We start from the raw sequence: 72,089 nt of genomic DNA on the forward strand, positions 1-72,089 counted from the left end.
ACATACTAACGGCATTCTACAGATTAAGTTTAATCGTTTCGTTTTAAACGTACACTAACTACCCTGTTTATATTCATTCATTAAATATAAAATAACGGGTAAGAAAAATATAATATAATAATAGTTGATGATATATTCACTCCTTAAAGTGAGGAAACATTCGAAACTTTTAATGTTATAGAGGGGGACATGAAGCTTGTTGGAGAGAAAGTTTATCTCCAGTTCTTCAAAATTTGACTCAAGATGATATTGTTGGAATTGCTCTAAAAATATTATAATTGTGCGGTGTATAAAAAAACTCTAGAAAATGACCTATGCCTCGCACCGGTTATTATGCTAGTTTCTAAAAGAGTAGTGATAGATATCTCAAATTGGATAACAATTTTTTTTTTGCATAGGTGATGTGGCATTATATATTATCTTAATTAGTGTTTTAAGGTGAATAAAATGGGAGTCCATCAATTTTCAATTACATCATAATCAATTATACTGTGTTCCCGAACTTTGAAAAGAAAAGAAAATAATTAAAAATAATTATTTTTTTCTTTCCTCCTGATCATCCCTAAAGTGATTTTTTTTGAAGACAAATATAAATAATTTTTCCACCTAATTTTTAACCTTTTTTTCTTTTATTTGAAAAAATTTACTGTAGAACAAATGGTGGAACTAGATCTTGAACTTTTTTTTCTTTTCTTCCCAAAAATATTTCTAGAACATAGTGTTAAAGAATAATACATGATATTTGATATTTGAAATCCAATTTGGCTACCATATCATTTTCCATTCTAAAATTATAGGATTTCACATATCATTTACAAACACAAAAGATAAACAACAATTCCTAAAACTAGTCTAACAAAATAATTCCATTTATAATTTTTGTTAATAATAAATACTCCTAAATAATTTCGTTATAGTTGGGGCTTAATAATACATACATTATACATACATACATACAGTAGTTCTCCCTCTCGTCGTCGTTTACCGATAAAAAGCCCAGCTGCGAAAAACACACAGATTGAAATTTACAAACACACACACACACAATCATCACTGTTTTAAATACACACACATATATACACACACATATATACACACAATCTTCACACACACAAACACACACACACAAAAACACACACATATTCGCTTCGCGATCGAGATCTTCGTTGACCGTATTGAGCTTCAACAGCTACTCTGTTCTTCTATGTTCACTCGCTAATAATCTCTCTCAATCTCGCCGAGAAGGTGCGGTTTTTCTGTGTTTTTTTCCACTTTTTAAGCGTTTGATTTGGATATTTGTGTGTAATTGTGTGTGATTGTTTGTGATTGAGCTTGATTTTGTGTTGTTTAGGGCTTTTTGTGGGGAAATTGATGGTTTAGGGCTTTTGTTTTGAGTGAAATTAGGGCTTTTGTTGTTAATTGAGTGTATATGTGGAGGAATTTGATTGTTGTTTCGGTTTTGATTCGGAGTAGGTTGAATAGCTATGCATAGAGTGGGAAGTTCGGGGAACACGTCGAATTCAGTTCGGCCGAGGAAGGAGAAGAGGTTGACTTATGTGTTGAGCGATGCAGATGATACTAAGGTTTGTTGTGTTTTAGTTTTCCGTAGTTTGTTTTACCTTGTGGTTTTGGAAATGTATGCCTTAATGAATGTTAATAGGTTTTTTGCTGGTGGCAGTTTTAGTTGGTGTTGTAGTGATATTTATGTTGAGCATTTTAGTGTGTGAAGTGAAAGTTGTTTTGATGAGTGTATGCGAGGCCTTTTATAGTTATTGATATGTTTTAACTTTTACGTGTAAAGTGAAAACGGTGTATGATGTATGGACCTTTTTAGCTTATCTTTTGTGGTATGGATAAGAGGATGGATACGGATTTTGTTAGTCTACCTTAATGTGCGGTGGTGGATATATAAAAGTAAATAACTTTGAAAATAAAATACTAATTAGTAGCTGTAGAATAATATTTGAGCGTAAAACATCACTTCACAGTATGTAAAATTAATAAAGTAATATAAAATGGGCCTGGAGCAGCATTCTTCTGTATAAATCATGGTTTTGTGGCCGTTTAGTCCATGGTCCATCGGATGGTTGGTGCAAGGCTAGAAATTCGAACACATTGATTTCGCCCATTGCCCGTCCCTTGGTAGGGTGAGTGCTCAATACTGTCGGGTGGAGAGCCGGCGAAACTTACACTTGTTCACTAAATATGACGGTTCACCAGGGCCTCTTTCCTCCTCTCTTTTCTGGTCACTCGTAGGGGGCAAACCCCCATTTAGGGGGGAGGGAGTCGACTGAAATTCTCAGCCATTGACGATATCTCTCGCATCCGATCCCCAATTCTTGTTCACCCCGTAGGATCGTTTGGGTGAATTGTGACCTCGTAAGGTTGTGTTGGGTGAATTGTGACCGCGTAAGGATGTGTGGGGGGGGGGGGAGCAACGACCGCTTCGTCACAGTACTTATGCGAATTCTCTGTCTCACATTTTTAGTTGATTATGTTGATTAGTACTTGAATGCGCTGCAAAATCTATAATTAATCAAGTCACTTCAATTTTTGGAATTGTTTATTTATGATTACTGAAATTTATGGTAGATTGAGATTTTCAAATATTATTGTCTTACAAGATTAACCCTTAAAGAGCCTGAGAATCAATATGAAATACTGAAAACCGCACTGCATAGATGCCAGATTTGGTAGGGAAAACCGTCGGAAAAGATGGAGTGCAGGTGGCATCCAGTGTTTTATCTTATACCAACTTTATTTTTTCTACAACCTTCAATTTGCTTGGTCTCTCTGTCTCTCTCTATCTCCCCCTCTCTCTCCATCTCTCTCCCTCCCCGCTCCTCTCTCTCTCATGCAAAATAATACAAGTTACATAACATTTACAATCGGCAAGCAACATGGTAACATGGGTATAGAAATTATGGTTCTTGTAGAACTTGTATTGAGGACATAATTATGGACAAACAGTTGACAAATAGAAAATCACAAACTTGAACTTATTTTAGATTTTACCAATCCATTTTCAGACCAATGATTATTCCTAGTACCTAAATCGAGAAAATTGAGTAAAATCCAGGAGGATATGATGCAAAGTTTGTCCGAGATACTAAACCACCACATGACCGCATTAATCTAGGAGGAGATTTTGGATTGCCAATGCCACCATGTTCAACAATATTGTTAAATTCACTTGTTTACCTATTTTTGATGTATTGCCCATAAAAAATATGACTTTTACTACTGTCTACTTTAAACTACTTGTTATTAACTATTCATGATGTTAATTAATATCGTTTGATCAATATATTTCTGGTGATGTATAAAAGGTTGGTCACTGGATAAGCTTTGACAGAAATTTGGTGATATAAGTTGCAGTTTGAACTTGTTAAACTGACTACGATGTTACATGTTATCTTTCTCTCTTTTCTCAAATTAAAAAATATATGCATTCCCGCCGTAGAAAAATTTGCAGGAAACCATATTAAAAATGTTCCACTCTTTTTTGAAAAATATTTAGAAAGCACCACAAACAAAGAAATATTTCCTTGTGTAAGTTTTTTTTTAATAATACCGATTTAGACTAGGAAAATGATTATCAAGTGGGTGTATCTTATTCTTGCCATCTTTCTCATGTATGATGTGTGGAACCACGGCATTAAATAACAGAATTTCTGACTTGCACAGATAGGTAAATGATAAAAACATGCTCACGTCCAACATATCTCCTGTCTGCCTATCTCATTAACCCTATGACCAATAACTTATTCTTTGTTTCTTGAATGTTGCTGTTAACACTTAACATTTTTGTTATACTTTCTTTTGCAGCATTGTGCGGGAATAAACTGCTTGGCTGTATTGAAGTCACCAGTACCTGATGATGATTGCCTCTTCACTGGGAGCCGTGATGGCACCTTAAAGAGATGGACAATATCTGATAATAATGCTACCTTCTCAACTACCTTTGAGTCTCATATAGATTGGGTATTGCAATTCTGAATCTTGTTCAGAACATAGTATCATGTTATCTCTTACTTTATTAGACACAACATGATGCATCTAATGACAGTTTAATTACTGCATCGCTCGTAAATCAGCACAACTTAATATGTATACACACACACACACACACACACATATTGGTGTGTTTAAGAATCTGTAATTATCACCAATAAAAGTTTCAAGAATTTAGTTATGGGACATGTATTTCTTGCCTTTTAAGAATTCAGCTTACATGTATTTCAAGAACTCAGCTTTTGACTCTCCTTTTAATTACTGAGATAGAAAGTCTTATCTTTTCGTGGAACTATTCGATTTTTGCAGGTCAATGATGCTGTCCTCGCAGGTGGTAATACACTAGTTTCTTGCTCATCTGACACCACTGTCAAGGTCTATATAGGAAGTTGTCCTTGTCTATATTGCAAACTTTAGTACATCATCTATTAATAATATTTGGACGTCCATATATTTGTACCAGACATGGAATTCCTTGTCCAGTGGAACTTGCACCAGGACTCTTCGTCAACATTCTGATTATGTCACATGCCTTGCTGCAGCAGAAAGAAATGTAAACTCGCTGTTAATTTCTTTAGTGCTCACCCAGTGCAGAGAATGTATTTTACTATCAGTATAATTTTGCTAAATAAATTTTAAGCCCATAATGTAAGATTAAACTTGTTATATGTTGAAGAATTTATTTTTTTGTTCCCTTACTTTATCTTGCTAGGGGAACATTGTTGCCTCCGGTGGGCTTGGTGGTGAGGTCTTCATATGGGATGTTGAAGCTGCCCTTTCTCCCATCACCAAGTCTAATGATACCACAGAAGACGATTGTTCAAATGGTATCAATGGTGCGGGAATTTCACAACCTACTACTAGTCTAAGGACTGTCGGCTCAAGTAATAGCATTTCCTTGCACACAACACAGTCACAAGGATATGTGCCTATTACTGCTAAAGGCCATAAAGAATCAGTTTATGCATTGGCAATGAATGATACTGGTAGCCTTCTTGTTTCCGGTGGAACAGAGAAGGTATCTTTTGGTTCTTATACGTAGTTCTTTCTTTTGCCATACTATGTTTTGTTTCTAAATCCTCCTTGGTGGTTGTTGGTTTCTGTTATAGAAGATGATATATCTAGCAGATTAAATTACTAAGGAAAATTTAGTTCCTGTGGAAGTAATCTGTTTTCTTCTAGGTTGTGCGTGTTTGGGACCCAAGAAATGGTTCAAAGACCATGAAGCTGAAGGGGCATACAGATAATATTAGGGCATTGCTTTTGGATTCTACTGGCAGGTTTGTTTCACTTATTTCGAATTTATTAGATGGTTATTTTCTAGTCTGAAGTTAAGGAAAAGTACTGAAATCGTAATGCATACCTGGTAAGTTCTATGTGAACCATTCTAGAAATGAAAAATACATAATTGGTTGGGAAATGTATATGATGAATTAAACAATTATTTTCATTGGATGACTTATTGTTACTTGCGCTGCTGATGTTATTTTTAGCATTAGTAATTGTAATTATATACTGTCCATTTAATTCAAGGATTGTAGGGGAACGTACAAAGTTGAAATGTTAAACCTCTACTTTTTATATCTGGAACATGAGTGGTGAGAGAAACCAGTACTATCAAACGATAAAAAAATGGTTGAAAGGTATTAAGGAACACGAGTGCCTACGTTAAATAGATGATTGAAGAGGTAAAATATAAATACTGAAGGAGACATTGCATTTAAGTGAGAAGCTCAAGTTATTCGTTCGTCAAGGAGATTAAGTAAACTTTAAATCAATACTTTTGAAGTAAAAGACCCAGGTGCAAGTTATAAAACAAGTAGGTTGCCTGATAATATGGATCTACTTGTAATATGTTGAATAAGTTGATTGCTCAAATATCTGACCAGACCTTATTGAGATTCTCTTGGTGATATAGAAATATTGTTTTGTTACATATGAAAATGATAAAGAGTTGAATAGTTAATTATTTGAAAGATGATGATACCATGAGATTTATAAATACTTACTATTGATAAGAGTAGTTATAGTTAGTTCTACCGTATGTGCCTGCATAAGAAAGTTGCGGACTATTTGTCGAAGTGAAAGAGGAAGAGACAAGGACTGGTTGATATGGGAAAGAAAAAGAAAGAATATAATATAAAAGGAACAGAATAGGTGTTAGGGGGAATGTAGCGTTAATTTGAGCTTCAAGGTATATGTTCACAGCATCTTTTTGATGAACCTATTTCCATTTTATATTTTTCTGCTACAATCAAATTTATGATATAATTTTTTGGTTAAATTATAAATAATAAATGTGCAGTTTTGGTGTATGATGCTCTTGACCCGAGCAGACACTCATGCGTACACATATTCATTGCCATTCTTATAATTTTCCCATGTTTATCTATATGAGAGCATAACTGCTTGGCAGTTATCAGATTTGTTTCGACCGACTGCCATATTCTGATATATTTGATACTATACATGGGGATTGATGCCGAATTCACCACTATGGGGCTTTTGCTTTTAGATATAATTTTATGGATACCATTCATGGTTTACTTCAGTAATTTACGATTCAACTATTTTTTTTGCGTTCTCTTTGTTAAGTTTCATATGTAACTTCCTGTTTCCTATATTATCAACTTATAATCATCAAGCTAACTGTAAGATAATCAATTATTTGATGTTTTATTTAAATCTAGGAACGCGATGTTGGTTCTCTATTATAAGCTATTCCATTCATATGTTTCCCAACTCTTAATCTAATGTTATAGTTAAGTTCTAATCATGCTCTTAAGCATTTGACTGTGGTTAGTTACAAATTTATCTCAATAGCTAGCCAGTCAGAACTCTATGCTGGTGCGCCATGGAACTTTTTGATGATTTAGGCAAATTCCTCAAGTTGGTAACAGATCTACTTTCTTAATGCAGGCTCTGCTTATCAGGATCATCTGATTCAATGATCAGGTAAATGATTGAGGTTATTATTAGAAATCATTTGTTTAATAACAAATTTCTGTTTTGAGGGTTATTCAGCTTGGGTCCTTTTATTTTTTAGTAGGCTACTTCAGCTTTTAACTTTATGGCATTTGGGTACGAATTGTGTTTAGCCTGTCAAGAACTTCACAGCCATATCAAATATTATACAAGTGTCTCTTGGCGTTCGCTGACATGGATCTGAATTAAAATAAGAAAAGGGAAGTTAGTACTACTTTTAACCGAAGAGTAGTAACTGAAGCCAGCCAGCTTTTAGTTGCGATTAAAATATAATAAAAAAACACTGAACTTCAAGCATCCGCATTTTAATATGCTTTATCCACGTTAGAACTAAGATATAAACAAATTGGAAGCAAGACAATTGGAAGTTAGAGAGAGGGGATGGTGGCATATTTAATATTTAGTTGAATCAGACCTACTGTTCCAGTGAGGTTTATTATTGTTTTTTAATGTGGATCCTTCTTTTAAATGCATCAACTATGATAACCTTCAGCTGTTTGCAATCATGTAATTGACCATCTGTTTTGTTTCTATTTGTAGGCTATGGGACCTTGGCCAGCAGCGTTGTGTGCATTCATATGCTGTGCATACAGATTCTGTTTGGGCACTTGCCAGTACCCCCACTTTTAGTCATGTTTATAGTGGTGGCAGAGATCTTTCTGTAAGTGCAATAAAACTATGAAATATTCTTTTCTGGTTGTACTTTATTTTACCAAATTTTGTGCTACAGGATTTCTAAGAAAATAATGTTTGTATACTCAGTTGTACTTGACAGACTTGGCAACAAGGGAGAGTATCTTGCTGTGCACAAAGGAACATCCCATCTTACAGTTGTCATTGCATGACGATAGTATATGGGCTGCAACTACAGATTCCTCTGTACATAGATGGCCAGCTGAGGTCCATAATCCTCAAAAAGCCTTTCAAAGGGGTGGCTCGTTTTTGGCCGGAAATCTGTCTTTTTCAAGGGCAAGGGCGTCGTTAGAAGGGTCCACCCCTGTGAGTCATGTTTATTTAGCCGTTTTGCTTACAGACATACTTCAAAATTGTCTTTTTTGGTAAAACAATTTTTTGTTAAATAAAATTCTTTCCGGACAACGAATCAGTTAGTTCTTGTCCTATATCGTGCTGATTAAATTTGGATACACGATTCATTGATAATCTCTGAAGATAAATCTTAATGATGACTGAGGAGGATGTTAGCACATGTTTTACTTCAATCTCTAGCTACGAGTTCACTATCATTACATTCATTTGTGTATAATTAAATGTATCCATTTTAAGAACTTCTAGCTGTCTTTTACTTTGTTGTTGCAACATATCTTGTCTTGCTACTATGTCAGTTCCACAAAGGAGGTCCTATTATTATATTTCAATATCTGTTTGCAAAATGTTGAGAATCTAAATTGACAAATGTGCAATATTTGTATCTAAATATATTTTCGAAATACTCAGTCATGTTAACTGTTACACAACATATAAATAAATAATACTTGTATTTTAGCTGATTATGTATGTATGTATGTATGTATGTATGTGCGTGTGTGTGTATGTATGTATGTATGTATGTATGTATGCATGATGCATGTAGGTAGGTGTGTTGTATGTACGTACGTACATACGTACGTATAATGTACAAAATATTTAATTAATTGTCAGTTGGGAATGTAATGTGATGTATATTCCTTTACAACCCAATACAAATGCCTGCCACCATTATTATATATATTCATATGGTAGGAGCATCTTTTATACCGACCTTGTTGACCACATAACCAATGAATATGATGATATTGTAGGTTCCTGTATATAGAGAACCATCCCTTAGCATATCTGGGACTCGTGGTATCGTGCAACATGAAATTTTGAACAATAGAAGGCATGTTCTAACTAAGGTAAGGTGGCAGCACTTGTTAAACTTCTACTTATGTAAAAAAAACTTCTCTCTCCTTTTTTAGTACTTTTAGTGTTTGTCTTGGTTGATGTTATATAGCGACTTCAGTCTGAAATGTTTTTTGTAGGATACTGTTGGTTCAGTGAAGCTATGGGAAATCACCAGGGGGGTTGTTATTGAAGACTATGGAGAGGTTTTTAATATGCCCTTACTTGATATAGTCCTATGTATGGAGAAAATGTTTTTTAATCCGATATGTTCTCTTTACATGTGGTTGTGATTTGTAGATATTACTTTATTCTTCTGATTGCATATTCTTTTTTCCTAGGCCAATAATTTTCAGATGTCTGATATATAATTTTTAATATGTCCATTTCAGGTCTCTTTTGAAAAGAAAAAGGAAGAGCTTTTTGAGATGGTGAGGGCTGGTTGTTATGTTGTGTTTTTTTAAAAGGAAGAAATTTGTTGATGTTGACTTTTTTTTCCTTTTAGGTAAGTATTCCTGCATGGTTCACTGTGGATACCCGGCTTGGAAGCTTGTCTATACATTTGGATACCCCACAATGCTTCTCGGCTGAGATGTATTCTGCGGATCTTAATATTGTTGGGAAACCCGAAGATGACAAGGTAAACTTCCAAAATGCTACCCACCTTTTCTCACATATCTCTGTTGGACATTAAATTTGACTTACTACTGTCCAGATAGTATTTACCTTGCTATTGAACTGAATTAGAATAATTTCAACCAGGGAAATGGTTGTTATAAGTTTTTTGCTTTGTATCTCGTGGTTTCCATGTTGCTATAAACTTAAAAGGGCACTTTTTAATCATCATGCTGAAATTGTTCTTATTTTTTAAAAGTTTACAAGATTTTTCTGGAATATAAATTACATTTCTACTAGCAAGTTTGCTTTGTGTTTAAGTAGTAAATCTTTGCAAAATCAATTCAAGTTCCTTCAAGAGGTATATTATTTTGGGATCTGTTTTCAGCTGCTATAAATTTACTTTTACATGTGGAAAATTATTGTGTGCAAGGCATCTTTTTATCTTGCAAGGATTTGTCTGCGTATTCATGAGTTTGTTGTTTCTCATTCTGTTGACAAACACATCAGATTAATTTAGCTCGGGAAACCCTTAAAGGTCTGCTAGCTCATTGGTTAAGCAAAAGAAGGAACAGATTTGGAACCAAGACTTTGGCTAATGGTGATGTTCCAACTGGGAAGGAGATTACTTCCAGGAGCATCACTCTTTCGAAAGTTGAGGTAGATGGCAACGGTGAAAATGACTCGTTGGTGTATCCTCCATTTGAATTTTCAGCAGCTTCTTCTCCTTCTATAATCACTGAGGGCTCACAAGGTGGTCCATGGAGGAAAAAGATTACAGATCTGGATGGCACGGAAGACGAAAAGGACTTCCCCTGGTGGGTTCTAGACTGTGTCTTGAATAACCGTCTACCTCCAAGGGAAAACACCAAGTATATTCTGAACTCCTTACATTTTATTTACATGAGTGACCTTTAGATAATTATAGCACGACAATCTTGAGTTTTAATACTACATCAATTTGTTTATCTTTTTACAGTAATGCTATTTATATACGTGTGTAGCTATCATCTTTTTATAAAGGCGGGACTATACGCAAAGCAATAGTGCTATCAATTGTTTTTGTCTTTTGCCGCCTTAAACTGACTGCATATAAATCATTATAGTGTTTTTTATCTTTGAATATAGTTTATGGTCTAACTTTGCTTAATTGGAAAGAATTAAAGGTCAAGCAGTTGCTCTGTTTTTCCCCTTTTTGATCATGTAGTTACTAATCTGTGGTGTGTTTCAATTAATATTGTTTGAGAGTATTTACTATTAACTAACCTGATTTATACATAAATCTTACATTATAATATAGAAAGGTACATACACATTATAATAGTAGATTGTGTTTAGCTTGATTTTTGGCAGGTTTGGGCACTACAACTATTTATGTTTGGTTTTCTCTTGCATCCCTAAGAGTTTATATTGCTGAAGTGATTGCAGTGATTTTGTAGTTCATAGTATTTTTATGGCATATCCTCATTTCCTATTGCTTTAATGTAACAGATGCAGTTTCTATTTACAACCTTTGGAAGGTTCGGCTGCCCAGATGCTTACACAAGGTAAACTGAGTGCACCGCGGATATTGAGAGTACACAAAGTAAGTTTTATTCTGTTAAACTTAGATACATTGCAAATATTATGTGTTCGTCCCTATCATTTTTTAGTTACAATGTAGCACTAGCATCAGCTGATCTTGGAATAGTTATGTTTTTATAGTCACGGTAGTTGGATCTTGATATATTGGGCGACCTTGATAATGTGTCTGCGTGTATATAGAGAAGATGCAGGTCTATCCTTACTACGGGTTACTATAGAATGTTTTGTTGTTTTAATAATTTTAAATAATTAATGTCTTTATGAGTCTTTCAAAAATATAGGTGGTTGATGGGTTTTTACATTTATTTATATTTTAAAACTAATATTATAAAATGTTAATTTTAATATGTTGGTGGTGGGAATCAAACCTTAGATCCCTGTATAAAATAACTTTTAGTATGGTATCTATTGGCTATAATTAATTTGAGTTAAAAGATTTGACAGTTGTAATTGAAAAGGATAACCAAAAATAGGGGGTTAACCAAACTAAACATTATTCCCTAGTTTGCTTATTATATTATAGTAAGTATACATTAGATTATACATCTGGAGAAAGAAGTGAAACAACAAATACTATGAACCTTTATATGGAGAGATCTCAACTTGTAAATCTTAGTAGCTGTTTTTGTTGGGGATTAGTTTGTTGTTGGTTAGGCTTTTGAAGTTTTAGCAGATGATAATATATCTTCACGCCTTAATGTTTTACACGAACTTGTTTTGTAGGTTGTTAATTACGTAGTAGAAAAGATGGTACTCGACCAACCGTTGGATATTGTAAACTCAGAAGGAGGGAAATCTTCTGGATTACCCGGAGGACAGATACAACATACATCTTCAGGAGGAGATGCTTCTTTCCGATCAGGTTTAAAACCCTGGCAGAAGCTGAAGCCTTCTATAGAGATCTTGTGCAATAATCAGGTAGTTAATGACACAAGACATGGGAGTCATTGAATATGTGTTCAGATTTCAAGCAGCAATATTACGTGCTATGATTACTTAATCGTTCTGTTCCTTGTGGTTGTCATAGGAAGCAAAATAAATTTTGCAGTATCGGTTATGCACGAGTGTTGCTCTTTTTTTAATGACACAAGACATGGAAGTCATTGAATATGTGTTCAGATTTCAAGCAGCAATATTATGTGCTATGATTACTTAATCGTTCTGTTCCTTGTGGTTGTCATAGGAAGCAAAATAAATTTTGCAGTATCGGTTATGCATGAGTGTTGCTCTTTTTTTCTCGGTCAACTTGCTTTTTATAGAGATATATATTTTTTTCTGTAAGTGATGTTTGTAGTCGAAGTATGCGTTATATGTGTAGTAATTCTCCGATGTATGTGAAGTTTATGTTACTAGGAAATTTTTTGGTTATGTGAATTGAAGTTGGATCTGCTGCATGATAAATTCAAATTATTTAGGTAATAAGAGCATTTGGTATGTCATTCAATTTTGTAATCTTACGAATGGGGTTTAATTGAAGAGAGCTGAACTGAACTAAAACGAGTGGAACTGAACCGGCACGAGCTTTGTATTGCTCAGGCTCGGCTGTTAAAAAATACACAACCTTGGTTTGAGCTCAAAATACCATACCCGCTAGATGTTCGCTAAGGAAATATTATGTTTGTTAGCAGCTTGTCAATCTTAAACGAACTCGTTTAATTTTTTTCATCAGAAGCCCGTTTATCTTAACAAAGAGTTTAATAATGGACAAAGAATTTGGTAAGAACTAGGAAACCGTATATTCTGTTTTTTAAATTTCCAAGTCACGTTTCATTTCCGTTATGCTTTTCTCTTCATCAGATTCAATTTAGGCAATTATTGAGAAAGTCAATGAAACAGCTTCTAGAAACGAACTAAACGTACTAATCTTTGCACGAGCTTTTGGTGCAATGTTTACGATTTTTGTGTTTGTTATAAACCGTGTCTGTCATTTTTTAATTAAAATTAAAGTTAGTATGTTTATTTGGTGAGAATTGCATGCCTAAAGGTAAATCTGAACTTTCACGACCAGTAACTAATTTTCTTGCTAGTTGTGATTCTCGCATCTGAGAAACTGAAGCTCTGTCTTTTCAGGTCTTGTCTCCTGAGATGAGTTTGGCTACCGTTCGGACCTACATATGGAAAAAGTCTGATGATCTTGTGCTGAACTACAGAATAAAGCAGGGAAGATAACTCCCATAGAGCTGAGAAGGTGGGTGAAACTTAGCGCTAATTAGATATTAGGTATATTATATTTTGAGTTGGTTCACATGAGCAAGGTATTATTCGACATTGGATATATGTAATGTATTCGTATTGAAACAGAATCTATGCTTTTGTATTTTTTCTTTTTATTATATTGAACTTGTTCTTATTACCTTTTTCATTATGGTCCAGTTCCTGAGAATTTTATACTCTTTTCTCGTGTTCTACTTTGTAGGGCTGAGCTACCTTGCAAGATTTTCGGGAGTGTTCCATTTTTCTGAGGTGCTTCTCATGATAAAAAGTACTTGATGCTTTGCTTGTATATCTGACTGTTTGGTTACTAGATCTAGCAGCACAAGAGGTGCTGGTCAGCAGTTGCCTAGTTAAAATTGAAAAGGACTGCATGTTGAAGTTTGGTCTGAAATGCAAGCTCTTTTTATACATTTGTGGATTGAGTTGCATCAGTTGATCAAAGTAAGGAACATTAGAGAAAAAACTTTTCAGATGAGCCAAATTGGCAATATGATGTCGACAAGCTTTGTAGATTTGTATTATCCGGCTACTCTACCTGTAAAAGTGATGTTATTTATTACAGTAGATTTATAATTTTCTCTGCAAATAAAACAATTTCGACCCTCCAAATAGTTGGCATTTGATGCATGTTTACTTTCTCATCTTTTTTTTTAGTTTAGATTAATACTATTTTTGTAGCTTTTTGCCAAATGGACACATTTGGACATTGGTCCGGTCCGTTGGTACTTGGTAGGGGCAATCTTTGTATTTTATTATACAATTTTATGGATTTGTCAGAACAGTCTATATCGTTCTTGTTCAGCTAAATGCTTAATTTAATTGCGAGGCAGTGTTGTGCAATGTATTTATAATGTGATTTCACCTTTATGCATGAAAATATTTTTCAGATTCTTCGATGTTTGTTTGAGTTGGAAATTGTATTTTCTGAATAGCATTGTGTTTGGTTAAAATTTTTTAGAGTAATTTTTAGATCTTATAGTGTTTGTTTGATCTTAAGAAAAATAAAATAGTCTCCAAGAGATTTTTTAAGAAAAGTGAAATATTATTCTGGATAAGTGTTTAATGATAAAATATTTTTATCGAGGTTTTAAATTAAATTATATTTCAACATACAGGCAAGAATTAATTTTGAATTGTATATATTTGAATAATTTTAGGCCAGGCTAAAATTTATCGTAACATTATCTGATTCTGATCTACCTTTTCTTTATTCACGTGACCGATATCGAATAGAGATAATAAACAAAGTTTTATGTTTGGTCCAACCTACCCATCATATACGCCTAATCGCCTAACATATATGTTCGCATGTTCGTGATCGTATCATGTGTTGATACGCATCACGTATTATTGGATAATACGCATCACACAAACGTGTGTTAGGGCTGATACGATAAATGAAACTGCACATCACCCTGATACTGTAGACAAAAAAATATTTTCGGAAGGTATTTTGGGCCAAAATTTTGAAAAATGGTAGACCGGACCATAAAAATTGAAAATATGGTATTTTGGTGGCAACCCCATTATTTCAGGATATTTTTAACTCAACCTACCCCAATTCAGAATGCTCGGCCCATCCTATCAATTAATTTCATGATGTTATTTCGTATGTGATATAATTGTGATGCGTACTTTCGTCTGTCGGATCAACCCGAATACTTATTTGTGACGCGTATTAGCCAGAGATACGGATTTGTATTGTGGAGCGGGGGAATAGATAATATATTGATTATGCATCATTTCCTCGATCATTAAAAACTAACATAATAACCCGTGCGAAGCACACATCATTTTCTAGATTTTTTTTACACCATACAATTATATTAGTAAAATTCTTGATGGTTTTCTTATTGGTAAATATTATATAACGTCTAAAGTATATCAAATACAAGTATTTATTAATGTGTATGATTTTCATGTAGGAGGGTAAGACATTAACAACGTACACAATGTTTCTATATATCTCATTAATTAAATTACATATTTTATTATTTGTGCCATGTAATTTATATTTTCTGAATTAATACAAGTATGGTAGTCACTGTACGGTTAAAATGAAAAAAAAATTGAAGTTAATCTATAGAATGTTGTCATATGTTCATAAAAAAAAGTAAACGAAAAATTAACACATATGTTTAATGCAGAGTCGAGTAAATTTTTTGAGTTTTGCTTAAATAAATCATGAGTAATGAGCTATTTTATTACTTTAACTCATTACTAATTTACAACTAACTTGCTTAATTTAAAAGGATTAGTAATGCATAACTAAAATCGTCAATACTTGTAATTGTGATATTCAACAAAGTAGGTTTATATATTTTTATTAAATGTTATTTTTTTAATTCAACATTTATGTTGATTTTATGTTATTGCTAATATCTTAATTCATTAACTAAAGTTTCCGGCCGTGTCCTTAGTTTTTAATATAATCTATTATACAAAGTTAATTTTATAAAATGTCAGATAATTTTTAATGTCATAATTCATAAATTAAAATTGACATAATCCACCCAATTTTTAACACATTGAACAAAACTTAGATTTAATTGATTATTCTCATTTTCACAACATAAAGTTTTTGTTATTCTAGAAGATATCAATAATCCGAATACACCATTAGCATTGAATCTTTTAAATTTTTTAAAGATAAAATCACATGTGTGTGCATATATGTGTTATATTTTCGAGTAAATTATGTTGGTCTCGTATATTTATATGCTAGATATTTTAGTTATGTATATGACTAATCGTTAGCCAATAAATTAGTCAAATAACATGCATTTATAATTATTCAAAATTATAATTATCTAAAAATAAATTGCAGTTATTTATTTATTGTAGTCGTGGTAGCACTGACAATCAATCAATACTCCCTCCGTCCTTTTAATTTCCTTACAGTTTCCTTTTTGGGATGTCCCATTCAATTTTTTACATTTCAAAACTTACCAAAAATAGTCAATGGTCCCCCGTTTCCCCATTTTTCCTCCCTTTTCACACTATTTTTACCCCACTATCTCCCTTTTATACATTAAAAATCAATGGATCCCACCACTTCACCCACTTTTCTTTCTTTTTTTCACTACTTTATACATATTTTTTAATCTCCGTACCCAATCCTTTTGATAACAAATCAAAAGGACGGAGGGAGTATCTATTTTTACTCAACAGAGCATCAATCACGGATGCGTCATAACAATAATTCATATATTGTAAAGACTAACTATTAATATTCACAAGTTTTTTTTCAAGAATTCAAAGACAAATTTGTATTAATATCGTCATTCAAATCATTTTCAACTTTTTTTCTTTTAGGATTCTAATATTTCTTTTTATAATAACTTGATAACATTGTATATAATTTTTTAAATTAATTTTTTTCAAGTTGATAATTTTTTTAAAAATATTAGTTGAACTTGTTAATTCTTTCAAATTATCGACTAATATTAACTTTTTTTCTTTAGATATCATAACATGAATCAAATACATTATAGTTTTAACCTTTTTTCAGATAATTCAAAATACTTGTATGATATTTTCCAGCATAAAATATTATTATCGTAAAATTATTATTGTTCATCTTAAATATTTTTTTCCAAAAATTGAATTCTATAATTTTTCAAGTTATATATATATATGTATATATATATGTCTTTCTTCAAAAGAGAACCCTCTTATATAGAGAACCGTAGAGAACCCTTGATTCGATTATAGAATTTCATCAAATTCGTTGCTAATGTAGAATAATAATTATATTTTAAATATAATAAAACGTTTAACAATTGAAAATAATTGATTTTAAATTTGATTATATTGTGGAATAATTTTGGATAAGTGTGATTTTACTGTGATTCTACTACAGAACCACTTTAAATTATTTCATCAAATTTCAATGATTTTTTAAATAAAAAAATTGTGTCACTTTGTTTTTAATTTGATAATTAAAATTTGTAACTATATATGATAAAAAATAAAATTAATTATGTATTTATATTTTTTAAATAATGGTTCGCTACGGACCTCTATCTAAGGGAGTCCTTCACGGATTTCCACCCTATATATGTATGTATGTGCGTGTGTGTATATGAGAGAGAGTTAAGTCCTATTAAGTCTTTATTTTTTGTTTAATACGGGAGTTCATATATGCTGTGCAAGTTTTAAAAGATTGAAAAGAAATCAAGAATTACATTCAACCCCCCTTCTGTAATTCTACTTGTTAGATTGTTTGGGGATAACAATAATAAATTTTTTCGACAAACATCATTATCTGGAAAAACTGAAGGAACAACTCATATCACGTGCCATGCACCAACCCGTGTCCTTGTATCTCAATTTCGTGCGGAAACATGTCTTTATTCGTAAAAATCCACTTTGTCGATCTGGAAACTAATTCAATTTTTACATGATTCCTAGTTCCTTAGTTCCTAAGACCTTGTTGTCTCAGACCAGAACTAACGTCAATACAAAATGGGAGCGACTAATAATTTTTTTCTACTATTTTATTATTTTACAAAATAATATATTTTGATCCAGAACACAATTTAAGTGTTCATTATGAGTATATCAAATTTTAGTTAGTTAAATGTTGAGCAAATACTTGAAATAAATAAGGAGCACCAACCTTTTCCCTCATGAATTTTCTTATTTTTTCTTAGTTGAATTCTGAAGTTGGTACATCTGGTCATTTTTTGTCCAGGGACAACAAACCCTTCAGGTTGTTCAGATTTCCTAATCTATATCCTTATTAAGATATTTTTCACATTCATTTGATGCACTGTTAAATTTCGTATTATACTGATAAAAATATCATCCTTATAGACATTCTTCTCGTTTCTGGATTACATGTATCAAAGTATCAAGACATTTGTTTCTTGTATCCTTTAATTACAAGTCTTGCCTTATGTACTTATAGATAGTGCCATTAGTTTTCAATTTCTTCTTGAAAACCTGATTGCTATCTTACGGTTTACAATCGGTTGGCAAGTCTACTAATTTCCACGTATGATTCTGCATAAAATTGAATCAACTTCGTTCTTGACGGTCTTTTTCCCATAGGCCCACCAGGTGAGTTAACCGATTCCTTATAGGTTTTCGGATCACCTTCCTCGAGCAAATATGTCACAAGTCAAACCATAAGATTTCTCCGTATAATATCTTTTACTCATTCTCAGTACCTCAAATTTATGTCCTCACTTTCTTCACTCTCATTATTGTCATCTATAGAATCCTGAGTCCGTCTAGACATCGTAAGGCGTTTATTTTCAGGATTGTGGGGAAATATCATCTCTGAATATTTGTCATTCCTCAATTCCATAATGATATTTTTTTGAATATCAGGAATATTAGATGCATGAATAAGAAACTGATATACAGTACTATGTGGAGGATATCCGATGAAAATACAATCCATAGTCTTTGAAATATTTTTTACTGTCTTAGGTATAAGGGATCAGAATCTTTGTAAGGCACCCCCATATTTTTAGGAGTTGGTAAATTGGTTACTTTTTCTTTCACATTTCATAAGGACTTACATCCTTATTCTTTCGCATCGTAATATTTAAAATATTATTTGCATTTAAGATGGCTTCCCCCCCACATCGAATGCGGAAGTTCAGAATTTAGCAATATTGCATTCATCATCTTTTTAGGAGTGCAATTCTTCCTCTCAGTCACTCCATTTGACTAAAGGGTGTACGGTGCAGTGACATTATGGATTATACCTTGTTGTGAACAAAATTCCTATTAAAGTTCAACCTATTCACTCCACGATCATTACGTAGTTTTTATTTTCTCACTTTGTTGTGTCTCAACTTCATCCTTATAGATTTAAAATTTATCTATAGTTTCGTCTTTACTTTTCAGCAAATATACATAACAATATTTTGCACAGTCATCTATAAATGCAATAAAATACTTATTTTCTCCTCTTGTTGATATGAATTTTAAATCACATATATCCTTATGTATCAAGTCTAGCACTCTGGTGTTGGTTTTCACACCTTTAAAAGATGATCTTGTTAATTTTTCATCAATACAAGTCTCACACTTATGTTTTGAATTTATAGTGAGTTTCAGTATATATTATTTTACACTAAACCTTCGTAAAGTGTCATAATTTACATATCATAATCTAACATGCCATAAATTAGGAGACTCAAGTAAGTACGCAGAAGAATTATTCATTTCATTATCATCCTTAACGAACATAACATTGAGTTTAAAAGGTCATCAATTACATAGCACTTGACACAAACATTCCATTCATAAACATAATTATTTTTTCTTCTATCATAAAGCGAAATCCATGCTTATTCAACAACGAACCAGACATAAGGTTATTCAATTATTCAACAACGAACCAGGCATAAGGTTCTTGCAAATATTAGGAACATAAAGTGCATTCTTCAGTTGTTGCGTATAAGTGAAAAATAAACATTCTCCCGGTTATAAATAAAGTGCTAAAATTTAAAAAAATTGCTCGTATTTCAGATCATCGACGACATCAGCTATTGTAATCTCCTTGAAGTTATCGGAGAATAATTGTTTGAGATTGTATGGTCCGACATCTGAGGAACCGTGCCATAATTCCATTGCTAGTTGTTCATGTAACTTTTCTGTAGGGTGAAAAGAATCCCACCACACATAGTCACTCGGGCTTTCACATAATATAAAATCAGTCAAATTTTTTGTTCCACCACATGTAAAGACACCCCCGTAAGGTCCTATTCCACAACAAGCATTTACGCCATCCTTGAATCCTTCACAAACAAATTTGGGCACAATCTTATGAAAATTAGATTGAACGTATAATAATAAAGTATGATATGATGAGATTCAAACCGACTCTTTATATACCTACATAGGTTCGACATATTAAAAATTAAAAAGTTATATTAAAAAATATAGTAATAGATTCAAGAATAAAATTTAAATGTGAACATTTTATAAAAATATCTTAGAGAAGCATATTAATATTTTGCTACCTCAACATTTTGAAATAACATTGACCTATTTAACAATTATACGTTAACCGTTAGCTATTGCGGTTTCAATTAAACAATTAGTTGTTTCAGTTAAATTAGCTATTTTGACTAGCTGACGGAGTAAGTCGTTTTGACTAGCAGTTTAAATTTGGCAGTTTTGAACAAAACTGTTTGCTAAATAGATGTTCCAATTAATTTTTTGTATAGGTGAGTTGAAAAATCACCTCCAAAGTACCTTTTTGAAAATTAGTTTTTTGGGATTTAAAAGCTATTCTAAAAAGTTAGCTACTAAACAATAATAGTAGAGTTTTCATTTGTTCAAAACTTTAATGTATTTCAAAAAGCTATTTTTTTCTAAATTATTTAATTTTTAATTTAGTTAATTATCTTTTTATAAATTTATAAAGTATGATATTTTAATTTTTTTTATTTGAGATCAAAATTTGATAAATCTAACATATCAAATTAGGACAAAAATAATGGGACATTAAATTATACTTAAGATAATCTGGTACAGTGACATGTGAACATGACAAGAAAACAGTACGAATATTAAATTGTTGGTACATGCACAAGTATATATATAGTGTCATGTTTATTGTTTCAATATAGAAACATGACAACGAACAAAAGTACACGAAATAAAAAATTAAAAAAAATGTAAAAACATATAATATTTATAATATCAGAAACATTCATTTATTTTATATAAATAATAATAAAAATATACAAATAATGAATTTGTAGCAAACTTGGAAGTTGTTCTACACTAAATAATATAAATAATGTATGTACTACCTTACTAAAACTACTTTTTTTTACTATACATCATTAGATGTATATACTCTGATACCAATTAACCATGGTACCAAAATTGTTCGCGTTTGTGATAATTTTATCATTTATTGCATTTTTTAAAATATTTGAGATTTAAAGAAAAATTGTGAATTATTAATGTACTTTAATGTACAGTCCATCTAAATTAATAAAGAACATTATGAGTACAATGAACTTCAGTCTTATCATCTGATATGGTTTGATATGTTATAAGTCTTTGCTTTTGAAAGTACTGTTTATCTTTTTTCTTCTTTCATTACTATCATGGATATTCCGAATGCGTTAATATAGAATATGAGTGCTATTTCTTTGAAGGATGAGGAGGAGGGAGGACTTCAAGTAGAGGTTGCGATAGGAATTGATAATGGACTATAGAGGCAAGGCGTCGACCCCAAATTGTGCGTAGTTGGTAGATTCATTTCTAAAGGGAGGGTGGACATCATGGCAATGCAGCATACCATGGTTGCACTTCGAAAACCTGTAAGAGGTGTATTAATGAAAAGTTAGACTCAAACCTCTATCTATTCCAGTTCTATCATGAAGTGGACGTTAAGCGAGTAATGGAAGGATGCCCATGGTCTTTTAATAGACGTGCACTGGTTATGGCATGCCTCAAAGAAGGGGATAATCCAAGATGTGTTGACTTAAGTTCCATGGAATTATGGGTGCAAGTGCATGATCTGAAAACTGGTTTTATGTCTGAGAAAATTCTTAAAGGTATTGATAATTATATCGGTGAATTTATCGATAGCTGTCCTAGTAATTTTGTAGGAGTCTGGAGAGACTACATGAGAATACGAGTCTCTATCAATCTACGTGTACCATTGAAACGATGAATGAAAATCAAAATGACAAGTGAAGATTGGTTTTGGGTGAACTTCAAGTATGAAAACGTGCCAACATTTTATTTTATCTGCGGTATAGTTGGGCATTCAGAGAAATTTTGCAGTAAGCTCTTCAAAGTAGCAGAAGGTGATATTATAAAGCCTTATGGCGCCTGGATGCGAGCTCCGTTTAGAAATCAAGCCAATAGGTGCAAAATGGCTTCGTAATGGGATTGATATCGGTGTTCCTAGTTCGGGAACGAAAAAGCATGGTAACCAAGGTGACAATGACGATGTTAATCAAGATCCAAAATCTCCTCCAAAAAATATGGAGATAGTTAGGCAGGGAGAAAATACAGGGATACTCAATAATCAAAACTTGATCTCAGGAGCGGGAAATATATTTGGAAATAATACCATAACAGAGTCTCAGTTATTAACGGAGCAATTAAACAGTGGAGACACAACGTTTATCGAAACTAAAAAAAGAAGGACAAATGATGGGCTGTATACTGGAAGTAATAAGGGCCTAAACAAAAACATTTTTATGGAATCTGAAAGTGGAGAATTAACAGAGGTTAACAATGAAGTGTTGGGCTGGGCCAAAAAACGTGTATGCGACGAGTATCCATGGGGGGTGCTCGCCATTCATCATGAGTATTTTAAGCTGAAATTGCCATGATTCTTAAGGAGGCTGTTCTCCAGAAGAAACCCGATTTTATTTTCTTAAGTGAAATATTATGTAAGCAAATAACAGTAGAGAAGTTCCAGCAGGAAGTAAGGTTTGAAGGTAACATTGTAGTGGAAACTCAAGGGCAGAGTGGTGGAATCACTTTATTGTGGAAATATCAGAATGAGGTAATGTTGAAATCTTTTAAAAAAAAACATATAGACATCACTATGAAAAAGGCCGGAGATGAATTTAAGCTAACCGGTTTGTACGGAGAACCTGACAAACGAAAGAGATGAGAAACATGGGAGATGATCCGCAAATTGTCCAACATTAACACAATTCCTTAGTGTTTAATGGGTGACATGAATAATATGCTTTCTCAGTCTGATAAACAAGGCGGTCGACCTTATCCTCAATGGTTAATTCAGGGGTTTCGTGAGGTTATTGAAGATTGTAGCTTAACAGATTTAGACTTGAGCGGCTATCCGTTTACTTGGGAAAGGGGAGCCGGATATGCCGAATGGATAGAAGTTAGATTAGATCGAGCATTACTTTCTATTGGATTTCTGAACATTTTTCCATATGCCAAGCTGATAAATCTTGAAGTTTCAACTTCAGACCACTGTCCTATCCTGTTATAAATGCATAAGGCTAACATAGTAATTCAAATGCGAAAATTCAGATTTGAAAATGCTTGGTTAAGAGAGCCCATATGTCAGAAAATAGTTGAGGAAGTGTGGAGCAGCGGTATGGGTCGATCTTTCTATGAAAAAATTGAAGAGTTCTCTGAAATTCTTTCAAGCTGGGGTCGTGAAATAACAAGAAGTTTTAAAAACAGGATTCACCAGTGCAAGAAAACTATAAAATTTTTGAAGGGTAGACGTGACCGTAATTCGACAGCAATTCTAAAGGAGGAGCAAAAAAAGTTGTCAGAGATTTATACTCAGCAAGAATTTTTTTGGCGACAAAGATAAAAACAATTGTGGCTTAGGGAAGGGGACCAAAACAACAAGTATTTTCATGCGTCAATGAAGAATAGGCGAGCTATTAATCAAATCAAAAGTCTCAGAAATTCTGAATGTCAAGAAGTGGAGTGGAATTCTGGACCGGAGAGCGTTATAACGAAGTATTTCTCAACCCTGTTTAAGGCCTCAAACATAGACTGGAGTGAAGTTATTCAGAGTATTGAAAATAAGGTTACTGTTATGCAAAATGAACTTCTTTTGTGCCCTGTGACAGAGTTTGAAGTTAAGATTGCACTATTTCACATGCACCTGGACAAGAGTCCCCGACCAGATGTCATGATTCCTGGTTTGTATTAGAAATTCGGGAGTTTGGTTGGTAAAGACGTGATGAATGTAGTTAAACACTTTTTTGATACTGAAATAGTGAATGAACAGCTGGTACATACCAACATAGCCTTAATTCCTAAGAAAAAGAATCCACGATTCATGACTGAGATTTGTCCAATCTCTCTTTGTAACATGGTTTACAAGATCATCTCTAAGGTATTGGCAAACCGGCTTAAGTGCATTATTGATTCAATCATTTCTGATAATCAAAGTGCATTTATACCTGGGAGACTCATCACTGACAATGTTATGATAGCTCATGAGTTAATACATTTTATGAAGAGAAAATCTACTGGTAAACAAGGCTGGATGGCTCTTATAGTCGATATGAGTAAGGCATATGATCGTGTCCAATGGGGATTCTTAGCAGCTGTGTTCACAAAGATGAGTTTTGATTCAAAAATTGTGAGATTGTATATGGCATGATATCCTCAGTAACTTATCAAATTGATCATGCTGGGAGAGTATTTGGTTCAATTACTCCTTCACGAGGTATAAGGCAAGGTGACCCTATTGCTTCGTACTTATTTTTGATTTGCATTGAATGTCTCACTTCTCTTATTCACAACTACGAAAATCGAGGTATGTTACGAGGAATCAAAGTTGCCCGCACTGCCTCCTCAATTACCTACATGTTCTTTGCAGACGATTGCTACATGTTCTATAAAGTAAATATTGATTGTGCCCGTAATATTCAAACAATGTTTAATGTTTTCGAAAAAGCATCGGGACAGCAAGTCAATATTGGTAAATCTTCTATTATTTTTAGTAGGAATGTTTGTAACTCTCTCAAGGAGGATTTGTGTCAGCAATTAGGCTTCAAAGAGGCGGGTGAGAATAGTATGTATTTGGGCCTTCCCAGCTTTTTGCACAAGAAAAAACTGCATATTTTGGGTATATCAACGAGAAATTGCAAGAAAAACTTCAAGGTTGGGATAAGAAAAACTTATCAAGGGGAGGTAAGAAAATTTTGATCAAATCAGTTGCGCAAACTCTGCCTAATTACACTATGAGTATCTTTCTTCTTCCAGTTGAGATCTGTAGAGATTTGGAACGAGCTATGTGTAAGTTTTAGTGGAGAACAAACCTGTACAAAGATAAGTCAAGCCACTGGATGTAATGGGAAAGAATGAGTTTAAGAAAAAGTGATGGTGGAATGGGGTTTAGACATGTTAGATATTTTAATGTTGCCCTGCTTGTAAAACAGGCTTGGAGGCTATTAGTTCATCCAAATAAACTAGTGTCTCGAGTTTTTAAGGCCAGATATTATCCCTCGGATTCATTTTTAACGGCAATGATTGGTAACAATCCTAGTTACATCTGAAGAAGTGTGTTTGAAGCTCATAATTTAATTAAACAGGGAAGCTCTTGTCATGTAGGAGATGGTCAATCGATGTTCATTAAGGACATCCCTTGGCTTCCAGATGTTCATAATCTGTATGTTCAGACTAACAGTGAGGCTTTTATAAATCAAAAAGTCTCATCTCTTATGATTACAGGTGATAGACAATGGGATATGGACTTGATCAGTGATTTGTTTAATGACAGAGACGCCGATCTTATTTTTTGTATTCCTCTGGGTGAAGCGGTTGAAGATAATTGGTATTGGAGGCATGAGAAATTGGGGGTGTATTTGGTTAAAAGTGTTTATGCTATTCTTCAAAGCGCAAAGAGAGGTACACAGGAGGATAATTCAGGATTCTGGAGGAAATTGTGGAATCTAAAAATACCGCCAAAGGTTAAAAACTTTTTGTGGAGAGCTGTAAATAATTGTTTGCCTACTAAAGACCTTCTGTGTATTAAACAGGTTCAAGTTAACAATGTGTGTCCAGTTTGTAATGATGCTCATAGTCAATATTGCACACACTAGTTTTGTGTCCGTTTGTAGAGAGCTGTTGGCATTCAGTTGCGCTACTAGTGATATCGAATGATTTTCAAACCTTTGGTGATTGGATTCACAGAGTTCTAAAACATGCTACCAAGGAATCAATTCTAACTTCAGTAATTGTATGTTGGATGTTGTGGAAAAATTGAAACAACTTAGTGTGAGATCAAAAGTGTTTGGATGCTTCAGAAGTGGTACTTTCGGCATTGTCTGTTCTTAACCAGTGGCATTTCGTCCAAGATAAAACTATCGATGTCTCTTTAGGATTAATGACTCTAGACGATGGTCGATTAACTTGACAAACACCAATATATGACAGAGTTAAGGTCAATATCGATGCCGCGCTTTTCAGCAATCTAAACAGATGCAGTCACGCACAAGTTGTTAGGGTTCACAATGGAGTTTTGGTTAATTCTATGTCCAGGTGCTATGAAAGTAATGTATTTCCAGAGTTGGCAGGGGCAATGGGGATTCGTGAAGCCCTTAGTTGGGTAAAGAAAGAGCAGCAGAAAATTGTAGTCATTGAAACAGATTGTCTAGCGGTCGTCCAGTGGATTCGCAACTCCTTTGTTACTCTTTCTTACCTGGGGAGATTGGTAAACGAGTGTAGACAACTATTCATAGGTTTGCAAGATCAAAACGGGATGTTAAGATTTGTGAAACGATCTGCGAATAATGTAGCTCATTATCTAGCGAGTTATAGTTCTTCTCTAGCTGATCGTAAGCGGAGAAAGGAAAATATCCACCCGAAATTTCTTTCTATTTTCTGTAATGATTTGAAGTAATAAAATCATCTTCTTTTGTGGCAAAAAAAGGTACTTTTTCGGAATAGAAACAAAAAAATTATTTCAAGTTAGTATTATCTTAATAGCACACAGAATACATATACATATTAAGTTCGGCTTTCCATCTTATGACTAGAAAATTTTAAAACACCTACAATAATTTTACACCACACAAACTATTGTTTTACACATTAATTTAAAAACAAGCATGCCGGTGTAATTTATATTTTAGATAAACAAATGTACATTGATTTAAACTTAAACATTTCGATATTGTTTATATTTTGGATGGACAAACAATTAAAATATTGTATTGTCCATTGATTTTTAAGACAGATATGTGGATGTAGTTTATATTTTAGATAGACAAATAATTTGTCTTTTATTATTTGTGCTATTATATTATACTAAAATACTAGTTGCCCGGTGCTAGAATAACTCAATTTTTTTTCTTTTTAATAATTTAATTAATTGAAGAATAAGAATTAGCAGGTATTGGAAAACAAAATACTGAAAAATGAAATAAATAATTTAAAAATATGATTTACTACGAGATCAAATTTTAAAAAGTTTAAATTATGAAAAAAATACTTAACTTATAGTCAAATTTAACTTTCGAATATCAAAACATGAATCTAATTAAACAAGATTTGTAGTGTGGTCATACCAAATTTTGATGAGCCCACCATTTTAAATTTTTAATTAACATAAATTCTAAAAATTATATTTTATTTTTATGTTATCATAGTTAAAAGTATATTTACTATTTAGCAAAAAAAAAAGTATATTTACAACGTAATCTTACATAAAATTAAGTTTAATCACTACTAAATTCCATTTATTCATATCATTGTTTAAATTTAGAACACATTTTCTATATTAATCAATTAATATTAGGTAACATAATTTTCTTAAAATATTTAATAGATCTTACTAAAATTTAGACAATAACATAAATTTAAAATATTATAACATCATAACGAGTTGTTATTTTTGACGAAAAATTTAATAGCGACATTCTTTTGTTGCTGAAAATTCAATTTTATCTTACGTTTAGCGTATTTAATTATTAAATATTACATATTATTATTTTTCTTATGATTTTTTTTAATATGATGCAAAAAATGTCACCATTAGAACTCATTAATTGTATTCACCCAATTTAATATATTTCATTGATAAAAATAATATATATCTTAAACTGAAGTAAAAATTTATAAAATTAAAATAAATTATCAATTATTATTACAAGCATTAAATACCAAACTCCTTAAACTTGTTGTGGTACAAAATTTTAAATGTAAAAAAAACTTTAGAACATTTATATTTTAAAAAAATTAATTAGCTATTAATTTGGGTCAATTATAACATACAAAACTATTAAAATTAAATAATACGAAAGCAAAATACAAATGTTGTTAGAAAGTATTTTTTTATAATAAAACATAAATTTTTTAATAATTCCTAGAAATTTATTTCCTATTTTTAGATTTTTTTGGATGGATCTAAATTACAAAAAAATATTAGTAAAATAAGATAATTTGTATTGAAAGGAAAAATAATTGGATAGATATTGATAATCATAATATTGTTATTTTTTTATTTTATTAAATAAAATTTTATGATATTTTTAATGTTATAATGTGGTTTACTTTTTATACTATTTTATATTTTATTTATATATATTTAAATTATATTTTGGGTCAAATCAATACAATATTCCGAAGATTTAATTACAATTATAATGGGTACATTAATTTTGTATTAATCCCTTCAATGACGAGCCGATTATCCTCATTTTGTTGTTTCATGGTGCTAGATCCACTATTGTGATCATTATTAAGAAAGAATGTCCAAAATACACCACTTTCCAGTTTCAAATGCCCAAAATACCCACCAGCAGGAAAACTGCCCAAAATACCCACCAGCAGGAAAACTGCCCAAAATACCCATTAAATACGCATGTTACATATGCGTATTCTATTTTTTTAAAAAAATACAAAGAATATGAGACATGCGTATTCTCTAAGTGAATACGCATGTCTCACATGCGTATTCTCTAAGTGAATACGCATGTCTCACATGCGTATTTTTTGTATTTTTTTTAAAAAAAATAGAATACGCATGATGGTAATGCGTATTCAGTGGGTATTTTGGGCGGTTTTCCCGCCGGTGGGTATTTTGGGCAAATCTCCCCAAATGGTGGGTATTTTGGTTTTTCACCCAAGTCCATTCATGGGAGACCTAAGTATTCACTAGAAAGAATGCCCAAAATACACCACTTTCCAGCTTCAACTGCCCAAAATACCCACCGGTGGGAAAAGTGCCCAAAATACCGACGAAATGCGTATTTTAGAGATGTGTATTCTGATTTTCAAAAAGTTTACAAAGAATACGCATGTCCGACATGCGTATTCTGACAGTGAATACGCATGTCTGACATGCGTATTCTTTGTAAATTTTTTGAAAATCAGAATACGCAAGATGATAATGCGTATTTCGTCGGTACTTTGGGCACTTTTCCCGCCGGTGGCCATTTTGGGCAAATTTCCCAAATGGTGGGTATTTTGGTCACTCACCCCATTATTAATGGATCATTTTTATTTTATTTTATATATATATATAATTAAAATTTTAACCTTGCTAAATGATACATTAATTTATTTCAACTATTTGATAATATATTATAGTATAAATAATATAAATAAATATATTCGATAAGAAGTTTGTATATAAATTTTTTGGAGATATTATAATTAAATATTAAATCTAATTAGAGAACAATTAAAGCATATTTTTAATCAAACAATCCTCGAAAGAGTTAAAATAACATTTATCTCCAATCCCAAAACAATATTTTTTTATCCTTATTATTATAAAGAGATTTACCTCTCTATCTACTTTTTTATATTTTATATTTGTGTTTGGACTAATTATATAATTTTCCGATGAATACGAATTAGTTACAAATTATCTTAAATATGAAGCTTTGTCTTAAATAGAAAGAATGTTAAAAATAACCATTTTCTGGTGCAAATGGCTGAAAATACACATTCTGGAAGTGGATGACTGAAAATGCCGTTTTGGATACACATTTGTATTTGGGTATCCTGTCTTGTACTAGATACGCATTTGTCAAATTGGTATCCAATTTATTTTTTTTATTTTTTTTAATATACGCATTTGACAAATGCGTATCCCAAAGGTAATACCCACACTCAAGTGCGTATTTTTAGTAATTTTCTTAGATACTCAATTCTCAAATGCGTATTACACTTACCCAATTACAAAATACGTAATCAAAACGGTATTTTCAGCCATGTGTTTTGAAAATGAGTATTTTCGGTCATTGCACCCAAAAAATGAGTATTTTTAAATATCACCTTTTAAATACGGGGATTGTCGACACGCATTGTTTGCATTATTCTATCTATAAATAATGAGCTGCTTTCTCATTTTTAATTTTACGCGTCTAAGTTCTAATTACTCCGTGTGATTGAGCGCGTGACCACTAGTATGTTTAACACAGCTCAGAAGGCAAATTCAATCTACCTCAGTTAGTGCATTTAGGCTTGTCAAGAAATGCTTGTCAAGAAAGCAGTGATATACGCCCACAACTAGGGGTGAGCGCGGTGCGAGTGGTGCGGTTTTTTTCTTAAACTGCAAACCAAATCGCACATGCGGTTTGATCAAATTTCCAAACCGCAACCGCACCGCGTACCCTCAAAAATCGCATAAACCACACCACAAAAATGCGGTGCGGTGTGGTGCGGTTTGTACATTACAAGTTCGAAAATTTTAAATAAATACAAAACTTAAATTAATTAAATTTTTGAATAATATAACAAAGTCTCCAATATTATTCAATAATACAAATTAGGAATTTCACATTGTAAGTTTAACGTAGAAGCTTGGCTCGGCAATTAAATGAGTTCACTATTAAATAGGTGGTTTTGGCTTTGTACTATGTGTCTCATTATTTTTGAAGAAACACAAATAAGATGATGACCACGCAACAATTAATCTTGTAGAAACAAGATGATCACTAAGCACGCACTCATAATATGTTAAATGGAATCAAACTTAAAAAATAGAATTATGAAATATAACTATTATATATATATATATTAAATATTGCGGTGCGGTACGGTTTGAACCGTATTTCAGAAATTTAAAACCACAACCCGCACCGCACTGCGGGGTTTATTAAAAATTCAAACCGCAACCGCAACCGCAACCGCACCACGAAAATTAAAAACCACGTTTTGCGGTGCGGATTGGTGCGGTGCAGGCGGTTTTTACGGTTTGCTACTCACCCTACCCACAAATATAAAATACGTGTTCTCCAACTAAAATTAAAATAGTCCATTTTGAATTTTAATAATGGATGAAAGGTAAGCTATTTTAGAATGGACCCTTCCATTAGAGTCAGGGAGCTCACAGTTTCATTATCATTCCACGTAACCTAGTGTTATCAAAATTGGGCACAGAACAAGGCAACTCGTCAGATAGTCAGCAAGCGCGTATTTTTAGAAAACAACACGCATGACAGCCATGCGTAGTCAGCAAGCGCGTATTTTGGGGGTTGCGCTCTGCCGGTTAGTTTTTTGGGCTTACCATGTGAGATTGTGGGTAATTAAGAATTTTACCTGAGGAATAATATTTATTATTTTCAATCATTCTAGGTCGGTAACTCAGTATACGTATTAATGAATATCTTCTAAGTTAATTTTTTTAGACCTGTTCAATAGTAGTATTGTTTTTTGACCCGGTGAATACTATGTATATTATTTTGTTTTTTTTCGAGGCCATTATATAAATTTAGTTTTAAGTATACTTATTTAATTATATTGTGAATATTAAATTTTTAATAAGAATTTCTTATGTTAAATATTTTTATAAATCTAAATTTAATCAAAATATAGGTGATCAAGCTACACTCACTACCAGCAAATATTTCAATATTTCCTCTAGTACTCCAGCTTATTTTAAGTATATTGATTTTAACCTGAACTAATTATAACAATACTAATTATTATTTTAATCAAAATACTTGTAACTATTTTAAGAAAAAATGCTCAAAATACACTATTTTTCGGTTCCAACAGCCCAAAATGCCTACTGAACGATACTTCCGCTCAAAATACCCACAAAATATAAAATATGTATCTCCGCATCACTTATTTTTTTTAAAAATTTGAAGAAATACACATTACAAAAATGCATATTTACTGAAAGATAAAAGTGAATAGGCATTCTTGTAATGCGTGTCCTTTGTTATTTTTTTAAAAAGTGAATAGGCATGTGTAGAATACGTGTTCACCGAGTATTTTGGGCGGACATTCCCAATATTTTGGGTATTTATCCCAAATGGTGGGCATTTTAGTTTTTCACCCCTATTTTAATCAAGTACTCATTATCATAAAAATATGTTTAATTAAACCAAATATAAAAACAATAAATAGAAATAAAGACAAATATCTCAAAATTAAATAATAAATATTAGGAGGTAAAAGGCATTATCTAAAGAAGTTTGAGAGTAAACAATATGAAGCTATTGTATAGACAGTGAAGGAGTTTAATACCATGGTTAAAGGGGTTGTTGATTCTGTCATCAAGCCAAATGGAAAATTTGGAGTTGCAGTAATAAAAATCTTTCAACAGAAGTTCAAGGTTCGCAAGGACAGAGCTTAATGCATGGTTATGAGCCATGGCCAGAGCTGTAGCTTCTTCAAAACACCCTCCTCCTCCTTCTTGGGCTCTAGGATTAAGTGCTCTAAGCACTGGTAAACAACCTAATGATGACAAACTTAAGAATGCAAATTTCCTCCCACCTTTCATATACAATTCCTGGATTTCCGAAACCAGAGTCAATGTTTACTAAATTGATCCGAAAATATGATTTATTTCCGTTATTAGGAAATAAGATAATAAACTTGCTGACCAAGTCTTGTAATCTACATATACTAACGAGAGCATATTTTATAAACCAAGATTAAGAAAAAATTCAAACTTACTTGTATGGCTTGTGTCAAATTTCCAATCACCATTCCTATGAATTCCTGTGGCTCATATCTTTGTTGCATATCAGGGTTACCAAGATAACCGCCCATGTAATCGTTGCTTCCGATACTAAAACTGTAAACAGCTTCTGATACAACTTTGCTGGCTTCTACTTCTCCCAGATTTTCCATCAATGATTTTCTCACTTGCTCGAAGTTATTTAGTTGTGTTTTGAGATCAATAACCTATACGATGACATGATGCACTATTATGTTATCATTGTGTATGAAATTAAAATAGTTTAACTTGCATAATAATAAGGCTTGATATATTTTTTACCAAGCCCTGGTTGGTTTCACAAAGAACTCCTGCTCCAGCCGACGCAAAATTCACTCCATTCACGTATTCAACAGATGGTTGTAGAAATGGAGGAATTAGCGGTAGTTGAGCATACTCAGCTGCATCATTCATAAAACAGTAAAACGTATAAATTAATTTCAAGTTTTGCTTAAGGACCTTCATAGTTACTTATTTTAAGATTTTCCAAACGGGCATCATACTTGAAACATAGAAAAGTTTCATATATCCTACACAATGCTAACCCTACTACCGCAGCTGATTAAAAACATTGATTACCTATATAATCCACTAATATCCTGCCTTCTGAGAATCGTCCCGTGGGTTGTTCAAAGTAACCATTCTGACCATATGGCTTGTAATTTGCTTTGTTTTCAGGAATGGTATTGATATAATTATTGTTTCCGGCATCAACCGTCGAGTCGCCGAATATAAACAAGCTGCTGCCACTTACCTTATTCACTGCTTGATGTCCATATGATTTGTTGAATGCAACTATAAGTATCAGAAGAGTCCCATACATGGTACAGCAGCAGTAGTAAATTGATGTCATTTTGTATCCTCTCAACTTTCAGATTGTGATTACCTATCTCTAACTTTTCTTATATACCAGTGCACGGAGGATTTGGATCATGTGATTAAGCTAAAATTTTGGAAATTATATCATATTTTTGGATTGAGTGTTGGATATTCCAATGTTTAACTAAGATTTAGTTGGTTCTTTCGAGGCTTCCGGCTATCGTCCAGTTTTGGTTTTATCAATTATCATGCGCATATTATATGAAATAATAGATTATTAACTTTCCAATTTTCAAATAATTATTCCTCCTGTCTTAGCTTTGTAATATATGCATAGGCTTGCTCATTGCAGCAAGAATCATGCTTTATTAATCCAGACAAAAGTAATGTGTTGTAGGCCCGAATCAATGTTTGCAGCTGCAGATTCATAATATACAAGTATTCGGGAGATGTAATGTTTCCAAGAATCATTTCCGAAATCGTTTCCAAATGATTAATTATCACTGGAGTATTAATATGATAATCACACAAATAAAAAAGATGACACCTATTATTACGTGGAAGTTTTGTTAAAAATATTTTGGATATATAGCATTTACATATAGAAAACTTTTACTATATTGATTTTTCATGTTCTAACGGGTCTTTTTATTTGTTTCTCTCACTTGATAACACGTTTATCTCACTATAAAGAAGCAACACTTATCAATCGGACTACCACCATCTTAATTTTCTTATTTTCACAACTTCCATGACACCAAAAATATATCGACATCACTCTGCCAATTCAGAAACTCTTCAACCCCCAAAGTCCCAAATAATAATGATGTATCAGTTTCTTCCATATAATCATTGTTATGACACCGATTACTTGTATTTGACCCCAAGAAAGAATTATCACCAACCTGATATTTCTCGTTTCGAGGGATTGGATTCCGATTTTCTATTTCATCTCTACATTGCTTGTTATTGATTTTAACTTGATTCGACAACGCACTCACTCGATGCATGATAACCTTCAGAGCCGCGGTTAAAGCCGTCGTAACCTCTTGAAAATATTCTTTGATAATAGGTTTACCCATAATGAATCAGATAATGAAACTAGAAAAAGCCTGCTCTGATGTCAACTGACGCATTACGAAAGCGTAAGAGAAACAATGTTAATTATCGCAAGGACTCTTACACTAGAAATTCTTAAAAACCTTAAATTCACAAGGCAATCCTTATATCAACAAGGAGGTTTCTTGAATTCAGAAGAAGAAGAGAAAATTCTCAAGGGTTTTAATATCAATAAAAGATTTTCAATATGTTACATCATACGATTATTTATATAAGAATTGAAAACCAAAAATAAATAAAATAAAACAAAACAAATTCTAATTAAAAATAAATAATAATTAAAAGCAGCATGATCATGCAGGATTTTAGCATGATCATGCAAAATCTCTAAACCTCACATCATAAAAACTCCTGGTGTTTTGGCATGATCAAGCAGGATTTAACGTGATCATGTCATCATGCATTTTCAGTAGCGTGATCATGTAGTTCTCAGCTTGATCAAACATTCGCTCTTTTCGCATCTTATTGCACCCTCATTATGCACCGAAAATCCTCCTATATCCGACTGTTCCACTTCAAAAGAAGTCAACCTCGAGTTCTCATCTAGAATAAGAATTATGCCGATTTGTTGTTTATCTCGCCATGATGGTACTTTTAAAGGCAACAATTTTATTGGAACTTTGTACCTAAGCTCTACTCCAAAATTAACATTTTGTGAGACAAATCCAACCACATATTTGTTAACCACTATCGACTTCGAGCTTGAACCAACTTCAACTTCTTTAAATTCATTACTTGTATAAAAAAACACCACATATTTAAACGAGGGATGCCAAGCACTTCTATCGTCCAATGGGTACAAAACATACCCTCCATCATTGTCAATTATATTCTCTCTACTTTTATGAAATAAGTTCAAATCAAACTGATATGGTCTATACAATACTAACTTTGTTGGGAATATGTTGTGAACTTGATGATTTCATTAAAAAAAACACCTTAGTAGATTCAACTTATTGAATTATGTAGCACTCGGCGGATAAGCAAATATAGTCCCGGCGGATGACTCAATACAGTCCCGACGGATGATGATTTGACATCCATCGAGTGAGTAGCGTATGTAACAATAAGTCATGTAGCACATTTCTGCAAACACCTTTGTATAGATTCTGTAGTAGTATATAAGTCATGTTCACTTTAATTAGATATGCAGAATAGGTTGATTAATTGTACATAGATGATATCTTGTAATTCTGCATAAATGAAATGAAGTAAAGCTCCAAATAGCTACCCGACGGATGATCAACAAAGCTACCTGAAGGATGATCAATAAGGCAACCCGACGGATGATCATGTACCCGATGGATGATCAATTCAAACATCTGTTGACAGTGACAACACAGTCACATGCGTCGAGTGTATGCAAAAGGAATGTGAAAGCCTATTCAACTGGGTTTTTGAAAACAAAGAAGCATTTCAATTTCCATGCTATTATGAAGATATTCAAAGATGTTGGAATAGAGTAATGAAGCAGCATAGTATTATACTTGATAGGTTTTATTTTATTATCTTGTCTTATTACTGTGTAATCTTGGTGATGTAAAAACCAAGAGTAGCAAGTAGAACAACAACAAGACTAAGCAAGTATTTTTCTCAGAGAAACAATTGTAAGCTGAATCCTTTAGCATTTCTCTGTGAAGTTTAGTTGTTCTCATTTATAAGCAGCTGTGAGCTAATCAAGCTTCACAGAGTTCTCTTGATATATATGTATATATATATATATCTGGTGGATACATTCAAATCCACTAGAAAGTTTTAAAGACTTGTATTTTTATTACTTTATGTTTTGATTCCTATTTAACTTGTCATTCCGCACTTTGTAAATCAAACCAATGACATATATATTTAAAGTTAAAATATTTTATAATTCAGAAAAAGTTTCAAGAATTCCATTCAACCCCCCTTCTGTAATTCTTGTTGCATTGTTAGGGACTAACAATTGGTATCAGAGCAAGCTCTTGAAGGACAAAGAGTTTAAAGATCACAACAAATAGCAAGATGAACAAGAAGGATGTTGGAGTCAATTTTCCTTTTCTGGACAAAGATAATTACCATCACTGGAAGGTAAAGATGCATCTCTATTTACTTTCTCAAGATGAGGCCTATGTTGATTGCATAGAGAGAGGTCCTCATGTACCAATGAGAGCTGCAACTAGAAATGAGCCATCAGTTCCCAAGCCAAGGCATGAATGGTCAAATCCTGATATTGAACAAGTTAGAAAAGACAAGAAGACCATGAATATTCTGTTCAGTGGAGTTGATGGTGATATGTTTGACAACATCATCAATTGCAAAACTGCCAAGGAAGTTTGGGATATATTTCAGATTATCTGTGATGGCACTGAACAAGTTAGGAAAAATAAGATGCAGTTACTAATTCAGCAATATGAGCATTTTGTAAGGAATATGTCATAGCCTATTTGTATATTCGAGGATTTAACTCAACTCAAATAAGAATGTAATAAGTAAATAGTGGAACTACCATCAAAGAGATCTCGCAAAGTAACATCTGTCAAAGGATTCAGAAACAAGGTTCATCTACAGACTTGAGGAGTTAATTCACTGGAAGAAGTTCAAGAAATTGATCAAGCCTCAGTGATTCAAATCAAGATTGTGGATTTAATCAAGTGACAGAGATCTCGTCAGGGTATCAAAGAGTTACAAGGATTTAATATGAAGAAAATCAATTATCAAAGTGAAGACATGAAGAAACGTCACGGAAGTTAGTCACTCATGAACCAGACAGTACATCGAGTGTCAACATTGAAGTGGTGGAATTGATTTATAATTTTCAGTGATTTTCAGAAGATTTTCAGAAGAATGGTTGCTGCTCAGGATTAGTATTAATTCTCTATTAATTAATTAAGTCATATAATTTAATTAATAAAATAAATTATATCTACAAAGATTAATTTATTTATTAATTGAATTAATTGATTAATTAATTCAGAATTAATATTAAGAATTTTCAGAAGTTTAATTGGATTAAAAATAGTCTTAAATCAGCAAGACAATTGAAAATGAACTAGCATGAAAACCAGGATTGTCATACCGATTGTCATGCCAAGTTATTTCAATTGTCCTACTGAAAGTTCTACTGGGAAGGAGATAGTCTTGCTAGTTCAACTGATTGTCATACCGGAAGTCATTGTAGTTCAATCAGATTGTCTTGCTAGTACAATCAATAGTCCTACCGATTGTCTTGCTGAGCTCAGGATTGTCTTGCCAGTTCAATCAGAGTCTGTTGATTGATTTAAAAAGAAAAGAAGAAGCAGAAGACAAATATACACACATAACACAAGTCAAAAACAAGAACACAGCAGAAAAGAAAAAGAAGACAATATTTCATCCTTCATCTGCATACTTCAAGATCATAATTTCTAGTTTGTAAAGTTAAATCCAATCAATTAGAAATCATTCTCTTGTTCTTGTGTAACTATCTAGCGGATCAAAATCCCTAGAACTTAATCTCAAATTGCGTTTAGCATTTGAATCTTTTTATTACAAAAATAGAAAAAGTTCATGTCGAATTTATTCTAGATTTGTGATAATTAATTTGAGATTAATCCCTTGTAATCGATACAGTTGTTGTAACACCTTTCAAGTTTAATAATATTCTTATTTAACTTGAATTTTGTTTCACTTCTTTATTCCGCATTTAATTCGATTATTCGGTATTGTTTGTATTCAACCCCCCTTCTACAAACACATTGGGACCTAACAATTGGTATCAGAGCCTTCTGATTAACGAACAAATCAAGATCCTAGACTTTTTATTAAACTTGAATTTTGTTACACTTTTTATTCCACATTTAATTCGATTATTCGGTATTGTTTGTATTCAACCCCCCTTCTACAAACACATTGGGACCTAACAATTGGTATCAGAGCCTTCTGATTAACGAACAAATCAAGATCCTAGACTTTTATGATTTTTCAACTCCTTGAATTTTTATTTATTCAAAAATTCATAATGACTTCACAAAAAGTTGGAACCGTTAAAATTCCACCATTTGATAAAGAAAATTATATTATGTGGAAGAAGAAGATGCTCTTATTTTTACAAGTTTCAAATCCCAAATATCTGAACTTGTTAAAGAAGGGTCTAAAAACTCCAATGGTTATTGAACCAGAGGTGATAGTAGATGATGTTGTGATTACCAAAGCTAGAACCTATCCAAAAGAGCCTGAAGATTTTACTCCTGCTGAAAAGGAAGAAGCCTCTTTGGATGCCAGCCTTCAATTAATATTAATTGATTCCCTTGATCCCTTGATGAACAGACATGTGATGAACTGTAAAAATTCCAAACACATGTGGGAAACTATTGAGGTGATTAATGAAGGCACAGAGGAAGTTAGGGAGAACAAGTTGGAGATCCTAACCTCTGAGTATGAACACTTTAAATCCAATCCAGGAGAAGGAATTACTGAAGTGTTTGAGAGGTACAAGGCATTGATCAACGACCTGAACATAAATGGAAAATATTATTCAATCAGGGAGGTCAACAAAAAGTTCCTTTTAACACTACCAACTCATCTTGAACATAGAATCACTGCCATTAGAGAAGCTAGAGATCTGAGTGAGATTTCTTTGGATAGACTCTATGGTGTGTTAAAAACCTATGAGTTGGAGCAGATTCAGCAGAAGGAAGTCTACGGGAAAGATAGAATGGTCAGCACATCTACTGCTCTTGTAGCTGAAGGTCAATAACAACAACAATCTCAACAGTCGGAGAGAATGGTACAGTTTTCCAAGGCTGAGGAAAATATGTTAGTAGCAGAATATGATCCTCCTACTACAAATCAATCCAGTGATGATTTTTATTCCTTGGAAGAGCTGGAGCAATTGGAAGATGAGTCAATGGCCCAAATTGTCAAAAGATTCTCCAATGTCAGATTCAAGAGAAATTCCAAGTTCAAGTACAAGTCCAACTACAACAAATTCCAGAAAGGTGGATCTTCATCCTCTAACACCAGCAGTGGTGGATACAAAACAGGGATGGTTGATCGAAGCACCATCAGATGCTATAACTGCAATGAGTTGGGACACTTTGCCACATAATGTAGGAAGCCAAAGCAAGTAAGGAAGAACTTTTATGATTCAAATCAGAAGAGTAACTCTGAAAGGGCTTATCTGGCAAAGGGAAGAAGCTGGGATGATACTGATAGTGAAGATGAAGAAGAAGGGAATCTTGCTCTTATGGTTATTGATGGAAAAGCTTCATCGTCAAGAAAAGAGGTAAAATATACTGATGCTGAATTAGTTTATCATCTAGGAGGTAACTTAGATTGTGCTCGTCGTGATAATGAACTGTTAAGTTTACAGATCAAAGACCTTGAGAAAGAGGTCAATGAATTAAGACTTGTGCACATTAATCAAGACAAGTTAAAAGAACAAGTATCTTTTCTAGAGAATAGAGTTGACTGTTATAGAAAACTCAAAACTATTCTCAAAGACAAGATCACCGGTCTTGAGACTAAGGTTAGAGCCTACTTCAATTCTTGTTCGAAGGATAAAGAGTTCTACAGTAAGCAAGCTGTTAATCAAACATCTGGAATAGGTTATGATTACAATGTTGTTATTGGAGAATTAGGCATAAACTCCCCTCCTCATGTCTGTGCTAAAGGTAGGGAAGTACCACATGTGCTTAAGGGTGTTGATGAACCCCTCTATAAAGCATCAATTGCTGAACCATTTGATGCGACCTCTTCTATTATTCAGGAAGAAATACGTGTTGAAGATCATGCTAATGAGAAGGTTGTTTCCAAGACAAGTGTGTCGAAAGTTCCAGTCAAAGTTGTGAAAGCAACTGAGACTAACTCAGACACACATGAGTTGGATAACAAAAATGACATGTCTACCATGCATAAATTGCCTGCTGTTAATATCTCTCATAAAGCATGTGGTGTTTCTAATTGTATGTCTTGTGCTTTTAATATGATGTATGCTTATTTTAATGGTAAGCATGTTTCTAATGATAAGACTACTCCTCGTCAGCATGTGAATAACAAGAAGCATGATAGGTCTAAGACTGCTAGTCCTTCTAAGGCTAGAAAGGAGACATTTGTGCCTAAGCTTAAACATAAATTTGTTAAGGCTGTTTACAAGGTCAAATGTTCAGTCATTGAGAAAGTTGAGACAATTAAAGTTAAAAATGTTGTTTTGCCTGACAAAGGACAATTCTACAAATATGCCGGGCCCAACCAAGTTTGGGTTTCGAAGAAGGTCTAATCCATTTGTAGTGCAAGGTATTAAACAGGTGTAACCGGTAGTGTGGATTCTTGACAGTGGATCATCAAGACATATGACCGGAGATAGAGCCCTGCTATCAAATATGGTTGAGAAAGCTGGCCCCCTGGTTACCTTTGGAGATAACAGCAAAGGTTTATCTGAGGGATATGGTTGTTTGTAAGCTGGTAATGTTATCATTGAAAATTTGTATATTGTGCTAGGTTATTATCATGAAGCAGTATCTAACATATAGCACCAGTGACGAGACTTGAGAATATTACGACATATCATGCACCTGATGCACATTACACTTGGAATTGGACTCTAGTAAGATGTGTACAAGTGTACTCCTGGTTGGTGAGTCAAAAGAGGAAGTCAGTGCACCACAGTTCATGGACTTTGCAGCTGCAAATCTATTGAACTATGCAATCTCTTCTTCACAACCTCACTTCAGGTTGGTATGAACTAGTGTACTACTCAAGCAATTGTCAAGAACATGGTATGACACTCTAACTGAAGTTACAGTTTAATACGAACTAGTAGAGTCGTCATATTAATAACTCTCTTATCACTAGGCACAAACATATTGTTTTATATGTGCAGTGAGTTTTAGGAGTAAATCAAACTTCTTTCTACATTAGTGATTTCTTATTTCATGTAAAATCCTTTGAAATCACTATTGTACATCATCTCTCTCAAAAGATTAAATGTATAATTTTCATTCATTATAGATCTTAAGTACATTTTATCTCTCTATTGCCATATGTTCTGTGATACAGGTTCAGCCTCCAATGACTTTCTTTCATTGACAATCATGAGGTTGAAAACCCACAACATCTATCCCAGTCTGTAAAGACAAACACAGAAACAGAACCAACCAACACTCTCTTACCACTAAAAAGAAGTATGAGTGAGCGTGAGGGAGATAGTGCCTTAGTGCACCACATAAGGAAGGTTCTGAAGTCAACCTAACAGCTATGTCTCCTACATAGATGAGTAGTATTTAAACCGAGACAACTGCTAGCCCCCATACATCTTCTCAAAAAGATGTAATGGCTGAAAAGGCTCAAAAACAGTTACTAGATTCATTCTCTCAAAAGGGTGTGTCTATTGAAATTTGCCTGTCGGCCAGGGTATCCGATGTAGTGTCACCACCTCAAATATAAACAATTCTTGATGCACAAGGAAAGGTTACACACACAAAGGACGAGTTGATGGAAACAAAAGTTTCGACCATTTTAAGGTCAGATTCGATTGTTCAAGGTTCGTTAATGGACCAATTGCCTTTACAGGTGTTAGGAGAGGATACTGATCCAAGAGCCATATGTCAGTGGTCAGTGTCTACCTCCCCAGGCTTAAATCCCCTAGATGCATCTGCGGATAGTGGATCTGACATAGGTGCAGATCGGCAACTTGTTGACAATGATTCAGATATTACCTGATGAGTCACAAGGAAATGTCTTCACAGACATTAGAAGGGAACTTTGATCTTTATGCTAAATTCGTTGGATCATTGTTTACCTTCCCAGAATTCAAATCTGGAACCCTAAAAGGGAAACTAGCAACTTGTAGATTATGACTCAGATTCATCTGACGAGTTTAACAAGGATGGGGATTTGCGAACTCCCATTGCACCACCTGTGACCTCCTTAAGGATGGCTAAGGTGATTTTCCTTGCAGGTACAGCTGGATTATGGAGCTATGAGAGAAGAGTGATATACTTGTGAGAATGAGTGTAAACACGAGTGGAGAGAAGTGTGAAACACATGTGAGGTACACTAAACAGAATCACACACTCACAGTGAGGAAGAAAGAGAAGCTACTTGTTATTTCTTTTCCAACCAAGTGAAATATGAGAACTCCTTCAGACGACGGCATACATTCCTTCTTTAAGGGGGAGATAAAAGCTTAAGTAATAGTTTGGAGGATTCCTCAACTAAGGGGGAGAAATAGCAGGGAGGAAGAAAAAGATCCAACATGTACATTACACCACACCATTGTTGTTTGTAACTACGGATCCTATTGTACGGGAGAGGTGGTAAACACAAGGTGATTTTCTACTAAGGGAAGAAGCTGTTAGGGGAGTACCATTGGTTTTTATCTGCGGATCCTATTGTACGAGAGAGGTGGTAAAGGAAGGTGATCTTCTTTAATCAGTTGATTCTCATAGGGGGAGAATCAAGAGAGATATGTGCTTCTCAACAGGAAATGTGGTTGTACAAAAAGAAAATGAAACTACTTGAAGATATGTTCAGTCTAGAGGAACATCTATTTGGAATCTGGAAAAGGTTAAATGTTATCCAGAACTTTTCTACTATTTACTTGCATTTATGTTTATATCTTTTTCTTATTTGTTAGTTGAGTTATCCTCTAGGTATTTGTGTGTTATTGTCTAACAAATAAATAGGGGGAGATCGTAAGGCATATGTCATAGCCTATTTGTATATTTGAGGATTTAACTCAACTCAAATAAGAATGTAATAAGTAAATAGTGGATCTACCATCAAAGAGATCTCGCAAAGTAACATCTGTCAAAGGATTCAGAAACAAGGTTCATCTACAGACTTGAGGAGTTAATTCACTGGAAGAAGTTCAAGAAATTGATCAAGCCTCAGTGATTCAAATCAAGATTGTGGATTTAATCAAGTGACAGAGATCTCGTCAGGGTATCAAAGAGTTACAAGGATTTAATCTGAAGAAAATCAATTATCAAAGTCAAGACATTAAGAAACGTCACGGAAGTTAGTCACTCATGAACCAGACAGTACATCGAGTGATCCAACATGTACATTACACCACACCATTGTTGTTTGTAACTACGGATCCTATTGTACGGGAGAGGTGGTAAACACAAGGTGATTTTCTAGTAAGGGAAGAAGCTGTTAGGGGAGTACCATTGGTTTTTATCTACGGATCCTATTGTACGGGAGAGGTGGTAAACGAAGGTGATCTTCTTTAATCAGTTGATTCTCATAGGGGGAGAAGCAAGAGAGATATGTGCTTCTCAACAGGAAATGTGGTTGTACAAAAAGAAGATGAAACTACTTGAAGATATGTTCAGTCTAGAGGAACATCTATTTGGAATCTGGAAAAGGTTAAATATTATCCAGAACTTTTCTACTATTTACTTTGCATATCTGTTTATATCTTTTTCTTATTTGTTAGTTGAGTTATCCTCTAGGTATTTGTGTGTTATTGTCTAATAAACAAATAGGGGGAGATTTTAAGGCATATGTCATAGCCTATTTGTATATTCGAGGATTTAACTCAACTCGAATAAGAATGTAATAAGTAAATAGTGGATCTACCATCAAAGAGATCTCGCAAAGTAACATATGTCAAAGGATTCAGAAACAAGGTTCATCTATAGACTTGAGGAGTTAATTCACTGGAAGAAGTTCAAGAAATTGATCAAGCCTCAGTGATTCAAATCAAGATTGTGGATTTAATCAAGTGACAGAGATCTCGTCAGGGTATCAAAGAGTTACACGGATTTAATCTGAAGAAAATCAATTATCAAAGTGAAGACATGAAGAAACGTCACGGAAGTTAGTCACTCATGAAGCAGACAGTACATCGAGTGTCAACATTGAAGTGGTGGAATTGATTCATAATTTTCAGTGATTTTCAGAAGATTTTCAGAAGAATGGTTGCTGCTCAGGATTAGTATTAATTCTCTATTAATTAATTAAGTCATATAATTTAATTAAGAAAATAAATTATATCTGCAAAGATTAATTTATTTATTAATTGAATTAATTGATTAATTAATTCAGAATTAATATTAAGAATTTTCAGAGTTTTAATTGGATTAAAAACAGTCTTAAATCAGCAAGACAATTGAAAATGAACTAGCATGACAACCAGGATTGTCATACCGATTGTCATGCCAAGTCATTTCAATTGTCCTACCGAAAGTTCTACTGGGAAGGAGATAGTCTTGCTAGTTCAACTGATTGTCATACCGAAAGTCATTGTAGTTCAATCAGATTATTTTGCTAGTACAATCAATAATCCTACCGATTGTCTTGTTGAGCTCAGGATTGTCTTGCCAGTTCAATCAGAGACTGTTGATTGATTTAAAAAGAAAAGAAGAAGCAGAAGACAAATATACACACAGAACACAAGTCAAAAACAAGAACACAGCAGAAAAGAAAAAGAAGACAATATTTCATCCTTCATCTGCATACTTTAAGATCATAATTTCTAGTTTGTAAAGTTAAATCCAATCAACTAGAAATCATTCTCTTGTTCTTGTGTAACTATCTAGCGGATCAAAATCCCTAGAACTTAATCTCAAATTGCGTTTAGCATTTGAATCTTTTTATTACAAAAATAGAAAAAGTTCATGTCGAATTTATTCTAGATTTGTGATAATTAATTTGAGATTAATCCCTTATAATCGATACAGTTGTTGTAACACCTTTCAAGTTTAATAATATTCTTATTTAACTTGAATTTTGTTTCACTTTTTTATTCCGCATTTAATTCGATTATTCGGTATTGTTTGTATTCAACCCCCCTTCTACAAACACATTGGGACCTAACACATTTCCACTTTGAAGAAGGTGAAACTCTCACTGATATCTTTAGTAGATTTCAAAATCTACTAAATTCTCTAAAGCTGCATGGAAGAGTCTACCAAATCAAAGATTCTAACCTCAAATTTTTGAGATCCCTACCAAAAGAATGGAAACCAATGACAGTCTCCTTGAGAAATTCACAAGAATACAAGGAATTTACACTAGAGAGACTGTATGGCATTCTAAAGACTTATGAGCTTGAAATAGAGCAAAATGAAAGAATGAAGAAAGAGAGAAATAAAGGAGGGTCCATTGCACTGATTGCTGAGTTAGAAAAAGAGAAGGAGATGAAGATAGAAGCTGTCGAGTCTACTTCAAAGGTCTGTGAGAACAAGGGCAAAGGCTGGTAGCAGAAAATGAAGATTCTTTGAGCCAAGATGACATGGAGGATTTTGATGAACATCTTGCATTTCTTTCCAGAAGATTTTCCAAGATCAAGTTCAAGAAGAATTTTGGAGCAGTTAAGCCAAATAGAAACATGGTGGATAAATCAAAATTCAAATATTTCAAATGTGGCTTGGCAGGGCACTTTGCCAGTGAGTGTAGAAAGTCAGATTCCAGCAAGAAGAAGTTTGAGCCTGTGGATTATAAACAGAAATATTTTGAGTTGCTCAAACAAAAGGAAAGGGCTTTCATTACACAAGAAAATGACTGGGCAGCAGATGGTCTGGATGAGGATGTCAGATATGTCAATCTAGCCCTAATGGCCAAGTCTGATGAAACAGAGACAAGTTTCTCAAGTAATCAGTTAATCACCACTAACCTTGCACATTTATCTAAAGCTGAGTGTAATGATGCTATAAATGACATGTCTACAAAACTATATCATTTGCGTGTTACACTTAAGTCCCTCACTAAGGAAAATGCTAAAATCAAAGAAAATAATTTGTTTTTAAGTGAGAGAAATAATGTGCTAGAGTCTCAGTTTATTGAATTTGAAAAACTGAGAATTGAGTATAAGACTTCTAAGGATGAATTAACTGAAACCTTGAAGAAAGAAGAGATTTTGAAGAAGCAGTTTAAACGAGAACAGGAGGTGATTAAGGCATGGAAAACATCTAGAGATGTTCATGCTCAAATCACCAAAGTTCAAGGTATTGAGTCCTTTTGTGATGCAGCCTGGAAGAAGAATAAGGAGAAGCTGGAATCCAATTTGGTTGAAGGATTGCTAACAAATGTGGACTCGACGGATGATGAGAGTCATCCGTCGGATAATCAAAAGGATTATCCGCCGAGTGACATAAATCCTCATCCGTCGGCTATGAGCAAACCTGTGAGTAAAGCCAAACTTGCCAAGTTAAAGGAAAAATATAGATCAGTTTCCAAAAACTTCATTTCAGGAGAATCTAGTCAAGTGAGGAAGGAGAAGAAAGTGAATGTTGGTCATCTGTCTATCAAGCAATTGAATGACAGACTAGAAAAGATTGAGGTTAAAACAGAGGTTAAAAAGAAAAATAATAGAAATGGTAAAGTAGGGATTAACAAACATAACAACTACACACCTGATAAGTATGCTCCAAGAAAAATCTGTGTTAAGTGTGGTAGTGTAAATCATCTGTTTGTTAATTGTAAAACTGCCATGCCTACTTCCATATCTGTGCCACCTCCTTTTCCCAACATGAATGCCATGCCTTTTATGCCTATGAATGCCATGTCTACACATAATATGTATGCACAATTTGCTAATATGCCATTTGCACCCAATCCTTATTATGATGCATTTAGTATGCCTCAAATGCCATTTAGCATGCCCTACTGAAATAACATATTTGCTAATAGCATGCCATTTCCTGTTAATCAAAATATGCATGATAATTCTGTATCAATGAATGGTTTCAAGGGTCCAACTCAGATGACTAAGGAAGAATCTGATATCCCCAAGTCAAATGAGATCAAACCTAAGAAACAGAAGAAGAAAGCTAACAAGGAAGTACCCAAGGAAACTTGGGTACCAAAATCAACTTGATTTGGTTTTAATATGTGCAGGGAAACAGAAAGAATATGTGGTACTTGGATAGTGGATGTTCAAGACACGTGACTGGTGATTCTACCCTGCTCATAGAGTTCAAGGAGAGAGCTATCCCAAGTATTACTTTTGGAGATGACAACAAGGGTTATACTGTGGGATATGGCTTGATTTCAAAAGACAATTTCATCATTGAGGAAGTTTCCTTGGTGGATGGTCTCAAGCATAATTTGTTGAGTATCATCCAGCTTTGTGATAAAGGCAATTCAGTAACCTTCAACTCGGAAGCCTGTGTTGTGACAAACAAGAGGAGCAACAAAGTGGTTCTCACTAGAGTGAGAAAAGGAAATGTGTACCTAGCTGACTTCAACTCATTAAATGCAGAATCTATTACCTGTCTTCTCAGTAAAGCAAGTCAAGATGAAAGTTGGCTATGGCATAAGAAGCTATCCCATCTAAACTTCAAGACCATGAATGAACTTGTAAAGAAAGAACTGGTTAGAGGCATTCCTCAAGTGGAGTTTTCTAAGGATGGACTGTGTGATGCTTGCCAAAAAGGAAATCAAATTAAAGCATCATTCAGAAAGAAGCTTGATTCAACAATTGAAGAACCTTTACAACTGCTACACATGGATTTGTTTGGACCAGTCAATGTGTTGTCCATCTCAAGAAAAAGATTTTGCCTAGTAATGTAGATGATTTCTCAAAGTTCTCTTGGACATATTTCCTTAAGTCTAAAGATGAGGCTAGTGAAATCATCATCAATCACATAAGGCAAGTCAACAATCATCCTGATTTCAAAGTTAGAAGAATCAGGAGTGACAATGGAACCGAGTTCAAGAATTTTGTCATGAGAGAATTTTGTGAAGAAAGTGGGATTTTTCATGAGTTTTCAGCAGCAAGAACTCCACAACAAAATGGAGTAGTAGAAAGAAAGAACAGATCACTTATTGAAGCTGCAAGGAAAATGCTTGAAGAATCTAAGTTACCAACATATTTCTGGGCCGAAGCTGTAGATACTGCATGCTACACTCAGAATATTTCTCTGGTTAATCAAGCAAAATGCATGACTCCCTACCAATTGTTCAAGAACAAGAAGCCAACTCTAAATATTCTTCATGTCTTTGGCTGCAAATGCTATATCTTGAAAATCAAACTGATCAGAATGGGAAGTTTGATGCTAAAGCAGATGAAAGAATTTTTGTTGGATATGTTGTTGGTAAAACATACAGAGTCTACAATCTGAGAACCAACATTGTTGTGGAATCAATACATGTTGTGTTTGATGATAAAAAGATGGAAGGACTACAAGATGAAGATTACCATGAGAGCCTTAAATTTGACAATGTGGAGATGGTTAGTGATGACAGTGATGATGAAAATGATCCAGGAACAGTATCAAAGAATAATGCAGAAAAATCAATTACCAATGAAGCACAAAATTCAACATCTGTCGAGTTGCAAAATGCTTCATCCGTCGGGAGACAATCTGCTTTATCCGTCGGGAGACAACCAGCTTCATCTGTCGGTACTCAAAATTCACCATCCGTCGGGTCATCAAAAGAAGCTGAAAATCAGAATAGATCACTTACAGAAAGTTACCCTTTCTCAAATCAAAGATCCATAAACTCAGGGGGAGTTTCTAATAATCAAAACTCAATCACACATCAAGACAACAAATGAAGCCTCTTCATCTAGAGCTAATCTATCTCAGTAAAGAAAATGGACAAAGGATCACCCCTTTGAGCTCATCATTGGTGATGTATCTTCTAGAGTTCAAACAAGGAGAGCAACTCAAGAAGAATGTCTATATAGCAGTTTCCTATCTAAGGAAGAACCAAAGAAGGTAAAAGAAGCTTTGTTGGATCCTGATTGGATTTTAGCTATGTAGGAGGAGCTAAACCAATTTGAAAGGAATAAGGTATGGAAGCTGATACCCAAGCCTAAAGGAAAGAATCCAATAGACACCAAATGGGTATTCAGAAACAAGATGGATGAAAATGGCATAGTAGTAAAAAACAAAGCTAGATTGGTTGCTAAGGTGTAATAACTCGAATTTTTGAGACCTTGCAAAACGTTTAATGAATAGTAACCCTGACAGACGGGAAAAACTTTTGAGCCCACACTATGTAGTGCATGAGAAAATGAGTTTCAAAATTGATATTACGAGTATACGTACTAAATGAGTGTATGTAAACGCTATTAGTTTTCGAAGAAAACGAACTTTGAAAAACGATCGTATTTACGACTTATCGAGGATTACGAGAATCACAATATAATTACGAGATTAAAATCCTATGGATTTATATTTAAGTAGGATAAATAAAAATATAAGGAATAAATACGAAAGGAATTACATCGCGAACCATTTACGAGTAAGTATTACGGAGACGTTTAAGTAACCGAGCGAACGCGTAAACGATTAAATAAATGTAGCGCACTAACTAAACCATGGCAAGGAAGCAACCATGGTTACTTCATCAAATAGTGAGTTAACCATAGGATGACCAAGCTAGCTAGCAAAATAGTGTGCTAAGGAAGCTAACCTTGTAGTTAGCTTGTAAGCTAGCAAGCTAAAAAGATATGTCCATGGATTTGGCAACAAAGAATAAACCTAGAATGCTATACTAGGAAGAATAAAATCAAGTTGCAAGATATCAACTCACCTTCCAAGAAGCAACCTATCCAAAGCATCCAAGAGAAGCAACCAATTATATAAATACCCCCATCCCCATATGTTCCATTCGGCAATTTGAAGAAAAAAAAGAGGAATTGGAATTCAAAATTCCAAGTTCAAGCTCTTGTAAAATCACCCAATTAATTCCCAAGCCTACTAGAAACTAAACTAAGGTAATAAAATTCTTTCATCTCATTTTATCAAGGTTTGATGGGTGGAATAAATTCAAGAAACTCACTAGTGAATAGTAACCTCTCTTTGGTTTCTTGATTTCAATAGTGGTTTTAGGTTCTAAAAAATCATACCAAGCACTTCCAAGCCTCCATAATCCTCAAGAAAACATCTCAAGCTTTTAAGAAAGGTAAAAATCTTTGGCCCAACTTTATTTAAGGTTTATTTTTAAGATCCATTTAGTATGTGGTAGTAAACCTAGCTTACTAAGTGTTATTGATGAAATCTTGATGATTTAGTTAAGTAGATTCAAGGTTGGTTGTTGCTGCCGCAAGAACATGATGTTCTTGAGAGGAGTTTGTGTGTTGATGATGATATGATGATAGTTGATGGTTGTGTTGATAGTTAGGGCGTAAACGAAACCCCGATCATAAACGTAACTTCGTTAAAATCAACAAATCGTAACTTTAAGTTTCTGCAGAAAGTCCCGAAGTTGTAAACTGTAGATTCTTGAAAAATAACCTTTGTTTAGGATAGAAAATGTTATAAGGATCGTTTAGACGCTTGAATCGCTTGATTCCGATTTACGGATCAAAAGTTATGGTCGTTTTAGTAAAAGTGATTTACGCGACAAAAACTGCTATGAATTACGAACTTTGAAAATATAAAGGATAGACTTAAAGTGTACGTAAATTATATAATTTTTACAGAGAGTAACATAAGTAGTTTCCCAACTGTCATAAAAATTTCAAGTGAAAATAATGATTTTTCAATTTTATAAAAATGTCGGAGCCGGGACCGCGCAAATAGAAACTATAAGAATCCTTAAGCGGAGCCGACGACGATAATGAGAATGAACCCAAGATACTTTGGAAAATGAAGTGACCATAATGTGAATATGACTTAAAGGAATGTTAAGGGTAGTATGAGTTGAGAGGGAACATAATAAGTAGCGCATGAGTGCGATTTGCCGTAAATTAGAACGGAACCTAACAAAATGAAATGTGTTTATGGTTATAGATTTCCGAGCAGAACCTAGAGCATCCTCCACCTCGAGATACCCAGGAAAGTTTACAAACCCAACTCCATTTTTACTGTTGTGTTGTGAAAGGATTGTTTTACTATTATCGCATAAATACCATGTTTTCCATGATACGTAGTTGTTGAATTTTCGCATAATGTAGCGATGTTGTACGATTAGTATATATCGTGAAATGTTATTTCGCTTTAAGGCGTGGCGTATTATACAAGACCGAGAGTCGGTCGGGATTTAGATATAAAATGCGGAAATCATTTCGGAGATATTATGGGACGGTTGTAAGTCCATAGTAGTACATTTTAAAAAGGACTCATCGTCCACTTACGAAACATTAAAACACCTCGAACTTTTATTAAAATGATTTCCCAACGATCATATTCCCTCAACTATATTTTATTGTTCGAATAACAAATATTATATACTTATTCCTTTATTATGGGAGTAGTATACTCCAACATGTATTTATTTTAAAACCCGATTAATCATTATAGATTATTAATTATATAGACACAAACTAGTTGAGGAATATTATTTTAAATGAATCTTTTAGAGAGTAAACTCATTCGAGGTTTGATTATTATAAATTATTATTTAATTAATTATTATTCTTAAAAGGATTTATTATTGATTTAAAAATCATAGATCCTGATTTAAAATATACTTTCTGATTTCAGAATATTATTCGTATAATTTCAGAACGTCGGTGAATATTATCCCGGCATATTTAATATGTTGAATATAGTTTCGAGAAGAAACTTTTCCCCCTTATTAATTATCTGTTGGCAACGGTCAACTCACATCCTTAGTACTTCCTCCGAAATTCTCGGAAGTACGTATATACATATATATACACTTATATCTTAGAGATATAAGCTATTTCTATCAACAAGCAAAACGCTTGGGGAACATCGATGTGGTTCGAGTTCTCGAGATTGATAGAATTCTTTTAAAGGACAAGGGATGGGTAGACTCTGGTACTATGTGTGCTAGATGGACTACCAAAGGTACCGCAGGCGAAGGTACTCAGTGTACTCAGGAACTTGTGAAGTATGTGTATACCCGAAAATGGGACACGTAGCCCGAATGCGGCAAGGGTGATACTCGAGGGATGACGGTTTCGTCCTTCTACTAGTAGAAAAGGTTATTTTATCGCAGTACGACTGATCATCGTATGCGATGGCTCCAATGAATGTCCAAATTCTTCCAATTTGAATTATGATACAATACCGTAACCCAAACCTAGGTGCTGGGATTACTATTAAGGTATTCGCAAGTTATTAAAACCCCTTAATGAATTGTTTTCATAAAAAGGTGTGTATCACCACGGAAAACTATTTTCGAATAAAACATAATTATCATATACGATGTTATCATACAGTCATTTTCATACTATACATTATTATGCTGAGCATTATAGCTCACACTTGTTTTCTTAAATTGACACAACACAATAGTGAATCAAGATGCCTGCCATGAGAACCACAGCCAGGAAACGGGTAGGAAATGGCCAGCTGTTCCGTAGATTGTTTGGTGCTGTACCACAGGTAGTTAGAATAAGCTGGATTAGTTTTCAGTTGTTTATAGTTCGGCTTATTTATAAGTATGACTTATGTAAGGTAAGAAATAATAAACGTATATTTGGCCGGCGGACTAGCCTTACCTAAAGGTCACTCCACGGTAAGATTAATTACTTTTGGGTTGTATTAAATATCACTTGATGATTAACAATTACTCTAGTTATGATGGTTCGTTTCCAAGACAATAACCTGTAAGTGTGTGTGTGTGTGAGAAGTGTGGGGTCGTGAAGCGTGAGTATTTACATATTGTAGTGTGAGTTGTGTGAGTTTAGATGGCGTGGCTTCCGAGACTTCTGACCCCGGGTTTTGGGGCGCCACAGAAATGGTATCAGAGCCTTACGTTATCAAATCTTGGAAACGATAGGATATAAAATACGTAGACATAAGAATAATAAAATAATCAATTAGAGCTCAAGTCGAGTTCGTCATCGGGCTACACGGGTAGTCTTGACTGTTTTACCCTCAAGGGAATTCCAACTCTAAGTTAGTAACACCTTGCCTATTGTGTCAGGTACCAGTGGAGCCTAGGAGGGAGGTTGATCCTGTTGATGATGTCATGATTCCTGAGCGTGACCCTATTCCCGAGCCAGAGAGCCCACCCATTGATGATTCAGACGATGACCCTACTGAGGATGTCCTAGAGGAGGAGACTGAGCTTCATGTCCCCGTAGCTAATGGCGTAGTCTGGAGAGATGTAGAGATGTACCCTCACCAGGCTATTCGCTCTCCTACACCACCCCTAGGGATCCAGAGCCCTATGTCCTATACTGAAGATGATGATGAGGAGGCGATACGCGCACAGTTCCACGAGGTCCATAACATATCCTCTAGTGACCCAGAATCCTCTAGTGACCCAGATTCATCTCTACCACCACTGGCGACCATGCATGTAGCCGTACACGACTGGATAGTGGGTCAGCTTAACGCTGAGATCACTGCGGAGTTACGCCAGGCACTGACACCTGAGAGAGCCACCTAACTAGGATACCCAGGAGATTTCAGAGCTGCTTCCCCAGCCATAGCCCGCAGAGAGATCGATGAGATCGAGCTCCGTACCAGGGTTCAGATGAGGATGACATCCGTGGGAGGATACATCCCAGTAGTTGATGCAGAGCTGATGATTGCAGGAGCGATGAGGAGGGTGCGTGACCTCACTCGCAGTGATAGTGACTGAGATACTAGTGACTAGATATATACCTTGAAAAAGTCTGGGTGACTTGTCACCAATTTTGATAGGATAGCTAGTAGTAGATAGCGTTCCTAGCCCTTCAGGGTACACGGCTTATGTATTTTCATTTCAGTATTCAGAACTAGTAGTGATAGATTGTAATCAGGCATGTATGAACTCGGCTAGTTGTTTCATCCCTAAGATATAGGTGGGAGATCTTATTAATATATATCTAAGCAGTTATTAAGAAATGATTTCTATATTATTGCACTTTATAAAACCTACTAGATAATAAATGACATGCTTACATATGAATAAAATAACCCAGCTGTTATAATTACAATTATGTTGACCATTTTTTATTATCAGAACAATGCCACCCCGTAGAAGAGGAACCAGGGCACAGCCCGCAGAATCTGTTAACCAACAACGAGGTGACCCTGTAGTAAATGAGGAAAGTGAAGAAGACCTAGACTATAATGAATATGATGAGGAAGAATATGTAGAAGAAGAGGCTGAGGATACCCATCAGGGAGGGAACCCCATGAATGAATTTATGGAACTGCTAAGAGCAAATCTGAACCAACAGCCTATTCCACCACAGCCTCATGCTGCCCAACAGACTGCAGCTACTGCCTTTAGAGCCTTCAAATCTCTCAAACCCCCAAAGTTTCTAGGATCTGCCGACCCCGTTGAAGCACGGGCCTGACTCAAAGAAATAGAAAAATCTTTCGAAATACTAGGTATTGAGGAACGACATAAGACCATTTTCGCTTCTTACATGCTGAAAGGAGAAGCAAACTACTGGTGGGAGTCCAAACGAAACCTAGAAACTGATGCTGTGATTCCATGGGATAGATTTACCCGACTGTTCTTAGACAAGTACTTCCCTAGGTTTATGGAAACCCAGATGGAGATTAGGTTTCTGGAATTGAAACAGGATAAGATGACTGTGGCAGAATATGAGGCCAAATTTACTGAGTTGTCGAGATTTGTACCTGAGTTTGTGAATACCGAAGAAAAGAAAGCGCGAAGGTTTCAGCTTGGTCTGAAACAGTGGATACAGAACCGAGTAGCAGTGTTAGAGCTGACAGACTATGCCACCTTAGTACAGAAAGCCTCGATTATTGAAGTTGGCAGTGAGCAGATTGTGAAGGAAAAGGAAAATAGGAAGAGGAAGATAGGAAGTCAAGGGATAGGAACCGGGAATAGGAGCCATCCGAGCAGGTTCGTTAGGGGAGCGGTGTCCCAACCTGCACGAGGCCCCGGATTCAGAAAGGCCCCGAGTGAGAGCGTTGGCCAGGGCGACGGACAATCTAGGGCAACATTTTATAGCCAACCACGTGCCCCGATACAAGAATGTCAAACCTGTAAGAAGAGACACCTTGGAGTGTGTACCCAGACAAGAGCCCCTATGAGATGTTACCGGTGTGACCAAATCGGACACCTTGCCAATAGCTGCACCTGGCCCAATGTAACGTGTTTCCAATGTGGAAAGGTAGGACACATGAAGAAGGATTGCCCAATGTTGAAGCCCCCAGCCTCAGGGATGAGCACAGCTGCATCCAACCGACCCCCAGCTGATAGGACCTTCAACATGACTGTTCAGGATGCTGTCCGAAACACTGACGTGATAGAAGGTACCCTTTTGTTAAATTCTGAACATGCAAATGTCCTATTTAATTCTGGAGCAACCAAGTCTTTTATATCTCAAGATTTTTCTAAAAAGTTAAAACTTAATGCCATACCCTTACATGCGATATTACGAGTGGAAATAGCAAACATAGAAATAATTCCTGTAAATCAAGTACACCCTAAGTGCAAGTTGAAATTAGAAGGGAAGATCTTCGAGGTCGACCTAATCCCATTCCCGTTAGGAGAATTTGATGTAATCTTAGGAATGGATTGGTTATCCAGTAACGGAGCATAAATAGATTGTGAACGGAAGAAAGTAAGGATAAGAGTACAGAATGATAAAGAAGTAGTGTTTAAAGGTCAACGACAGAACCAGAAATTTCTAACCATGCTTCAGGTAAAAAGATTTTAAAGGAAAGGTAACGAGGCCTATTTGGCTTATGTGATAGATACCAAGAAAGAAGTCCCTAATATACAGGACATACCCGTAGTAAACGAATTCGAGGATGTGTTTCCAGAAAACTTACCAGGATTACCACCTGACCGAGAAATAGAGTTCACTATAGAGTTAGCACCAGGAACGACACCAGTATCCAAGACCCCATATAGGCTAGCCCCAGTTGAGATGAAGGAACTAGCTTCTCAACTGCAAGAGTTATTAGATAATGGAATGATAAGACCCAGTGTGTCGCCATGGGGAGCGCCAGTACTGTTCGTAAAGAAAAAGGACGACAGCATGAGATTATGCATAGACTATCGAGAGCTGAATAAGCTGACTATAAAGAATAGGTACCCTCTCCCCAGAATTGATGACCTATTCGACCAACTCAAAGGAGCTGTATATTTTTCCAAAATAGATTTAGGAACAGGATATCACCAATTGAAAATCAAACCAGAAGATATACCGAAGACTGCTTTTCGCACTAGGTATGGACACTATGAGTTCTTAGTTATGTCGTTTGGGTTAAGCAATGCACCCGCAACCTTTATGGATTTGATGAACAGAGTGTTCAAAAAGTACCTGGATATATGTGTGATAGTTTTTATAGATGATATTCTGATCTACTTAAAGACAGAGCAAGAACACGTAGAACATTTGAGGATAGTCTTAGAAATCTTGAGGAATGAAAAATTGTATGCCAAGTTCTCGAAGTGCGAATTTTGGTTGAGAGAAGTTCAGTTTTTAGGACATGTGGTGAGTAGAAAAGGAGTTTTAGTTGACCCTGCCAAGATAGAGGCGGTATCCAATTGGGAAAGACCAACTACCCCAACAGAGGTTATGAGTTTTGTGGGTTTAGCAGGATATTACCGAAGATTCGTGCAAAACTTTGCTAAGATAGACGGTCCACTGACTAGACTTACCCGGAAGGCAGAAAAGTTTGTATGGACAGAGAAATATGAGGAGAGTTTTCAAGAACTAAAAAGGAGGCTAGTGTCAGCACCAGTGCTCGCTCTTCTCGATGGAAAGGGAGAGTTTGTGATATACAGCGATACATCGCTTAAAGGATTAGGATGTGTACTAATGCAGCACGGCAAAGTGATAGCATATGCCTCTCGGCAATTGAAGGAATATGAGAGCAGATACCCTACGCATGATCTAGAATTAGCAGCCATAGTGTTTGCCCTGAAAATTTGGAGACACTACCTATACGGTGAGAAATGCGAGATCTACACTGACCATAAAAGCCTCAAATATATTTTCACTCAAAAGGAACTGAACATGAGACAGAGGAGATGGTTAAAGTTGATCAAAAACTATGACTGTGAAATTTTGTATCACCCGGGTAAAGCCAATGTGGTGGCTGACGCCCTTAGTAGGAAGGAAAGACTCAAGATGATAATAACATCGGAGGAGTTGATTAAGGAATTTGAGAAGATGGAAATTGATGTGAGGATGACCGGTAAGGGAACAGAAGGATTATTTGAGATTAAGCTAGTACCAGAACTGACTGAAAGGATACGGGTATGTCAGGAAAAGAAGATGAGTGAGGAAAAAGGAACATTGACCGGTGAAGAAGTGAGATGCGAGAAGGATGAGAAAGGGATCATGAGGTATGCGTCCCGGATTTGGATTCCGAATGTGCAAGAACTAAAGGATGAGCTGCTGCACGAAGGGCACAACTCTAGATATTCAATCCACCCAGGAAGTACAAAAATGTACCGTGACCTTAAGGAATATTATTGGTGGCCTAACATGAAGAGAGAAGTAGCAGAGTGGGTCGGCAAGTGCTTGACATGCCAGAGAGTGAAGGCGGAACATCAGGGACCTAGTGGACTATTACGACCCCTAGAGATTCTGAAATGGAAATGGGAGCATATAGCCATGGATTTTATGACAGGCTTACCAAGGACAAAGACCAATCACGATGCCATATGGGTTATCATTGATCGACTGACCAAGTCCGCACACTTCCTACCAATCAACGAAAGATACACCGTAGACAAGTTGGTGGATATTTACTTGAAGGAAATTGTAGTAAGACATGGCGTTCCTGTAGCCATAGTGTCAGATAGAGACCCGAGGTTTAATTCCCGATTTTGGAGAAGCTTCCAGGAATGTGTAGGCACCAGGCTAAACATGAGTACCGCTTACCACCCCCAGACTGATGGACAAAGCGAAAGGACTATTCAGACCCTAGAAGATATGCTACGAGTATGTGCCATTAATTTCAAAGGAAATTGGGATGACCACTTACCCCTAATCGAATTTGCTTATAACAATAACTATCATGCTAGCATAGGAATGCCCCCGTATGAAGCTCTTTACGGAAGAAGATGTCGCTCTCCCCTGTGTTGGGATGAAGTTGGAGAACACAAGATATTAGGACCAGAGTTAGTCCAGCAGACCAGAGAAATGGTAGAACTCATCAGGAAAAGACTGGTAGCAGCCCAGGACAGACAAAAGAAGTACGCCGACCAGACCAGGAAGGATAGGGAATATGAAGTACGAGAATCTGTGCTATTGAAGGTATCTCCGTGGAAAGGAGTGATGAGATTTGGAAAGAAAGGGAAGCTGAGTCCCAGATTCATAGGACCCTTTAAAATTTTGAGGATAATAGGACCTCTAGCTTACGAGCTCGCCTTGCCTCCTAATTTGCAACAAGTACACAACGTGTTCCACGTGTCCATGTTAAGGAAGTACCATGCAGATGCACGACATGTAATAGAGTATGAGCAGGTAGATTTACACCCAGACCTGACCTACATCGAGCAGCCAGTAAGGATAATGGACCAGAAAGAACATGTGCTGAAGAACAAAATTGTGAAGCTGGTTAGGATCTTATGGAGAAATCAAAATATTGAGGAATCAACTTGGGAACTTGAAGACGCAATGAGGAATAGATATCCCCACTTATTTTCTAATTGATTCCGGGACGGAATCCTTGTTAGAGGGGAACACTGTAATAACTCGAATTTTTGAGACCTTGTAAAACGTTTAATGAATAGTAACCCTGACATACGGGAAAAACTTTTGAGCCCACACTATGTAGTGCATGAGAAAATGAGTTTTGGAATTGATATTACGACTATACGTACCAAATGAGTGTATGTAAACGCTATTAGTTTTTGAAGAAAACGAACTTTGAAAAATGACCGTATTTACGACTTATCGAGGATTACGAGAATCACAATATAATTACGAGATTAAAATCCTACGGATTTATATTCAAGTAGGATAAATAAAAATATAAGGAATAAATAAGAAAGGAATTACATCACGAACCATTTACGAGTAAGTATTACGGAGAACGTTTAAGTAACCGAGCGAACGCGTAAACGATTAAATAATCGTAGCACACTAACTAAACCATGGTAAGGAAGCAACCATGGTTACTTCATCAAATAGTGAGCTAACTATAGAATGACCAAGCTAGCTAGCAAAATAGTGTGCTAAGGAAACTAACCTTGTAGTTAGCTTGTAAGCTAGCAAGCTACAAAGATATGTCCATGGATTTGGCAACAAAGAATAAACCTAGAATACTATACTAGGAAGAATAAAATCAAGTTGCAAGATATCAACTCACCTTCCAAGAAGCAACCTATCCAAAGCATCCAAGAGAAGCAACCAAGTAGTATAAATACCCCCTATTCCCATTTGTTCCATTCGGCAATTTGAAGAAAAAGGGAGGAATTGGAATTCAAAACTCCAGGTTCAAGCTCTTGTAAAATCACCCAATTAATTCCCAAGCCTCCTAGCAACTAAAATAAGGTAAAAAAATTCTTTCATCTCTTTTTATCAAGGTTTATGGGTGGAATAAATTCAAAAAACTCACTAGTGAATAGTGTGAATAGTAACCTCTCTTTGGTTTCTTGATTTCAATGGTGGTTTTAGGTTCTAAAAAATCATACCAAGCACTTCCAAGCCTCCACCATCCTCAAGAACACATCTCAAGCTTTAAAGAAAGGTAAAAATCTTTGGCCCAACTTTATTTAAGGTTCATTTTTAAGATCCATTTAGTATGTGGTAGTAAACCTAGCTTACTAAGTGTTCTTGATGAAATCTTGATGATTTAGTTAAGTAGATTCAAGGTTGGTTGTTGTTACCTCAAGAACATGATTTCATTGAGAGGAGTTTGTGTGTTAATGATGATATGATGATTGTTGGTGGTTGTGTTGATAGTTAGGGCGTAAACAAAACCCCGATCGTAAACATAACTTCGTTAAAACCAATAAATCGTAACTTTAAGTTTCTGCAGAAAGTCCCGAAGTTTTAAACTGTAGATTCTTGAAAAATAACCTTTTTTTACGATAGACAATGTTATAAGGATCGTTTAGGCGCTTGAATCGCTTGATTCCGATTTACGGATCAAAAGTTATGGTCGTTTTAGTAAAAGTGATTTACGTGACAAAAACTGGTACGAATTACGAACTTTGAAAATATAAAGGATAGACTTAAAAGTGTTCATAAATCATAAAATTTTTACAGAGAGTAACATATTGAGTTTACTAACTTTCATAAAAATTTCAAGTGAAAATAATATTTTCTCAATTTTATAAAAATGTCGGAGCCGGGACCGCGCGAGTAGAAACCGTAAGAATCCTTAAGCGGAGCCGACGACGATAATGAGATTGAACCCAAGATACTTAGGAAAATGAAGTGACCATAATGTGAATATGACTTAAAGGAAAGTTAAGGGTAGTATGAGTTGAGAGGGTGTATACTAAGTAGCGCATGAGTGCGACTTGCCGTAAATTAGAACGGAACCTAACAAAATGAAATGTGTTTATGGTTATAGATTTCCGAGCGGAACCTAGAGCATCCTCCACCTCGAGATACCCAGGAAAGTTACAAACCCAACTCCATTTTTACCGTTGTGTTGTGAAAGGATTGTTTTACTATTATCGCATAAATACCATGTTTGCCATGATACGTAGTTGTTGAATTTTCGCATAATGTAGCGATGTTGTACGATTAGTATATATCGTGAAATGTTATTTCGCTTTAAGGCGTGGCGTATTATACAAGACCGAGAATCGGTCGGGATTTAAGATAAAACCCGGGAATCATTCTGGAGATATTATGGGACGGTTATAAGTCCATAGTAGTACATTTTAAAAGGGACTCATCGTCCACTTACGAAACATTAAAACACCTCGAACTTTTATTAAAACGATTTCCCAACGATCATATTCCCTCAACTATATTTTATTGTTCGAATAACAAATATTATATACTTATTCCTTTATTATGGGAGTAGTATACTCCAACGTGTATTTATTTTAAAACCCGATTAATCATTACAGATTATTAATTATATAGAAACAAACTAGTTGAGGAATATTATTTTAAATGAATATTTTAGAGAGTAAACTCATTCGAGGTTTGATTATTATCAATTATTATTTAATTAATTATTATTCTTAAAAGGATTTATTATTGATTTAAAAATCATAGATCCTGATTTAAAATATACTTTCTGATTTCAGAATATTATTCGTATAATTTCAGAACGTCGGTGAATATTATCCCGACATATTTAATATGTTGAATATAGTTTCGAGAAGAAACTTTTCCCCCTTATTAATTATCTGTTGCCAACGGTCAACTCACATCCTTAGTACTTCCTCCGAAATTCTCGAAAGTACGTATATACATATATATATACACTTATATCTTAGAGAGATAAGCTATTTCTATCAACAAGCAAAACGCTTGGGGAACTTTGATGTGGTTCGAGTTCTCGAGATTGATAGAATTCTTTTAAAGGACAGGGGATGGGTAGACTCTGGTACTATGTGTGCTAGATGGACTACCAAAGGTACCGCAGGCGAAGGTACTCAGTGTACTCAGGAACTTGTGAAGTATGTGTATACCCAAAAATGGGACACGTAGCCCGAATGCGGAAAGGGTGATACCCGAGGGATGACGGTTTCGACCTTCTACTAGTAGAAAAGGTTACTTTATCGCAGTATGACTGATCATCGTATGCGGTGGCTCCAATGAATGTCCAAATTCTTCCAATTGAAATTGTGATGCAATACCGTAACCCAAGCCTAGGTGCTGGGATTACTATTAAGGTATTCGCAGGTTATTAAAACCCCTTAATGAATTGTTTTCATAAAAAGATGTGTATCACCACGGGAAAACTATTTTTGAATAAAAATAATTATCATATACGATGTTATCATACAGTCATTTTTATACAGTACATTATTATGCTGAACATTATAGCTCACACTTGTTTTCTTAAATTGACACAACACAACAGTGAATCAATATGTAGGAAATGGCCAGCTGTTCCGTACATTGTTTGGTGCTGTACCACAGGTAGTCAGTGAAAGAGATGTGTCCTAAGTCCAATCATGTGTGATGATTTAGGAATAACTTTTATGTAATCTGTTTTGATTTCATTGATATTAATAAAAGATTTGTTTTGGTTTTATTGCGGGCTTTATCTATTTAAGTGTTTAAATAAGATATACCATAGTTTAGAGTAAAGCTTTTTATGGATTATGATGAGATCATAATAATGAGACCTAAAAGATGATAACTCTAAACTTAAATATTTCCTGGTCGTAGGATTAGTAACTGGTAATTAGTAATCCGCAAAGATCGGTACATACTATGTTTGCTTCATTATGAAGGATGTCTGTTCTCATAGACATTTGTATGGTGATACTATAGCTAGTATGTAGGTGCTTATTATAGAATAAGTTCACTGAACATGACACACACAGCTGAACAACTGATGGAGTTCACTCACGTGTCAGCAGTTGTTCACATAGTGATAGTTGTACAAGTATCCTTAGACTTGAGGTCATCATAGTCATCTTGTGTACACTGAACTATGCTTTGGTTTAGTTCTTAGTCTCCAGGGACAATTATAAGGGCTCTACTGGGTATAGGAATTTGTACACGAAGATAGTGTATGATCAATAAATGATCTACCCCTTCCAGTGAAGGAAGAGAATGTTCAATGCTTATCCACTTATGCTAGTTCAGGAATCTCTGGCCAGAGTGAATGAAATTAGAAAGGAGTTTCTAATTTACATTAAACAGAACTAAGCATAGTGAATGGGAAAGCAAATGATTAAATAAGATAGGCTTGACACAAGTTTCATGCCTTGTATTTAATCGTGACATTGCAGGGTCGAAGGAATTGATTGTACGGTAACTACCCACTGAATAGGTTCTTGTTATTCTAAGCAGTGAATTCATATTATCCGGATAGTCGCGATATGCTGAGAAGTATCCCTCACGATGTAGAATAAATATGATTAATTAATTAATCATATTTAATGAATTAGAGAATTTATATAAATAATGATAAAATAGTTTCATTATTATTTATTTCTACTACCGGCTTAATATTGAACCTACAGGGTCACACCATAAAAGAGAATGATTTAATGGTGGAGAAATTAATTAATAATGGCTGATAATTATTTATTTATGAAATAAATAGTTAATTGGCAAATTTAATAATTGATTAAATGAGATTTAATTGATTATAAATTAATTAATAAAAGGTTCTTAATATTATTAATTAAGAATTTAATTTTTGGAAATTAAATCAAGAGAGAGAATTATTTCTAAAGTGTTTAGAAAAATGATTAATAATTAAAAGGTATTTTAATTATTAATGAGAATAATAAAGGGTTAATGATAATAATATTTTATGGAGAAATTTTCAGCTGAAAATTTTGCCTATAAATATACTATTATATACCCTATTTTTGCCTAAACCAAAAAGTTTTACAAAACCCTAATTCTCTCCATCTCCTCCTCCTTCATTACATCGTTTTCTTGGTGGATACTGGTAGAGTGCTTCACACTTGAGGAGCAGCTGTTAAGGATCTCCGTTCATCATTTTTGGATCGCCATTAAAGACCTCCATCTTTCGATTAACGTAAAGTTTCTTAAGGTAAACATACTGAACTACGAATTAAATATTATTTTTCGCATGGATCCTGCGGAGGGTTTCGGTTTTTTTAAGATTTAAATTTACGTTTTCGCTGCGTTTATGTGCTAAAAACCCTACAATGGCATCAGAGCTACTTGCGAAAAGGTTTTAATTCGTTTATGTGTTTAACTGTTTTCGATATATGAGCATGTACGTGATTCGCCATGATTTGATGTTGATATAATATGCTTATATATGTATGGTTTTGAATATATGATATTCATGTGAGTTGTATAATCATAAGATGATTATGTAATCTGTATATAGACTGATATATACATGATTTATGTTTGTTCTAATTATGAGAATCATATTAGATACGGATTCTGAATTCACTACAAGAAAAACGCGATCATACAACACCCATCACACAACGCTTGGCCGAAAAAGTGTTGCCCAGAATTTTTATACAACAGTTTTTCAAAAACCAAAAAACAGGTGTTGGCTGATATATATTACTACAAGGAAAACAAAACTGTTGTCTAGTAAAACAAGTCAGACAAATCTTTTCATAAACCTGATGTTGTGTGAATGACAAACTTATAGCATTACCACAACGCTATAAAATCCATTGTCTAGTTCTTAGAGGCAGACAACACTTTCTAACTTCATGTTGTGCAAGTGAGTAAGTTTGCACAACGGTTTTCAAATGATATGTCTGAAAGATATTGAGACAACGTCTCAATTAACAGTTGTAAAAATGAAACAAGTGTTTTTTTGTTGGTAATTTAAGATGGTGTCAAACAACGTACAAGTATAAGTGTTGTCCGAATTAAAAATGACATACAAGTGTTTTTCTATGTTCTAGATTATACTTTCAGACAATGGGCTAATCAATAAAACCGTTGTCTTACTCTGGTGATTTTTTTTTAAAAACATTACCAGAAACAAGGCAAACGTGCCAAATCAAAGGCAACAAGGAAAACCACCCAAACCAGATGCAACAAGCAAATCAACCAACAATCAAGAACTGAAAGTAAATAACAGAACCAAGCCAAAATTATTATGCATGTTCATACAAAGTATAGTAATTGAAAGTACAAATAAAAATACTTCAAGAAAGTTGAATTAGTTCATCAACATCCCGCATGTAACTATCCATGTCATCACCACTATCATCTATCTCGGGAAAATTGGGCATGAAACAGTCATTCTTGAGTTCCACTTCGACGGATTCCTCATCTGCATCATCATTATCTTCATGGTACTTTTTCTCGGGCAATTTCAACACCACCGACCATAATTTTTCAGAGGGATCGTCGATATAACAAACTTGTTTAACATGTTTTGCTAAAACAAACGGATCATTCAAAAAACCCAACCTATTCAAATTAACCGATGTATATCCCAAGTCATCGACCTTAATCCCTTTGTTTATATCTACCCAATTGCAAAGAAAAATAGGGACCCTAAAGTGATTATAGTCCAACTCCCATATACTTTTTATAACTCCATAATATGTATGTGATATGTGCTCAATATTTTGATCATTACCCTGCACAACCATTGTGTCTGCTTCTACACACACACCACTGCATTGAACTTGACGCATATCATCACGATCCTTGGTACTAAAGGTAACACCATCCATTCTGTAGCCACTGAATGTAGGAACATCCTTGTTGGGCTCATCTGCAATCCACCTTATCTCGGCCGATATCTCTTTTTCATCGGCCAAATTGGAAGCAATCTGAAAAAAAGGAATTCAAACATGTAAAATAATTCAGGTGAGGTAGTAAGTTGTAAAACAGTGGGAAAAAAAATACATCAAACGACGCACGTAATACCTTTTCCTTAAACCATTTTGGGAATGTCTCATTTTGCTTGTTTTTAAGCCACATTTCATGATTTTCATATTCCGGATATTTTGTCATTAAAAAGGCCATGTGTTCACTGCATTTAAAGATAAGACAATATAAGTTGGTTGGACTAATGACAGAAAATATATATGCAATTTTTCAAGTAAAGAGTGAGAAAGTGTAAGAAGTTACTCAATATATGGCCTAACAACAGTGGTATTTTGTAGAACACATAAATGTGCTACGTGCAAATCAGTACAGCTCGGGGTTATAATCGTTGCACCGGATAATGGCTTGTAAATAGAATCCTTGGTATGCCTGCCTTTTTTTGGTACCCCAATTGTCACTTCTTTATTATCCACCAAACATTCAACTGCCTCTTCTGCAATATAGGCCTCAGCGATGCAACCTTCTGCACGAGCTCGATTCCTTATATATCCCTTGAATGTCTTCATGTATCTCTCAAAAGGATACATCCACCTAAGGAAAATTGGTCCACAAAGCTCGACTTCTCTTACAAGATGAACCGAGATATGAAACATTAAATCAAACAACGAGGGAGGAAAGTATTTTTCAAGCTGACAAAGAGTTTCTACCAGTTGCGATTGCATTTTTTCCAGCTTATCAACCTCAATAACTTTACTACAGATCGCTTTGAAAAATAGACAAAACTTGATAATAGTTTTCCTGACCTGTTTTTGTAGTGACGAGCGAATCATAATTGGGAGCAAGTGATGCAAAATCGTATGGCAGTCGTGAGATTTCATTCCGGTAAGACGAAGATTTTCCATTGAAACCAGGTTCTGAATATTAGAACAAAAACCATCAGGCAACTTCATGCCAAGGAAGGATGAGCAAACAACCTTTTTTCCATAATGGGTTAGATTCCAAGATGCCAATGGTAACTTCTCCTTTTTCCCCGGAGTTTTTGGCCTTAGTTCTGTTCTAATCCCCATTTCAGCCATGTCAATGCGCACAGATTCCTTGTCTTTCGTCTTTTTTGGTATATTAAGCATCGTACCGAGTAAAGATTCACATATATTTTTCTCGATGTGCATCACATCGAGAACATGTCGAACCGACAAAAATTTCCAATACTCAAGTTCAAAAAATATAGAAACCTTTTTCCATACAGGTCGAGCATCACCTTTCTTCAATCGTGGTTGGCGTTGTGTTTTACCATAGACATGTCCCTTTAAATGTTGCACTCTTTCAAGTACCTCCTCTCCGGTTAATGGAACTGGAGCTATTTCTTTTTTTACGGTGTTATCAAAATCTTGTTTCTTCCGACGATAAGGATGATGAGGGGGCAACCACCTTCGATGCCTCATGACCACGCACCTACGATAATTGACAAGCCTTGTAGCTTTTGTTTGATCAACACAGATAGGACAGCCATTATACCCTTTGATTATATTTCCCGACAAGTTACCATAGGCTGGATAATCACTAATAGTCCATAACAAGATGCCTATTAGCAAAAACTGCTCATTCTTGTAAGCATCCTACAATTGTTCCCATGCCACAACTTTTTTAAATCATCTATAAGTGGTTGAAGAAACACATCAATATCATTTCCGGGTTGAGTTGGTCCAAATATCAACAAGCATTGCATTATATACTTACGTTTTATACAAAGCCATGGTGGAAGATTATAAATTGACATCAAAACATGCCAACATGAGTAATCAAGATTACAGCTACGAAAAGGATTGAATCCATCAGAAGATAGAGCTAACCGTAAGTTTCTAGGATCTGAAGAAAAGTCTGGCCACCTTGCATCGACTTCCTTCCATGTTTGTTCATCAGCAGGGTGTCTCAATTTACCATCCTTTAACCTTTCCCTGTCATGCCAAGTCAAGTCCTTAGATGTTTGAGGTGAGTTGAACAAATTCCTCAGACGTGGTATTAATGGAAAATACCATAAAACCTTGGCAGGAATCCCTTCCAATTCATCTCCTTTTTTGTTTAACTTCCATCGAGAGGCTTGACAAATGCGGCACTTCGTCTCATCTTCATCTCTCTCTCCACGGTATAGTAAACAATCATTCAGACATACGTGTATTTTTTCATACTCCATTCCCAAGGCACACAAGCTTTTTTTAGCTTCATTGAATGAAGAAGGAAATGTGTTGCCTTGTGGAAGCATAGACCCGACCAAAAGTAGCATTTCAGATAAGCAAGTATCAGATATTTCATATTTTGCTTTTAAGTTATAAAACTTTACCAAAGCCTTCATCTTAGTGTATCCTTCACATCCTGGATAAAGAGGTTCATATTCAGATTGAATATGGTTAAAGATTTCCGAGGAGTCCAGGGATACATCATCATTTCTACCGATTGGGATTTGATCTACCGATTCTGAACTGCCCGTCCCTTCAGTGGTAGGCTCACCTCCTTCTGTATTGCACTCTCCGTGCCAAATCCAACACTTGTACGTTTGATTGATACCATTGAGAAAAAGATGGTCCCTTACTTTTCGAGCATGCCAATGTTTACTATGTGCGCAATTTATACATGGACAACATATTTTATTTTCACTAAATCCGTTCTCAAATGCACATAACAACAAATCCTCGACTCCTTTTTTGAATTGTTTTGTTCTTCTATCTGCCTTTAACCAAGACCTGTCCATCTATTTTAATTCAAAATATGACACATAATTAGAAGTTACAACTAATGAGCTTAACACATAATTGTACTACTAATTGTACTACTAATTACTACTAATTACTAACTGCAAATACAAATTAAATAAAAATTAACACTAAAACATTGCCCAAATATAATTATGAACCCTAAAAATTTAATGAAATTAAACTTAATGGAGATGAAGTAATTACCTTAACACTGACCCAATCAAAAAGATGAAGTTATGGTTTCAATCGAGTTTTTTTGAAGTTATTTTGATAAAGAGGATGAAGAGCTTGAGTGAAGAAATTGAGTGAAGAAGATGAAGAAATCGAGTCAAGAAATCGAGTGAAGAAGATGAAGAAATCGATTCAAGAAATCGAGTGAAGAAGATGAAGAAATCGATTCAAGAAATTGAGTGAAGAAGATGAAGAAATCGAGTCAAAGGCGAGAAAATTAATGGCTTAGGACAAAGATCTGGGAGGTTTGAATGGCTTAAGACAAAGATCTGGGGCTATTAATGAGTACAGGCAGCACACAAACATTTTGTGCTTTTTTTAACAAACAAATCTGACAAAGGTAAAGCAGCCAAACCCCTTGTATCACAGTATTAAAGACAATACAAATATTTAAAAAACCGTTGTATAACAGATACACTGTTCAATCGTCTGAAAACAAGTTATATAACGACTTTTTAAAACAAACCGTTGTAAGGTCTATTATAATTAAAATAGAAATTTAGTACGAGACTAAATACAAGTGACAAGTACGGGTCAAAACACCGGTTGACTGTTAAAATAACAAACCAAATACATTTATTTTTTTTCTCAATTTTTTGTCATATCAGTAAAATATATAGATCTTAACATCCGTACGGTTGGATCATTCATAAACTTTTTTTAAAAATAGAAACTTTAGTACGAGACTAAACACAAGTTACAAGTACCGGTCAAAACACCGGTTGACTGTTAAAATAACAAACTAAACACATTTAATTTTTTATCAAATTTTTGTCATATCACTAAAATATATAGTTCTTAACATCCGTACGGTTGGATCATTCATAAACTTTTCTTAAAAAATAGAAACTTTAGTACGAGACTAAACACAAGTTACAAGTACCGGTCAAAACACCGGTTAACTGTTAAAACAAACCAAACACATTTATTTTTTTATCAAATTTTTCTCATATCACTAAAATATATATTTATTAACATCCGTACGGTTGGATCATTCATAAACTTTTTAAAAAAATAGAAACTTTAGTACGAGACTAAACACAAGTTACAAGTACGGGTCAAAACACCGGTTGACTGTTAAAATAACAAACCAAATAAATTTATTTTTTTCTCAATTTTTTGTCATATCAGTAAAATATATAGATCTTAACATCAGTACGGTTGGATCATTCATAAACTTTTTTTAAAAAATAGAAACTTTAGTACGGGACTAAACACAAGTTACAAGTACGGGTCAAAATACCGGTTGACTGTTAAAATAACAAACCAAACACATTTATTTTTTTATCAAATTTTTGTCATATCACTAAAATATATAGTTCTTAACATCCGTACGGTTGGATCATTTATAAACGTTTTTAAAAAAATAGAAACTCTAGTACGAGACTAAACACAAGTTACAAGTACGGGTCAAAACACCGGTTAACTGTTAAAACAAACCAAACACATTTATTTTTTTATCAAATTTTTCTCATATCACTAAAATATATAGTTATTAACATCCGTACGGTTGGATCATTCCTAAACTTTTTTTAAAAAATAGAAACTTTAGTACGAGACTAAACACAAGTTACAAGTACCTGTCAAAACACCGGTTAACTGTTAAAACAAACCAAACACATTTATTTTTTTATCAAATTTTTCTCATATCACTAAAATATATAGTTATTAACATCTGTACGGTTGGATCATTCATAAACTTTTTAAAAAAATAGAAACTTTAGTACGAGACTAAACACAAGTTACAAGTACGGGTCAAAACACCGGTTGACTGTTAAAATAACAGACCAAATAAATTTATTTTTTTCTCAATTTTTTGTCATATCAGTAAAATATATAGATCTTAACATCCCTACAGTTGGATCATTCATAAACTTTTTAAAAAAATAGAAACTTTAGTACGAGACTAAACACAAGTTACAAGTACCAGTCAAAACACCGGTTGATTGTTAAAATAACAAACCAAACACATTTATTTTTTTATCAAATTTTTGTCATATCACTAAAATATATAGTTCTTAACATCTGTACGGTTGGATCATTCATAAACCTTTTTAAAAAAATAGAAAGTTTAGTACGAATTAAACACAAGTTACAAGTACGGGTCAAAACACCGGTTGACTGTTAAAATAACAAACCAAACACATTTATTTTTCATCAAATTTTTGTCATATCACTAAAATATATAGTTCTTAACATCCGGGTTGTTATAAACAATTTTCTCGTATAAAAGATAGCATGATTGATGTTAAAATTAGATCGTTATACACTATTATTCGCATAATAATTCATAATAATATTTATTGTAAAATCGTTATCCTAGTACTTATAAAATAACGGTTTTTACTGTAAAACCGTTGTATTTATTAGAATACTTTTTTGCTGGGTAATTATGTTTCTTACAATACTATTTTATGTAAATCCGTTGTCTGAATGTGTTTAAGACAAGAGTTTAAAAGTTTTGAATTTCAGCCCACAATTTTTTATACCATTTTCTAATTTACTTTTTACTTTATTTGTTTTGCTGGCAACATTATATACCGTTGGATTAAAGTTGTTTACCTGGAGTGCATCTGAGCCGTTAAATTATTTCACTTCCCCCTTCTTTTTTCACTCCCCACTCCACTTCCCTCTCATTCTCCATTTTCTCTTTTCTTTCCTCTCAGAGCTCTCACAAGTCACGATACAGGTTCAATCTCCCTCTCTCCTCCTCCTCCCTCTCTCTCTCTCTCTCTCTCTCTCTCTCTCTCTCTCTCTCTCTCTCTCTCTCTCTCTCTCTCTCTCTCTCTCTCTCTCTCTCTCTCTCTCTCTCCTCCTCTCTCTCCCTCTCTTTAAATTGAACATCGATATGGGTATTGATTTGCATGCACTTATTTTTGTGATTTAGGTATGAAGGTAGTGTAGTATAACTGATGTTTTTTGATTTATACTTGGGGCTTATTTATGATCTGGGTTTATATTTTATTTTAAATTGAACATCGATTGGGGTATTGATATGCATGCACTTATTTTTGTGATTTGGGTATGATGGTAGTGTAGTATAACTGATGTTTTTTTTATTTATACTTGGGGCTTATTTATGATTTGGGTTTATTTTTTATGCCTTGAATGTGATGTTTTTTGGGATTATGAAATCTGATTAGGGTTTATTTAATTAGTTAATGTGTTTATATTTTGGGTTGTGAAAGTTGTAGATTTAGGTTTATTTCTCTGAAGTGATGTTTTTTTTTGGGTTGTGAAAGTGGTAGATTAGGCTTAATTTTTTTGCCTTGAATGCTATGTCTTTTGGGCTGTGAAAGTTTAGGAAAGTGATGTGTTAGATTGTGTTGCCGTATGA

General features: G+C 34.4%; 3 protein-coding genes across 3 annotated transcripts; 1 reads left to right on the top strand and 2 right to left on the bottom strand.

Moving 5' to 3' along the window:
* Positions 1–939: 939 nt before the first annotated feature.
* Positions 940–13,904, top strand: LOC141660640 (uncharacterized). Its single transcript, XM_074467630.1, has 19 exons — positions 940–1,245; positions 1,474–1,583; positions 3,829–3,984; positions 4,324–4,389; positions 4,478–4,567; positions 4,727–5,032; positions 5,197–5,294; positions 6,934–6,969; positions 7,540–7,660; positions 7,762–7,998; positions 8,799–8,894; positions 9,021–9,086; positions 9,273–9,311; positions 9,386–9,520; positions 10,006–10,367; positions 10,987–11,080; positions 11,803–11,997; positions 13,150–13,267; positions 13,496–13,904. Exons 2-18 carry the CDS (start codon positions 1,485–1,487, stop codon positions 13,246–13,248), a joined length of 2,295 nt encoding a protein of 764 aa, XP_074323731.1. The 5' UTR covers positions 940–1,245; positions 1,474–1,484; the 3' UTR covers positions 13,249–13,267; positions 13,496–13,904.
* Positions 13,905–19,758: 5,854 nt separating this feature from the next.
* Positions 19,759–33,515, bottom strand: LOC141706571 (GDSL esterase/lipase 5-like). Its single transcript, XM_074509364.1, has 5 exons — positions 33,272–33,515; positions 32,975–33,093; positions 32,650–32,880; positions 32,218–32,482; positions 19,759–20,051 (listed from the first exon to the last, which is right to left on the bottom strand). The coding sequence occupies exons 1-5, from the start codon at positions 33,513–33,515 to the stop codon at positions 19,759–19,761; spliced, it is 1,152 nt and encodes a 383-aa protein (XP_074365465.1).
* Positions 33,516–65,137: 31,622 nt separating this feature from the next.
* Positions 65,138–68,517, bottom strand: LOC141706657 (uncharacterized). The gene is made up of 4 exons (XM_074509475.1): positions 67,509–68,517; positions 66,075–67,353; positions 65,871–65,976; positions 65,138–65,773 (listed from the first exon to the last, which is right to left on the bottom strand). Exons 1-4 carry the CDS (start codon positions 68,515–68,517, stop codon positions 65,138–65,140), a joined length of 3,030 nt encoding a protein of 1,009 aa, XP_074365576.1.
* Positions 68,518–72,089: the final 3,572 nt, after the last annotated feature.

This window comes from Apium graveolens, chromosome 1 (genome assembly GCF_009905375.1).
Source record: "Apium graveolens cultivar Ventura chromosome 1, ASM990537v1, whole genome shotgun sequence".
Lineage (NCBI taxonomy): Eukaryota > Viridiplantae > Streptophyta > Magnoliopsida > Apiales > Apiaceae > Apium > Apium graveolens.

What these genes read in the sequence shown, in the direction of transcription:
- LOC141660640 (XM_074467630.1), top strand. Translation starts at nt 1,485, where the DNA reads ATGCATAGAGTGGGAAGTTCGGGGAACACGTCGAATTCAGTTCGGCCG. An exon ending in TTGAGTCTCATATAGATTGG is followed by an intron (nt 3,985 to 4,323) that starts GTATTGCAATTC and finishes CGATTTTTGCAG; the next exon opens with GTCAATGATGCTGTCCTCGC. An exon ending in CTTTTGGATTCTACTGGCAG is followed by an intron (nt 5,295 to 6,933) that starts GTTTGTTTCACT and finishes TTCTTAATGCAG; the next exon opens with GCTCTGCTTATCAGGATCAT.
- LOC141706571 (XM_074509364.1), bottom strand. Translation starts at nt 33,515, where the DNA reads ATGTATGGGACTCTTCTGATACTTATAGTTGCATTCAACAAATCATAT. An exon ending in ATTTGACACAAGCCATACAA is followed by an intron (nt 32,483 to 32,649) that starts GTAAGTTTGAAT and finishes TCGGAAATCCAG; the next exon opens with GAATTGTATATGAAAGGTGG. An exon ending in CAACAACCCCTTTAACCATG is followed by an intron (nt 20,052 to 32,217) that starts GTATTAAACTCC and finishes TTGTTTGTGAAG; the next exon opens with GATTCAAGGATGGCGTAAAT.
- LOC141706657 (XM_074509475.1), bottom strand. Translation starts at nt 68,517, where the DNA reads ATGGACAGGTCTTGGTTAAAGGCAGATAGAAGAACAAAACAATTCAAA. An exon ending in ACCATGGCTTTGTATAAAAC is followed by an intron (nt 67,354 to 67,508) that starts GTAAGTATATAA and finishes TTTTGCTAATAG; the next exon opens with GCATCTTGTTATGGACTATT. An exon ending in CAAAATGGTTTAAGGAAAAG is followed by an intron (nt 65,774 to 65,870) that starts GTATTACGTGCG and finishes CCTTTTTTTCAG; the next exon opens with ATTGCTTCCAATTTGGCCGA.